At 44.6% G+C, this 71,806-nt stretch overlaps 3 long non-coding RNA genes across 4 annotated transcripts; 1 reads left to right on the top strand and 2 right to left on the bottom strand.

Moving 5' to 3' along the window:
* The first annotated feature begins 34,399 nt into the window (after positions 1-34,399).
* LOC144368264 (uncharacterized) lies at positions 34,400-42,834 on the top strand. 2 transcript variants are annotated; one of them, XR_013428065.1, is made up of 4 exons: positions 34,400-34,562; positions 40,362-40,439; positions 41,917-42,096; positions 42,410-42,834. It is a non-coding gene; the product is annotated as an uncharacterized LOC144368264 (long non-coding RNA). The 2 variants fall into 2 exon arrangements; XR_013428064.1 differs by lacking the exon at positions 34,400-34,562 and adding an exon at positions 35,296-37,866.
* Positions 42,835-47,302: 4,468 nt separating this feature from the next.
* On the bottom strand, positions 47,303-56,238 carry LOC144368263 (uncharacterized). Its single transcript, XR_013428063.1, has 3 exons — positions 55,782-56,238; positions 49,789-49,838; positions 47,303-47,556 (listed from the first exon to the last, which is right to left on the bottom strand). It is a non-coding gene; the product is annotated as an uncharacterized LOC144368263 (long non-coding RNA).
* A 14,369-nt stretch (positions 56,239-70,607) lies between these two features.
* LOC144368262 (uncharacterized) lies at positions 70,608-71,550 on the bottom strand. Its single transcript, XR_013428062.1, has 2 exons — positions 71,467-71,550; positions 70,608-71,053 (listed from the first exon to the last, which is right to left on the bottom strand). It is a non-coding gene; the product is annotated as an uncharacterized LOC144368262 (long non-coding RNA).
* Positions 71,551-71,806: the final 256 nt, after the last annotated feature.

The raw sequence follows: 71,806 nt of genomic DNA, 5'->3' as shown, positions 1-71,806 counted from the left end.
ACCTCGGGGTCAACCCACAGGCTTCATTCAGCTTCCCTCAATCCTTTAAAAAAAAAAAAAAATTCCCTGTTGAGGACTCCTCCTTGAGATGGGAAAAGACTTTGCCTGGGAGAGGAAAATGATGTTTTCAATTTTTAATTAAAATACACAGAACATGGCAAGGCCACGGTTGTTTTCTGGGATTTACTTCTGTGCGTGCAGCGTGGTACCCCAGTTCTCTCAACACAGCCCCAGTGCTTGGAGGGAAACGCTGGCTCCCCTGGGAGGTGCCTGTGACCTAACTAAGCCACCAGCACCTTCTCAGGAGGGTCACGAGAGCCAATGAAATGCACAAGACTTCTGGGCCAGGAGCGGGCACTTACGCCCTTCCGGAAGCCAAGGCGGGCTCTGCCATTCTCCACCATTTGCACTTTGAGTCTAGGAGAGAAGCCAAAAAAAGGGTGGCAGCGAGCCATAGAAGGGGGGACGTTATTTGAACTTTGAATCCAGCCACATCTAAAATGATGCTTCCCCACTGTCTCATGTACACAGGTCAATAAATTCCATTTTTGCCTAAATTCATTTGTATTAGATTTTCCGTCACTTGCTACCAGGAGGATACTGACTATTCAACCCTTATTGGGTTTTTTTAATCTAGAAAAATGGGTAAATTCTGCTAGAAGATAAATCTAGCTGTAGCCTACGACTTTAAGAAAAGAATGGGGGAGGAGAGGCCTTATAATAGGTACCGAAATATATAATACGTCATAAGTACCTGAAAACAGGTACTTCTGGATAAACTACCTCTTAGGCTTGTCATCAATACAATAAAATTTGCCAATCTGCCCACTGTACTTCAAGCACGTGCTATTTCGTTCCTTCCTGCATCATCATGGAAGGTCTATCATGGTGTTGAGTGGCATTTACATCGTGGGTAGAAATGTACCCTTGAACATGACATTGCTATAGTGATGAGCGTCTGGTAACAGTAAAAACAAAGTGAGAAAAATGCGTTTCTCATCTTTTAAATAGCACTTACTGGACCTGTGTAAACATAGTCTATACCTATTCTAAATATTGCCTAATACTGTGTTTTTTAACTGGAGCTATGCAGGCATGAAATATCCTTGGCTTGCAGATTTTCTATTAACTTGAACATCCCGGGAACAGCAATGAAGTGCTAAAAATGCCAAAGAAATTAATGGCTTTGTGCTGTCCCCGTGAAACATGTCCACTAACATTTAGAATTTAGAATTCCACGTCCCGGGACGTCACTCGTGTCTGCTGACTTAAGCTGAAAGGCCTGGAATGTACTGCGTGAACCGGGCCGTTTCTTAAGTCTCTCTGTTGGGCTTTTGTTTTTCTCTTCCACTTCTTCTTTTCTCCCTCGTTCCATCCTCTCCCCGTCCTTCATACCCAATTTCCTGGGATACATTTAGGATGTTATTTATAAGAGACCAGAAAAGGGCTATTTATATACATTTGGAATAAGTTAAGAGGTATCGGGATGAATTTCATATTTCTCAGGTAAAAAAAGAACAAATGTACTAAATATCTATGTCTTGTCTATTTTAACATCAACGTTTATTGGCCCTTAAGACCCATTGTTTTCCGGTGTCTTTGAGAGAAACCTCCCAGGCCACATGCAGGGTCTGTGTGGTCAGACATCAAAGCCAAGCCAGGGATCTGCACTGCGGCTCCCTGGTTCATACTGTCCCTTGAAGGGTGTTGGTCAGAGAAGGCAGAGTGTCTGTGCCAACCAGGCCCGGCCCTGACTGTCCGAGGTCCCTCAGGGCTTGTGCAATCTCACATCACTAGAAGCCCTAGTTCATATTATACCCTTTGTCATGAAAATAAGGGCCTGGTTTTACCTGGGGGTGTAGTCCATCAAGTACTGCGTGTAGGCCTGCCCCGTGCGGTCATTTCATTCCTCCACAAACATTTGCTAAAGTTACCCACCGTGTGCCAAGTTCCGAGATAGGCAGGCACTAGAAATATTTACCTGCCCAGAAACCTCTCCTTATCCATGTTCTCCTGGGGCTTTTAATGGATCCCCATCTGTCTGGTTCCTTACCCCGCCCAAAGGACAGTGACAGCAGCACTTGTCTTTGCCTCTGCACTCTCCACCCTGGTAAGGAGGGTCTCCCTAGTGCTAGACTCTCAGGTAAGTGACGATCCTTTCCCTCACTCATGGCACCCAGTGGTCTACCACGTCCAATATTTGTTCTCCTCTTAACACAGACCTCTCTGTTCCCATTATCCTGGCCTTGGTCCAGAACCCCAGGATCTCTTGCTGTATCTCCCTCCAATCACTATGTACACGCTGCTGCCAAAGTTCATTTTCTTTTCTTTTTTTTTTTGGGGGGGGGACTAGTGATTGAACCCAAGGGACACTTTGCTGCTGAGCCACATCCCCAGCCCTTTTTATTTATTTATTTATTTTTTCTTATTTTGAGACAGGCTCTTGCTACACTAAGTTGCTGAGATGGTCCTTAAACCTATGATTCTCCTGCCTCAGCCTCCCAAGTCACTGGGATTACAAGCAAGTGCCACCGCACCTAGCTCAAGTTAATTTTCTAAAATACGAATCTGGCTGTGTCACCTCCTCGCCTCTCACCTCTCATGGCTTCCTCCTGCCTCACAGGATCAGCACCCAACTCCCCTGCATAACCAGGTCCTTGGGCTCTAGATTCTGTCCATCTTCCTCTCCTGGTTCTTTTCCAAGAGCTTGGCTTCCTTGTCTCATCTGGCCTCACATCAGATGCCTCTGGGCCTTTGAACATGGTTTTCTCTGTTTCTCAAAAGCTTTCCTCCTCCGACTTAAGAGCTGCTATTTTCTAAGCATCCTTGAAGAGTCTGCGGGAGGTACGCTCTGTGAGGCCTTGTCTTTCTCCAGGGAGTTGTTAGTGCGTCTGTCCATGCTCCCAGAAACCTTGAGGCGTGTCTTCACTAGTTGTTGAATATCGGATGGTGATGATCTGTTCGCATATGGAGCTTCTCTATTAGCCTGTGAGCCCCTTACCATGTCTTGTTCAGCCCCACGTCCCCACCGTGCCACACAGTGCTTGGCTGCAATCAAAGGTAGGTCTTTGGTGCTGTGTGTGTAGGAGAGGAAGAAATACAAGGCACATTTTCCATCCATCTCCTTCCAGCACAAAGGTGAGATAACACATTATTTGTGAATGATTAACTAACAATGGTAGTAAACACAGCCCAGAGAGTAATATAAGAGTAATCGGTAAGAACCGATTTGGAAAAATAGATTATTTTGGAATCAGGAAGTCAAGCAAGGTATTGATTTGGCTCTTAGAGAGTTGCCCTTCAGTAAATAGAAAGGGGGGAAAGGCCACAAAGGAAAAGAGAAAGTTTGTGAGCTGAAGTGTGAAGGCAGGAGAGCCCTAGATGTGCTCAGGAGTGGAGGGAGGTGGCGCTGGGTAGTGGGGTGGGACCCGGCCATGGACGGCCTACAGCTTCAGAGTCAGGAACACGGGCCTTCTCCCAAAGGCAGCTGAAACTTTTTGACAAAGCAAGTGACTAAGGAAAGTGATATTTTAGAACCGATTAGCAAGGGGGATGCAGGATGGAGTAAAGCTAGAAAAACAAATCAGGAAAACTACTGCACCATCCATGTTTGAGGGTCTGGGGTTCCATTCATGGCAGAGACAAAGGAGTTAGGAGGAAAGGGTGGAGATCTATTTGGAGGATCAAGTTGGATGGCCAGGGGGGCACTGGAGCCCCAATAGAGCCAGAGATTTCAAGCCAGGGGTGTGGGAGGAACGGCAACTTTGGCAAACAGTAAAGTTAAAGGCAAGACTGTGGTTTAGGAGGAGATAGTGAATTTTATTGGAGGCTGGTTATATTTGATTTGGAATGATAGGATATCTGAAAGGAAATGTCGGAATGACAATATGTGAGCTGGGGTGGTAGGTCGGTAGTAGAACACTTGCCTGGCATGGACCAAGCCCTGAGTTCTCTCTCCAGCACCCCCCCAGCACCCACAAAAATAATCTGTGGAAGATAATATGTGTGAAGTTGCATCCATTATTAAATGGATGATTTTAGACTTCATCTTCCTCAGCTGTAAGAGGGGCCTAATTATCATATTTATCTCATAGGATCACGGGGAGGGTAAATGAGATCATGCACATTACAAAGAATATCTGGCACCTAGTAACAGCTCAATATGAGCCATTATCACTTAAAAACCCAAATTGATACAATTCTCTAAAGTGCAAAGAAATTTTCATTTTATTTTCCCCAACAATTAGGTAAGGCAAGTATTGTTATTACTCTTCTGTTTTAGAGTGAGGAAACCATAGCTTACCAAGGCTAACTGATCATATCACTAGTAGGTAGTAGAACCAAAACTCAACTCCAGGTTTTCTGTGCCAATCTCCTAAGTTATGCGACTGAACTTGTGGAGTCTGATTTGGGTTGGGGTACAGGGAGCATCAAGTCACACAACTTCTGAACACCACCGAATTTCAGGACTGGCTTTTGACATCAGGTCTTTAGCGTCACAATGATAACCCTCCCTGAAATATACCAGGGCCATCAAGTTCAGCAAAGAGTAATGAATGCTTAGGGAGAGAGGCCTTCAGGATGATTTTATTTGTTGAGCTTGTGCCCCACCCCATCTCCACCAACCTTCCACAGCTCCGTGATATCTTCAAAGATAGGTCTTCTCCTTTAATTTAGAGCATAGGATGCTAAGAACAGCCTGAAACCTGTCAGCAAGAATCTCACCCGGCTGCAACAGCTGCCCATAACTCTCACCTTTCAAGTGATTCCTCCAACGTTCAAGCAATTGGGAAATTGTGTTGAAGATGAAATCGACCAAGAGTTTCTGCCTGGTGGCTGTAAAAATGGTTATTGCTGACCCCTTTCTGTCTTTGAATTACTGCTTAGCTTTCTGTCTGGACATATGGAGAGAAGAAATCTTTGGGGATGTTGCCAGATAAACCTGGCTTACCTTGGATTTCTGAACGGAAGGTATGTCTAAGAATAGACTCCAAGGGGAGACGCAAGGGAACTGAGTGGAGCCACAAGAATTGGGCCTTGTGTCCACCTTTCCCAGCGGCTCCTTTGATTTAAGAAGGGAATAGAGTTATGGCAGAACATCATACAGAATGAATAGTAAAGGCCCTGGATAGAAGATAGGCACTTTTGAGGAAGCTCTTTTTTTTTTATAAAAGAATGTAAGAACTGTCTGGGTAGATGGTGTCCTTCCAAGACACCAAGGCAGGAGACTGGTTTGTTGGTTTATGAGGGGTGGAGACAGGAAATTTCAAATCCTCCGCCTACCTTGGAATGCAGATTCCATCACGGCCAAGGGCGTTTCTTATTATTTTCATGCCTCTTTTCCCACATCTATAAAAAGGAGTTCATCAAAGGTGTTGCTGAGGTTTAATTAGTTAATATTGTAAAGTGCTTTGAAGATGCAGAGGAGATTATAAATATCCACAGTTAAGAGTCCTCTTTTAAGAAATACAGGTTGAAGTTAAGACTTAACAAATCATATTGTCCCCAAAATAGCTAAGGGCAAATGAAGGTGGCTGAGCTCTGACAGAGAACTTTCCCTGATATCACGGGATATTGCAGTCGGCAGGGAAACGATGGGACTCTCTGAGTCTTTATAGGTTGTTTTTTGTTTTTTTTAATTGTTGTTGAGAGGAACAAAAAGGAAATATCTTGTCTCTATCAGGATAAGAAAACAGGGAGAGCTAAAGAAAAATCAAAACAGATTCATGTGTTCCTAGCACCCCAGGATGATCTGGCCCGTGAATTTAAAGTGAATATAGAGAGAGCGAGCTCCGGGGCCTTCCCAGACACATGTGCAAAAATAGCTTTTCTCAGCTCGGGTTCTCAGACAGGGGAGCCTTGGAGAGGCCCTGGCATGGCTGAGCCCTGCTGCCAGGCGCACCTTCAAGCTGTGTGATGCTGAGCAAGTCACATTTCTTCTTGGAAACTTGCTTTCTTCCTCTGTGAAATGGGGCTTGCTCCTGCCTCCCAGGGTGGTGAGGAGAATCCGAAATGACTAGTGTTCCATGCCTAGGTTGTGTTCTCCCCTCCCTTTTTGCCATGATTTCCATCCCATTTCTTTCCTTCCCACAGCCTGGGTTTCCTTTCTCCTGAGCTTCTGAAATACAGGCACCCTCGTTTTCTGCTCCGAGCTCTTGGGCTGGTCCTATTTACTTTCCATGCTGCAGAATCGTGAGGGCTGATTCTCACTCCGAAACAGCAATCCAGGGGAGGAGGCCCTGTTTTCTGCCAAGGTTGCCTCAGGGGAAACACCATCTAAAAAAAAAAAAAGAAACACAAAGCAAAGAATTTTGAACTATTTTACAAATCCCAGACTTCAATGTTTCAACGTCTTTCTATTCCACTATCTTGTAACTCACATCCGATTTTAAATTCTTCAGGATAAGGGCTCTTGAAGAACATAGCCCACTCTACAGGGAAAGCCTGGGACTGCCAGGTCTGAGCTTTGCAGGCTCAGAATGGCCAAGGACCTCTCCTGTGACGTGAAGCAGCCCAGGCAGGCTGTCCCAGGCACTGTGATAAGGTAGCACTATGTTCTCCAAAATTTCAACCAAAAGTCCTCACTGGGATTCACGGATTCCTGGCCTGGTTAGAGCTTGGGTAGGGAATTTGGAGCTTACAAAGTTGCTTCATTGATAAAGACACTGAGTTCCAGGCTCCCGAGAGATGTACATAGAAAATAGGTCGGAATCATCCACCAGGCAGGGGAGGGTCACGCAGCTCCTGACTCCCTCCTGGGCCCACCTGTCAACATGGGACATTGCTATAGAAAGAATCACCAGGGTTTAAACCTTCACGACCTGGATGTCTAAAAGACTAAAAAAAAAAAAAAAAAAAAAAAAAGTCACTTTAAAATAATTAAATAAATAAAACTTTGACTTGGGGACAGTGAGGTAGATGAATCCTTGAGGTTTTAAAAAGATGAACAGGACAAGTATGTCGGGGAAGGACTGTGGCTTCCACCACCTGATTTGTGGAGGGTTGCTCATGTGGATCGGCATGGACCGTTGGTCTCCCCTCTCCAACTCCTGGTCATGACCACCATGAATACTGTCAGCATTAGCATCTTTGTCTAAAGAAGACAGGACATGAAATAAGCAGGGATAGGTAAAGAGATGCTGTATGCATTTTGTGCTTTGGATGTACTCTAGGTGTGTGACAAACACCACTTGGGTCAGTTGTTTTGTTTTGTTTTTGGTCTGGTTTAGAATGGTTTTTGTTTGTTTGTTTGCCAAACCTCCTGCTGCTTGAACTATAAAGAATATGAAATCACAAGGAACAGAGAATGCTGACATCTTTGATACCCAGCTAGAGCTACAGGATGTATGGAATGGCATGTGAGAAGAACCCAGCCAGACTCCACCTCACCCCCACTATCCATCTCCCAGTCTGTCCAAATCACTTACAGAAAGACATTGTTCAAATTAGCAATAAAATTATGAACACCCCAGTAGAAAAATAAGCCAAAGGAGAACACTGAAGATTAGTTAAGGAAGAAATACAAATAACTAATAAAACTGATAAACATATTACACTTTCACTTACTATCAAAGAGATACAAATTTAAAACAATGAGATATTTTTCTCTATCAACTTGACAAGGAGAGGAACATAACATTCACTGCTATCGAGGGTTCGGTGAGATAGGCACACTGTGAGCACAAGTGTAATCTTTCTGGAAAATACTTTAGATATGTGGATGTGAGTATCAAAAGTCTTAAAAATCTTTATGTTGTGTTCCTGTAAGCTCAGTTCTATAATAAATTACAAAGAAATAACTAGAAATATCATACAAATCTATACGTGATATTCAAAAAATATTTATGTCAAAAAATTGAAAATAACATAAATGTCCAAAAAACAATAGTTAAAAAGTTAACTCCAAATGATAAAATATTATACAACAACATTAAAAACATGTTTTCAAATAATATTTCATAGGGTATATAAGAACATATTTCTCATGTAACATTTGAGAAACCATGGGATGAAAAATTATATGTCATATGTTTCCAATTTTCTAAATTATAGACAGACAGCTATGCCTGAGGAAAAAAACATTTGAAGGATTTATACCAACATATTAGCTGAGTCTTGTTTTCCATAGTAAGATTTTTTTTCGGGGGGATGCTAGGGATTGAACACAGGGGAACTTGACCACTGAGCCACATCCCCAGACCTATTTTGTATCTCAGAGACTGGGTCTCATTGAATTGCTTAGCGCCTCGCCAAATTGCTGAGGCTGGCTTTGAACTCACGGTTCTCCTGCCTCAGTCTCTTGTGTGTGTGTGTGTGTGTGTGTGTGTGTGTGTGTGTGTGTGTGCGCGTTGCTAGAGATTGAACCCAGGGCCTTGTGCATACAAAGCAAGCACTCTACCAACTGAGCTATATCCCCAACCCCTGCCTCAGCCTCATAATAAGATTTTATACTAGGACAAAAATGAGCTATTATACCAAGATTTAATTTTTTTGAAAGAATTACAATGACATTATTCCATACCTATGGAAATCACCAAAAATAATAATTATTATTAGTAGTAGCAGTAGTAATACTAATTAGTGATACTAATAATTATTATTATTTTATTATTACTACTGCCACTAATTATTATTATTAGACCAAATGCTAGCAGAGATGCAGAGAAAGTAAATCATTCATACCTTATTTGTGGAAATGTGAAATTCAGAAAAGAGTGTGGCAGTTTCTTGCAAAATGTTTTCCAGAATCTTTATTCAAAATAACCCCAAACTGAAAGCAACTCAGGTGTCCTTCACTGAGTGAGTGGTTAAACAAACTGTGATACATTCATTCTATGGAAGACTATGCAACAATGGAAAAGAGCAAACTATTAGTACATATAAAAATTAGACCAACCTCAAGGGAATTATGCTGAATTTTAAAACGTCCAATCTCAAAAGATTAAGTACTGTATGATTCCATTTATATGAAATTCTTGAAATGACAAAATTATAGAGATGGGGTTCTGGGGCTGTAGCTCAGTGGTAGAGTACATGCCTAGATGACCAAAGCCCTAGGTTTGATCCCCAGCATTACAAAAAAAGAAAATTATAGAGATGAGAAATAGAGGAAGAGGGTAAGGGAGGTTGAGAAAGTAGCTGTGCCTATTAGGGTAGCACAAGGAATCTTTGTGGTGGAACTGTTCTGTTTGTTGACTATGGAGGTGGTCGTACAAATCATACGTGATAAAGCTGTGTAAAACTAAACACACTCATATAAATGAAAGTATATAGAACTGTTGAAATCTGAGTTAAGATCAGATAATATCAAACTCAGTTTTCTGGTTGTGATATTATACTGTAGTTTTATAAGAACTAACATTGAGAGAAATTGGATAAAGGGCTTAGAGATCTTTCTGCATTCTTCCCTATTCCATAGGTGAATCTAAAATTATCTAAAAATAAAGAGTTAGAAAATAAAAGAGATGGGCTGGGGATGTGGCTCAAGCGGTAGCACGCTCGCCTGGCATGCGTGCTGCCCGGGTTCGATCCTCAGCACCACATACAAACAAAGATGTTGTGTCCGCCGAGAACTAAAAAATAAATATTAAAATTCTCTCTCTCTCCCTCTCTCTCTTACTCTCTCTTTAAAAAAAAAAAAAAAGAAAAGAGATGGGCTGGGGTTGTGGCTCAGTGATAGAACGCTTGCCTAGCATGTGTGAGGCCCTAGGTTTAATCCTCAGCACCAGATATAAATAAATAAAATAAAGGTCCATTGACAACTAAAAAATATTTTAAAAATAAAAAATAAATAAAAGAGGCAAGAACCTACAAATTCAATGAAATTTAAGAGATACATCAACCAATTCCTATGTGTGCTTCTTATTTGGATCCTGATTCAAACTCTAAAAACATGTGACATTGGTGATACTACAAATTTGAACTGAATAGTTGGTACCATTAAGAAATTTTAATTATTTTTTAGATGCAAAGATGCCATTGTGGTAAATTTAGGGGGGAAATGAATCTTTAGTTTTTAGAGCTTCAAACCCAAATATTTAGAGAGGAATTCATCTGATATCTGTATGGCTTTAGAAAAATATGAGCAAGGAAGAGGGTGGGGTGTGGATTGGTTAGGCTTAGCCATCAATGGATGCATAAACTGGTGTACATTGTGATCTCTATTTTTATGTCTTTTCAAATATTTCCATAATAAAAAAGTTGGATTCTTTTAAATGATGAAAAATTCAAAAGGAGGCAGAATCTCCAAGGAAATTCTGTTATAGTACTTACCTGTTCCTGAATAAAGCATGTGGCTTCTATCTGAGCACATTAGGTACCAGGCACTGTGCTAGACTTTAAAGGTAGCTCAGTGGTCGAGTGCCTACTTAGCATGCACAAGGCCCTGGGTTTGATGCCCAGCACTGCAAAAGAGAGGGGAGAGAGAGAGAGGGAGAGAGGGAGAGACTCAGATGGGGAACAGAGAAATGAGTTAGAGAAGGTCAAAACAGGGGGTGTGGATATTATATGGAGCAGAGATCAAAGGCTAATGGGAACAGAGGAATTGTGAAAATGAGGAAGTTCCACTGGAGACGGGAAGTGCTAATAGGATGGTACAACGGTGGGAGAACTGACTGCTCCCTTCAAGGACATGCTTCGGCCTGAGTCTGGTCAGTAGAGAGGAGAGGTCTATCAACGTGAGCTTGAGTCCTGGGCATCGCCTGTTTTCATACCAATGCTGTTTATCTAGGATCCCCTTCCTGCCCCAACTGCATGCATTCTCATTTTAGGTGACTCGACTGTCATCTTCAGGGAGAAGTCAAAGCAAGGCTAACCACATTTACTGAAGTCTTCAGCTCTCTCACAGGGTGATTCCAGCTCAGAGGCTCTCCTACCACCAGCCACCACCAGCTCCAAGGTCCTGGAATCTTCCAGCTCTGGCGCCATTATTTAGAAACGGAGTCAGATGAAAACTGTTAAATGAGCCTTTTTCAAATCTTGGTTAGGTCTCAGGGGAAAACATAAAGCATGGCGCTGGGATTGTGGCTCAGCGGTAGAGCGCTCGCGTCGCATGTGCGAGGCCCTGGGTTTGATCCTCAGCACCACGTAAAAATAAATAAATAAAATAAAGATACTGTGTCCAACTACAACTAAAAAAAAATAAATATTTAAAAAACACAAATATGGCATAATGGCATTTGATGAAGATAGTGTTCCTTGATAAAATGGAAAGTCAAGTGAGGATAAATCGTTCCATTCATAGGTGAGAGTGTGTGTGTGTGTGTGTGTGTGTGTATGGGTGCACACACATAAACTCTCTATAAAATTACATTATGGCCGCTGCCTAATCAGTTGTAATAACGTAAAAGATGTCACAAGGGTAATAGTGTGAAGGCCATAAATTACATTTCATAGAGTGTGGTTTCTCCACAAAGCTACTCAGCAAGGCACACTGTGACTAATGTCACACTAGGGAGACGTGACGGAGATGAGGTGGGTAAGAAGGGGTGGCAGCAAGTGGGGCACAGGGACAGTGATGACAGCAGCCTCTGTGTCACTGGGCCCCAGAGACCAGGACCCTCAGGACTGGTGGACAACACCCACTTTGCTTATTTCTTAAAAAAAAAAAATGAAAAGCCACCCAACACTTAAGGAAAGCACCAACCTCTGTGCAGGAGATTGCTGTTGACACACATTATTTATCAGTGCCGTGTCCCATTATTACTAAATAGAGAATCGATAGATCAAAACATAAAGACCTGCAGAAACAACAATCGCCCAAATAAAGGTAAATCTTCTACTAGGACTTACCACAACGCCTGGCCACTGGAGCAAAGTGTTCGTTTCCGGCCCTGCCATTTGTCACTATTGATTCTGCCTGGGAGAGAGGAACAGCTCCACTGCTTTGACAGAGAGTGATTTCCCCTCTCTCAAAGGACCGTTTGCAGCTTTCAGCTTCATTGGAATCCTCACCTCTAGGGTCTTTTTTTTTTTTGGTACCAAGGATTGAACCTAAGATCACTCAATCACTGAGCCACATCCCCAGCACCCCCGTTTTTTAACTTGTGTATTTTATTTAGAGATAGGGTCTCACTGAGTTGCTTAAGGCCTCACTAAGTTGCTGAAGCTGGCTTTGAACTCTGGATCCTCCTGCCTCAGCCTCCCAAGCTGCTGGGGTTACAGGCGTGTGCCACCATGCCCAGCCTCTAGAGACTTTATTCTGATAGGAGAAACCAATAGAGCAGTTAGGTTTTTATTTCAAAAGTCCACCTGCAATTACTTTTAGTATCAAATGTCTCCAAAACCTGGAACAATGATTTTAAGGGTTACCAAGTTCGAGCATAGCTTATAGGTTTGAGTACAGCACACCACCAGCTACGCTTGCTAGCAGAGAAAAGAGAGTCCATGGTGATACTTATAAGAGAAGGAAAAGCGTCTTCACCTGTGCAACTCTTGAGCTTTGCATGTTTCCAAGGGGTTGCTCATTTATTACCTCCAGATGGTTTAATAGGCTGGTCTTCCAGTTAGGAAAGACCATTCTTTGGGAAATGGCTTAATTATCCAAGCTGTCTTTTATTTTGATAACAAGGAAAAACAACTCATTCTAAGCAAGTCATAATTGGTGAGATTAAAAAAAAATATTTTCCCAATATAATTCAACAAACGCCTGTCAAGCTTCTGTCGAACACCACGACTAAGCCCTAGGGGATGCACGTTTCTTCATCAGATATTTACTACGCACCTGTCCTTCAGGCAGTGGGCTAAGAGCTCAGGGGGTGACATTCCCTTCCCTCATGGAGCTGATGGCCTGGTAAGGGAGGTAGTCACTAAAAAAAAAAAAAAAAAAAAAAAATCACACAATTAAGAAATTCATTGACATCATGGAAATCTATAGAGGTGGACAGGTGCTGTAAGAACCAACCATGAGGGTCTTGTCTGAGCACTTGAGGAAGACTCCCCTGAAGAGTTAACCCTTTAGGTGAGAAGAAAGGAAAACTCAGTTTGCTGAGAGAGGAAGGGTGCGGCAGGGGTAGGGATAGGTAGCTGCAGTCTGTCTCCAAAAGCCCGCAGCACAGACAAGTCATTCTGATCCAATGTAGGTGCAGTGTGCTGTGGGAGGAAGTGGATCCCAGCAGGGTGAGCCTTCCTGAGCCTGCCCTTGAAGCCCAGGCTGCAGGGTGAAAGCAAAACACGGAACAAGAACAAAGAGAGAACGAGGAGAGAACTTCTTGGCTTGCCACTGACACATGGTCAGTGCTCAACAAGCAGAAGATGGTATGGCTGCCCGTTGTTACGTTGTTATTTCCTCTCTTGGAGGAGCACTTAAATCTCTCGTTCAAAGTGAAAATTGAAGAATGAGGATTTAACGAAGAGGCAACATATTTGAGATCTGAAAATGAAAGGAAAAAAAATATTCTTAGCTCAAGTGCCTTGACAGAGAACGAGTTCTCCTCCCTCAAGTGTACACTCAGCTCAAGTGTAGCAAGATGTGTCTTGATGAACAGCACGGGGAAAGCATTTTGGTTTTCCTGAAGTGGGACTGAACATAGGCCAAATGGGTGAAGGGAATCTATGAACTTTTCATGCACACATTCATTCGACAGCTCTTTACTGAGCTTCTACTACATTACTGTATTTGGCAGCAAGCAAGGCAGACAAGGTCCTGGTCCTCAGGGAGCTTGCATTTCAGTAGGAGAGATGGATACTACACAAACACAGTTTTAGGGGAGTTACAGGTGCTCTAGGAAAATCAAGCACATCCAGGTAGTGGGGAAAGATGGGAATGAGGGTAGAGAGAGTCTATTAGGATCTGGTGGTGGAGAAAGTCCCCTCTGCAGGGCCAGCTTCACCTGGTGTGTGGCCAGTGCATTTGCATATGCCACTGCTCTTGGGAGGTGGCCCTGGGCTCTGCAGTCATCATCTTAAAATGTTTGGGGTGTGTGATTTGTGAGTGAGAGCAAGTGCTGAATCTGCAGCCTCAACTTATGTGTCCTACCTCCTTGGATGCTTGGCTGGTCACTCCCCAACCCCTCAAGCAACTCCTACCACCCTCAGCCCCGGGGGGGTGGGGGGGGTGGGACTGGCACAGGCACTGAGAGAGTCAGGTGGGGAGCACACATCCCAGGGTGGGCCATCTATGAAGGTCTGCCCACAGGAATCCCTTACCCAAAGGGACATGCTGTCAAATGGCGAATTAAACCCACCATTACGAATAGAGAGAGACCACAGGGGGAGAATGCTGGAGAGCTTTTCATCCTGCTTCTTGAACAAGAAGACCTGCCCTACATTTTCCCTGTGCCGCTGGGCCCTGCCAACTATGCAGCTGACCCTGCCCCTCTGAGGAGGGGACAGCAAGCAGAGCCCCTGGTGGAGGCAGAGGTGGGTGGGGCACGCTGGGCCCAGGAGACTGAGGGCTAAGGCCCTCGGGAGGGAATAAGTTGGTGTTGGGGGAAAAGCAGGAAGCCTGGTGCAGCTGGTCTGTCCCCTGTCAGTGGGAGGGGGCAGGAGAGGAGACTGGGGGTACACAGGGCCAGCTCCCTGTGCAGGTCATGAGGAGCTAGCTTCCTGTCAAGACGGAAGCTGTGGGAGAGTTCTAGGCAGGAAAATTATACCATACTTTGAAAGGCTGTTTTTCTGGAGACGGTGGGATGTATTTTTAGTGTATTGATGCATTAACTCATTTCCTAATGCATCTTGTCAGCAAGGGTGGGGTTTCCCTGAAGGAAGGCAGTGACAGGGGTGAAGGCTGGTGGGTTAGTAGAGGAGGGACAGGAGCGAGGTGAGGCCTAGGGGAGCCGAGCAGGAAGGAGCGAGCCTAGTGGGGAGAGGCCACAGCCTGCATTTTCCTCCATGGAGCAAGAAGCAAAGTCACCTGCTAAGAATGAGGAGTGGCTCTCTGAGGAGAGGTGAGAGGGTCTGAAGATGTTTTGAGAGGAACGGGAGAGAGCTGCCTTGGGGCAGGATCCCAGGGGGTCAGACAACATAGATGGACCCACTCTGGTGACAACCTCTCTCCTCTTTTCTGAAATTAACCTCCTCAGATCCCATATCTTGCCCTTTCCTGAATAGCCTCCCACACCGAACCCCCCCACTCTCATTCCTATTCTCCTTTAAAAAAAAAAAAAAAGCATAGAATTCTAATTTTTAAAATTTTTTAAAATTTTTATTTGTTGCAGTGCTGGGCATGAACCCAGGGCCTGGTGCTGTTAGGCAAGCACTCTGCTACCCGGCTTCATTCCCAGCCCAGATCTCCACTCTTAAACCCCTAAATCCCTGCCATGCAGCTGTTCCAGCAATTCTGCAATGTCTCCTCTTCCCCTGTCTCTATCTTTAAATAATCACTTTGTCTTCGTCTGCTAGTCCATCTTCTCATCACTCCCTCCCTCATCTCTTGCCACATGATTTTTTTTATTCCATTATGTTAGCAAAATGTCCCTTAAAGGTCACCCTTGGCTTCTGCCCTATCTTGTCTTAGACGACGTGCGCACGCATTTAATCTGTATGAGTTTCTCCCCTACTTTGTCCTCGCCGCTCATTTGAAACTCTGGTGCTGTATCTGCAGGACACTGGCTCCCCAAGCTTCTCCTCCTCTCTCTGATCTCCAAGCCCTTTTATCTTCTTTGCAGCTCTCTCTCCTCTCAGTCACTTGTCATTTGTAGGACACTTGGCTCCTGCTCACTGCTCGGCCCCGCCCTCAGGGATCTTATCCATTTTTCTTGCCACCGACTATCCCCAGATGAACGTGGCCTCCCGGCTTCACGATCAGCTCTTGGTTTGTGATTCCTCGTTCAAACCCATTATTCCAAACTTCCCCTGATTCTGTTGTCAGGTTCCCTACCGAAAGTCCTTGTGTCCAAAAAGAAGCTCCAAAACTTTCCCTACAAAAATCCCTGTTCAGTTTCAAAGTTTGGCCTACCATCCTTGAGTCTACCATAGGTTCAGTCATGGAGCTAATCTTCACTGCCCTTATCCTCCAAATACTATGTCTTATCACTTTTGTCCTCCAAGTGCATCTCAGATTTCGTCCTCCTTCCTTCCAATTAATTCAGCCACCCAAGACATAAACTTTGAAGTGACCTCAGAGGTCACAGTGACCTCACCTTCCTCCAGAGAGACTGGGACTCTCTCTCCCATGTCCTTGGTCAAAATCAATAATTCATTCATTCAGCAAATGTTGACTGAGTACCTGTCATGCGTATGTGGGATATGGTACTGGACAAAGAATGCCAGTCCTTGCTCTCCTACAGTATGTACTACATTCAGACAGACAATAAGTCCATGAAGCCACTTCTGGTAGGGATAACTGGTTGGCACAACTCACGGTAACGTAGCAGAGGGTGGTGATGGAAGAGGTGGGATGGGATGCTTCACTAAATGAGAGGTTAGGTAAGTCCTTTCAGAGAAGGTTACATTTCAGTTGGAACCCAGATGAACAGGAGGAGACAGTCATGCTAGGCTCCCAGAGTGACCCAAGCAGTGGCATCTGGGGGAAAGGTCCTGACATGGGAATGGACCTGGCTGGCTTCGTTTGGGAAAAGATGGTGTGGTGAGTGCAATGAAGGACTGGCAAAGATGAGTTTGGAGAGGCAGCTGGGGCCAGGCCACGTGGAGGTTTTGTTTTGTTTTAAACTTTATTTATTTTTATGTGATGCTGAGGATCGAACCCAGGACCTTGCACGTGCAAGGCCAGCGCTCTACCACTGAGCCATAACCCTAGCCCCCACATGGAGGTGTTTAGGCTCAGTTGAGTCATTGGAGCTTGATTCTGAGTTCAAGGAGAAGCCATAGTGGGGGGGGGCGGGGAGGGGGTGAGCAAGGCTGTGATATGATTTGTTTTGCATTTTTATAAGGTCACTTGAGCTTATTGTGTAGCTCCCAGGGAGGCAAAGGGAGAGCAATTAGGAGTCTAGCTGAGAGATAGTGGAGGCCTGGGATGGGTGAGGCCAGTGTAGATAGAAATGAGTGGAAATGTATGTTAAGATATTTTGCAGGTAGAAATGATGGGATTTGTTGATGGATTGGATGTGGGGGGAAAGCAAAAGGAGAAATCAAGGATGACTCCCAGGTTTGGGTTCAAACAATGACTCCTGATGTCATTTCCTGAAGTGGGGAGGCCTGGGGTGCGATACGTTGGTGAGTAGAGAGAATTCAATCTCTGCTTGAATACTCCTGGTGACGGGGTGCTCACTACAAGGACAGGCTATAATGCTACCGATATTTGAAAACTCTTGTACTGAATCCAAATCTCTTTCTTTACAAATCTACCCACTTGTTCTAATTCTTTCCTTTACACAGAATGAATTGTATCTCCTCTTCCCTACATGACAGTCCTTTTTCATTTTGTATTATTTTAACCTTTGTTGAAGAGAGTTACTATGCCCTTCTTTGTCTTTTCTGATTAATTTACTCAAATTTTTTTCTTATTTCTGGATCATGGCCGATTCAAACTGGTTTTCCTTCCACCTCATGCCCCCGTCTATCATGACAAACAGCTAGATCCATCTTCCTAATGCCCGAGTCATTAATCACGGAGGGCGAGGCACTTTGCTATGTGTTGGGGAAATGTCTCCAGTAGGAGACTAAAATTAGACTCTTGTATTTCAGTTTTGCTAAGGCAAGGGGACAATAGGGACTACATTTTAAAACACGACCCTGTGAAAAAATTCAAAGTCAGTAGTCAAGAAGAGTCTTGAACTTCCAAGAAAATCCCACCTCTCTATAGCAAGGGAGTTGAGAACAGAGACTTGAGAGTTTTGTGCAAGAACAATGTGTGATTGGCTGTGAATACCATCCCTCCCAAGGGGGGGAGGGGGCTGCTTCCTCTTTCACCTTAAATCACGAGAAGAACTTCAGGGTATCATTTAAAGGACTTGACATGTGGCCAGAAGGTGGGGTGGGGTACTAGGCTTAAGACATGATTTGAGGGGTGGTCCCCAAAGGTTCTTGGCTGGAGATAGATATCACACGATCTCTAGTGTGACAGTGTTAAGTAGTAGAACATTTAATAGGTGTGGCCTAGTAGAAGGTGGATAGGTCCTTGGGGCATGCTGCCCTTCAAAGGATAAAGGTAGTTGGGGCACCCCAGTTAATTCCCATGACAGGCTGGTTTAGAAATAGTGAGGCTGGTCCCTGAATCTTTCAGGCTTCCTGCCTTACCATGGGATCTCCTCTGTACTTGCTTCCACCACGATGTCACCCACCATGAGGCCCTTACAAGAGGCCAACTACATGAGGCCACCAATTTTGGACTTTCAACCTCCAAAACTGTGAGCTACTTTGGTCTTTTTTTCTTTATAAGTTATACAGCCTTGGGTATTTTGCTATAGCAACAGAAAATGGACCAAGATGAGAAGCATCTTTTCTTGGAGGGGGCAGGCCAACAGGATGCCTGAGTGGTGTCTGACCCCTGCTTGGAGAATCTAAAAGGTAATGACGGACGGGCTAGTTGTTCTGATGGCCAAGGTGAAGGAGCAGTGGTTGTACTGAGCAGCCTGCACACGCAGTTTCTGGGAGCAAAAAAAAAAAAAAAACGTGAGAATATTTCTCATGGAACTTAAGTTGGATTGTGTAGGGATAAGGGTGGCCTGGAGCCTTTTCGGGGTCTTCCCAAGAGACCCACCTAGAGGTCTTTGTAGAGAAGGCTGCTGGAAAACTGAGACTTAGGAGGATGTCATTCAGAGAAAACTGCTTCCATGGAAATGTTGTTGAATATTCCGCAAGATCCCACAAAAAAAGTCCAGGAGTGAATCAGTTAAAATAGATCTCCAGATTGTGAAGTCGTATGAGGATAGTACTAGTCACGTAAGCCCTTTCCTGTTTGCTTTAGCTGTCCCCTTGGCCCTCTTTCGCCATAGAGGAGAGACCAGGGGTCACAGCTAGCTGGAAGGACAAGGTGAAAGCAGTAAGTATCAAGAGAGAAATCGCAACCTTCTCCCGGCCACCTGCAAAGGACCTGATGGAAAACGCAATAGAATTTAACCTTCAGTGTTCGATTACATGGGTCCCACACACCGTTACTGATTGAATTAAAACGCTAAACAGGGGGAAGCTTGCCCCATCTTTAAGAGATGGTAGGAGTCCAAAACAAAACCTTCTCTGATTCCATTTCAAGCGTCTTCCTTGCTCAATATTCTTCTTATCCACAGATAAAAAAAAATAAAAAAAAAATCCTTCACTTCACCATTCTCTTGCTTTAAGAGCTTCCTTCCATGACTCTCTTGCCTTTTCGATTGAATCCAAACTCCTAAGCGTGGAATTGGATGTTCTCTTGTTTCTTGAGTTCATCTATATTTTCCATATGGAACCTTCTACATTTGCAAATAGAACATTTGCCTTCCATTAAGTGGTCCTCTGTGCTTTGTAATAACAGCTAATATTCATTGAACATTTATTGTGTTCAGCCTCATACAGTCAGCTCTCTGTATTCATGAGTTCTGCCTCTGTGGATTTAACCAACTGCGCATGGAAATCTTTTTTTTTTTTTTTTAGAAGAGATTGCATCTGCGCTGAACATGTACAGACATTTTTTTCCTTGTCGTTATTCCCTCAACAATATAGTACAATGACTATTTACATAGCATTTACACTGCATTAGGTACCATATGCAATCCAGAGGTTATTTAAAGTCTACAAGAGGATGTGCTCTGTTATATGCAAATACCATATAAGGGACTTGGAGCATCAGCAGATTTTGGCATCCTGGAGTGGTGGGGGTCCTGGCACCAATGCTAAACCACCCCTCAGCCAACACTGAGAGATGAATGTATTACTTAACCCTCACAACAACCTTTTGGGAAAGGTATCATTATTGTTACCCTCATTGTATAAATGAAGAATCTGAAATCAACTAATAAATGAGGCTGTGATTGGAGTCTAAGAAGTCTGACTCCAGGGCCCACAATCCCAACAGCTAGGCATGCTACTTCCCCTTACCTATATTCATATATTCTTTGATCTCAACCTATTTTGAGCTTGTCCCTTGCCCTTCTCGCTTCTGCTTATGCACCCCAAATATTTTTCAAATCCCAGCTCCAACTCCTCCTACACAGAGCTTTCCCTAGTTACTTTACAGTTATCTCTATTCTCTGAACTTCCCAAACATTTAATCCTCGTCGTCAAGGCCTTTAAAACTTGAACTCATGCTGTTTTTCGGTTGTTTTGGGCATGTCATTTGTTAAGCCTCTATAAATTTCTTCCAGGATAAAGGCCTGTGTTCCTTGCTCTCCTTGTATTCACCATGGCAATGGCTCCCAATAATGCAGAAGTTATAAACAGACTGTTCACAAAGAACCAAGTAAATGATGCTTTAAATGTACGAAAAGATGCTGGTCCTCATTATAATAAAATATATGCAAAGTCTGACTGAGTTACTATTTATCACCTGTCAGATAGGCAGGAATCCAAAGGGTGACAGCATATTCTGATGACAAATCTGTAGGGAAAAGGGCCCTCTCATATACTGATGCTGGGAATGCAAAATGATACATCCCTTACGGAAGAAATTTGGCAGCATCTAGCAACACTACACATACATTCTTTTCAACCCAGTAATCTCACTTTTGGGACTCTATCCTGAAGATTCACTGGCCAAAATCCAAAATGCTGTATATTCAAAGCTATTCTGTGCAGCACTATTTATAAAAGCAAAAGTCTAAAGAAACCCAAAGTCAATCAGCAGAGGCCTGCTTAAATAACTACAATACATCCACCTAAAAGAGTCCTGTGCAGGAATGAGGAAGGATCACTACAGAGTGTTCTGGATGATCTCCAGGATCTACTGTTAACTGAACAAAGCGAGGTGAAGAAAAAGGAGTATGGAATGCTACCATTTGTGCAAGAAAGGAAGAAATATAATTCTGTGTGTGTGTGTGTGTGTGTGTGTGTGTGTATAAATTCTTACATTTTCAAAAGAAAACAAAGAAAGAATAAGCCCCAGATAATAATAATTATTGTCTATGGTGGGGAGAAATCAGTGAAGGAATTGGAATGAGAATAACTAGCTGAATGTATCTTGCTTCCTAGTTTTGACTTTGGAATCAAGAATTTTACATAATCCAAAACCAAAATAAAGGATCAAAACCAAACAGAATCAGCTATACATATGTACTGGAATTGAATGATTAAGTAAGTGGAATGGAGCCAGATTTCTCACTGTTGACGTGGGAAGTCACAGAGAAGCAAAGGCAGACAGCAGAAATGATCCGTGGGGTAACTGGAGTCAGAGATGACTAGTATGTATGAACTCACGTTTAGTTTAATATAGATACAGATGGCTACACATGGCAATGTTTATAGATCCGCCTAACGAACCCAAGTTTAGAATCACACGTCCATTTCCTCAACATGACAGCTCTGTGAGGGCCTGGAAGCAATGACACCCCAGTAGCCTCAGCACACCCAGCTCCCAGATCTTGGTTTCTAACACCCTCCTCCAGCTGTAAGAACTGGGGCATCTTAAGAGAAGTGACCGGTTCTATGACTAGGGCGAGAAATATGCAAGATAATCCTGGAGCATCTTGTAGTGCCAGAAATTAAGGAAATACTTAAAAAAAAATTATGGGGACGTGTCAAGAACACACAAAAACAAACTAAAGAGCGTCCAGTGGCCAAAGTTGGACCAATTTGAACAATGACAGAAATAAAACAGAATCGAATTATAACACAAAATGTAACAAAAATATAACTATCTATGAGTCTGTAGTGATATAAATAACAACTTTAATAAATAAATGAGAGGAGACAAATCTCTCAGGTACAGGAATTCCAAATGATTTATGTAGCTATCCACCCTCAAGGAGATAAAGCAAAGTTCTCTCCTCCGTAAGTACAGGCCTATAAAGGGGGTAGGGGGTCGTAGTAGACACAGTTGACCAACACTGCCTCAGGGAGGTGATAACTCACATACCCTCCATGGGAAGTTGTGAAAATGGCACTTCACTTCTCTAGTCTTCCTCTCCTAGACCCATCATGAGAAAAATATTAGCGAGTTCCCAGCTGAGTAACATTCTACCCAAATCTGAGCAGTCCTCGAAACTGTCAAGGCCATCAAAAACAAGGAAGGGCAGAGAAGTTGGCGCAGCCCCGAGTAGCCAAAGGAGACAAAATATCCAAAAATAATGTGGTTTCCTGGATGGGATGATCCTGGGACAAAAAAAACCCAGATATTAGATAAAAACTAAAGAAATCTGAATGAAGCACAAATGTTACTAATGTATCAAAAGTGGTCCTTGAATTACAACAAAAGTATCACATGTATGTAAGATTTGAATGACAAGATAAACTAGGTGTGGGATATGTGGGAACTCTCTGTACTGTCTTCACCATTTTTTTCTGTACATCTAAGACCGCTATAAAAAATTTTAAATTATTTTTTGGGGAGGTGGCCAGTGCCTTGTTAGGGGGTTCTTCTTCCTGCCACGGAGGGTATAAGCCACCTAAGAAATGAAAGTCTAGAATAATTAGTGCAGAACAAAAGACAAAGTCTGAATTAGGTTTAAAGGATTGAAGTGCCTGATAGGACCAGCCTACACAGGAGCTGGAGCTAGACAATTAGAAAATGGTCCCCGGTGGTTTATTTAAAGTGGTACATCAAAGGCAGGGGTAAGTTTTCAAGGGTGGAGTCTTGCTTGCCTCATGGTATCTTACAGTCAGCAGGTTGACTGGCATCTTGGCAGGTCACTCCCATCTCAGAGGGGCGGTGTGGCTGGGTGGTTGTAGCAGGTCACCCCCATCTTCAGTGCTGTGTGGAACATGGCAAAGTGAAATAGGGCTCATAATGTGTCTGGGCAGTCAACCAGAGGAAATGTCCACTGGAAGTTCCCAGACACCAGATTATCCTATTCACTACGCTGTGATGGGCAATACAGTCCACACACAGCCAGCCCATGGACAGCTGTAAACATCAAGCTGATTCTATAAATATAAAAGAATCTTTAAGTGACTTTGAAACACAGCATCCTGAGGACAATCATATTGCACAAATAAATCTTAGATTGTATTTGGTATCATTTGTGATGGTCACAATTAGAATTTTATACCAATTTGGAAAGAAAAAGAGAGAACTAACATGATTATGTTAATATCATTAAGAGCTAAGCTTTTAAAACCAAAGTATATAAAAACTTATAAGCTTTGTTTAAATGAGAGCATAAACTCATAATTTGCTTTTCTTCCCTCTAAATAGTGCATTTCCTAGTTTTACCCACTGAAAATGCCCAGGATCGATGGGCATTTCCTAATGCCCAGGAGCAATTAGCACCCCTAGAGCACAGATTGTAATGCCTAAGTACCATTTCCCACAAAACTGAATGTGAGAAATGGCTAGTTGCAGATCTGAGGAAGATGAGCCTGCAATATCATATCATACCTAAAATCAAGGGATTTATTGAGACTATTAAGTCATATTAAAAAAAAAAAAAACCCACAGGAGCCAACATTAAATGACTCCCATCCACCAAAGACAGGAAAAACTAACATGAAAACAAGTAACCACTGTAAAAGATTAAACCACACTGAGTATGTGAATGTCTGTGAGCCCATAATGTCTCTCTCTGACAAGAAAGAACACCTTCTTGGCCACTTTTGGGAAATTTTAGGGCGTCACTCATTCTGACAAGTATGAAAATGAAAATCAAACGAAAATATTAAAGCTTTTATCTTGCATTCCTGTGCAGACTGTATTTTGTGGGAACCAAAATAGTTTATGAAGGAAATTTCTTCTCCATCAAAGAATCATAGCTAATAAAAAGCAGAAGGAAAGACATAAGTAGAGATCACCAGGAAACAGAACTAGACAGTGATCAAATTGGCTGCTACAACTACTAAATAAAATGTTGATGGGGAACTTTATACTGAATGAACCAAGCTGACAACACTTGAACCTGCTGATGAATTTTAACTAAAAGTGGAACAGCTGGACATCATGTTCCTCCACCTGTGGAGTTTTCTTGCCAAAAAAAATATTGAATCTAATCAAGCTTCTACCCATCAGCTTGCAGAAAGAGAGACAGGGGAACACGCTAAAACAGTACCGTGAGGATACGGAGAGTCAAATGCAGAACGTGGGGAATTCTGCAGGAGGAATGGTACGATTGCCTCAATGAATAAATAGCCCTAAAATAACGGAGGGGACTATTATAAATTAAAAGAGACATAGCAACCAAACACAAGTATGTGTATCTTTCTGGAGATCTGAACAAACCAAACCAAAAAAAAAAAAAAAAAAAAATTTTGAGGTTACTATGGAAAACTGAACATGGAGTGGGAATTTGATAATATTAAGAAAGTATGGGCTGGGGATGTGGCTCAAGCGGTAGCGCGCTTGCCTGCCATGCGTGCGACCCGGGTTCGATCCTCAATACCACATACCAACAAAGATGTTGTGTCCGCCGAGAACTAAAAAATAAAATATTAAAAAAAATTCTCTCTCTCTCTCTCCTCTCCTCTCTCACTCTCTCTTTAAAAAAAAAAAAAAAAAAAAAAAAGAAAGTATAATTAATGTTAGGCATGATGGTGGCAATGTGGATATACTGAAAGACTAAAAAGTTCCTATCTGCTAGAGGAAGACACTGAAGAATTGATGGGGAAAAGGATAAAACATATGAAATTCACTTTAAAATATTATAGTCTGGGGACTGGGGTCGTAGCTCAGTGGTAGATGAGTGCTTGCCTTGTACCTAGGAGGCACTGGGTTCAATTGACAACACTGCACAAAAAATGAATAAAGAAAATAAAGGAATTGTGTCCATCTACAACTAAAAAAAGAATGATATATTTTTAAAAATCCAGTCTCACCCCATTTAAAAAAGTGGCATAGCTGGGTAGAATTGAAACAAGAATAACAGAATATGGATAGTGACCAAGGCTGAATGACGAGGACATGACTGCCACTGTACTATTATCTCCAGTGCTGAGTATTTTCAAAGATGTTCATGATAAATAGTAAAGCATGGGGCTGGGGATGTGGCTCAAGCGGTAGCGTGCTCGCCTGGTATGCGTGCGGCCCGGGTTCGATCCTAAGCACCACATACCAACAAAGAAGTTGTGTCCGCCAAGAACTAAAAAATAAATATTAAAAATTAATAAATAAATAAATAGTTAAGCATGTATTTTTTTTCCAACTCTTGGTATGGATTTATGGGGAGATTTTGATTCTAGATTGGTGTGGGGCTGGGGGTGGGGTGCAGGTCAAGACAAGCAACCCAGGTAATTCTGACCCAGATAGTTCAACACCAGGTGAGAGACTATGCACCACTGTGGGTAGGAAACAAGCCCTTGGTAGGTTATTAACTAGGGGTGGGGCGTGGCTCCATGGTAGAGTGCCTGCCTATTGAGGCCCTGGTTTCAATCCCCAGCAAAAAAAAAAAAAAAAAGAAGACCATGTTTTGATCTGGGATTGAAGTTGAAGTTGCAAAATCCCTTCCATACAGAAGAAATATGTGAAATATCAAATGTGATAGAATAGAGATAGGCAAAGAGAGGGATGGCCATCTCCTAGGGTTGGGTAATATCATCTTTCTGCCCAAGGCTCTTTCATAAAGACGTATTCAGGATTCTCCAAACTCATTAATTGAAGGATCAGCCGGATTCTCAAAGACTTGCTAAGTGGGTGCCAATCCCGTACTTCTCTTTCCTCCAGCTGTCGGGCTGTGCGTGGTTCTTCAGTCTGGTGTATGGCACAATCGAGCGGTTTCCCTCTCCCTTTTACCCACATGCCAAGAAAGCTGTTTTTGAGGCTTGTGACCCTTCCATCCTCTCGGATTTGCTTATGTGCATATTTTAACTCCGTTGCCAGCAGTAATAAAGAAGGAGACCATCAGAGCCCGTGCTTCTGTTCAGCAGTCCCCTAAGATCTCTGAGAAAGCAGATCTGTTTAGGTAAACCAGAAGTGAGAATCCTCCTGAGGTGTCTGAGCTACTGAGTTTAATTGGGCTGCAGCTGCTTTCCCTCCTCCCGTACTCGTTCCTGGTTCAGCTTGCAGACAACAGGGATTTGCCAGTTAATTGGCTGTTTCTATGATTGTCATTCACTTAGGCACTTCGTCTTCCTCTTTGTTACTACAAAATACTTCTCTTAAAATGATTTGCTTTCCTATGGATCCTGAAGACAAATACGCAACTCTGAATCTTTAGGATCTGTCACAGAGAGGCTGCTCCATGGGGAGAGATGGAGTATGTTGTGGGACTCGGGGTGCTGTGGCGAACAGAGTCCGGTGGGGCTGGGACTGGCGTCCTGGGTTATATATTAAATAAAGATGCTGGACTTGTTTCAAGTCTCAGAACCAGTTGGGCAGGTTGAGGGAGTTTCTTTTCATTTCTCACCACCCAACTGAACAGAGGAAACTTTCAACTTCGTTGTCAGGTGAATGGTTTACTTGGAATTGTTGAGAAAGATCAGCAAACTGAGCTTTAGGTTGCATAGTTCTGTCATCTTTTTGGCTATGGGCTAGACCCCCCAGAACAGATGCAAGGCCACAGGATTGAGCAAGAGGCCTACCAGCTCTCAGTTCAACTTCAGACTTAAGCTGCCAATGTTTTTTTTTTTTTTTTTTAAACTTGGCTGGCCTCTGACATAAAAAGCAATGGGATCCACTGCCAAAATCAATACATCGTATGTGTCTGTGTGTCTGCCAGTCTCGGGTTGCCTCATGGTGTTGGGTTTTGGTGGTCACTCTATCTCCTCTCCTCATTGCTCAGTGTCAAACTGCTGCCCAAGTTTCCGCCAAACTGTTTCCAGAGACTCCAGCCCCTGCTGATCCAATGGAAAGTTCCAGAGTCATTCTGAGAGTGTACCTCTTTGGAGCACTTGGTAATTTTTTTTTTTTTTTAATGGGAAGTGTGCCATTCAGGAATCCTAATTGGTTCCTAGGAGATGAGATGATTCTTTTGGCTCCCACAACCTCTGCATTTCTGCAAGGCCATCCTCTGTTTACCAAATGAATTCACTGGTCCAGGAGCCAAGCAGAAATTATCTCCAGGCCCTCTCCACTAAAGAAGCAAAGAGTGCTATATGTTGTAAATCGAAAAGGAAGTCTGGGGGTTGCATTTCAACAAGTCTCTTTTAACTCAGGAATTGGTGCCAATAGTAGGTGAGGTCAAATGGATTAGAGTATCTTGTAAATATACAGTATGTGCCTTGTGGCTCAGTTGCCTCTCCCCTTCCATCTACTACCTAGAGTAGGGAAAAGGAGTGTTTTAAAAGCCCACCACCCAGGCAGCTCCCCAAATCAATTAAATCTCTATGTCTGGGAGAGGTTTTTGGTTTTGTTTGCTTTCACAGCCGAGTTCATTCCAGTGTGCTCCCTGGTCAAGAACCATCACTCTAATGAGAAGTCTAAAGGGCTGGGAATAAAATTATCAGCTTCCCAAATACTGCCTTTGCCATTCATGAGTGTGTTGGCCTGTAAAACCATGGGTGACTCTATTCTAAAATGATTTGAGCTCCAAAACTCTATGCTTCTCTTTCCACCAGTCTCTTTCCTGGAAACAAAGAGCATCCCAGAGCCAGTTGTTTTTCCACAACACCCGGATCTTCTCTAAAGCTGTCTATCATGTAAAGTGACCTGTCTAATCAGGTCAGTGTGTTGGTGAGTCCAGACTGCCTTACTGGGCTTAAGTAAGCAAGGAGTGTTGGTTTACAAAGGAAAAATACAAGGCCCATGGTGTTTCTGATCTGAATGTTACCAACTCGTTTCAAGTGAGTAGTGGAATTTTTCTTAATGCATATTTTAGTCTCTCAGTTGTGCTACTTTCCAATTCGTCTGATGCTCAGTTAATTGGATATACATCCTTCTCAGGAATGCCTTAAAATAAAAATGAATCCCCTCTCTTCCTCCACTGATGGAAATTTAAATACTTACAAAGCTAAGGAGACTGCATTATCCAAAATGTGCAATTTTGGGTCTGGCCTGGACTTTAACTAGTTATTATTGTAGTTGTCTACATGGATAGAGAGAAGCTTTCACTCTTGAACTGAGGCGCAATTAGTCGGGCATACATAAAGGAACTCTAAAGGGGTACTAATTGCTTTTAAAAAAGATAAATTGAATTGAACCAGAGAAGCAGAAAATTACCTTTGTTGAGAATCATCTTGGTTGTTTAAGAAAGGGAAGGCTTGTTGAAATTGGAACAACTGAAGGAGCAAGGCTGAGAGAAGGATCTTAACCATTTTCTTGAACATGAATCCCAAGGCAGACACTTGGAGTATGGATGCTGCCCAGTTAAGGTGAGGCTGGCTCCCCAGGCCCTGGTAAGCTGCCTGCGCTTCTTTAACCTGCTCAGGGGTTGTCTTGACCAGTCTTATAGCAACGACTCCCAATGTCATTTGTAAAGATTATCTCAGAGGGTGTGTAGTGAAACTGTCTAAATGAAGGTCATTTAAATTCAGTTTCATTTTTTAAATGGTCCTCGAGGGCAGGGGTGAGGTAGTGCTCCTCTCTATGCACCCCACGGCCCTTTAGGGTGCATTACATGTAGAGTGAGTCCAATGTGTGTGGAGGCTGTAGTATTTATAGCTCTGTGAGTCAACCTCAGGAGAGAGCAAAATCCAACTCAATGTGATGTGTCACAGCCACAGAAGCGCTGGGACCCAGTGACCAGAGGCAAATCCAGAGATATTCTTTCGAGGAGGAGGCATTTAGAAAAATCACCCTCCCTCCTTAATCTAGGGGGTTGAGGACATATTGGTTTATTAAGTACCATGTGCTAGTGGTCCTTGTTTTTTTTTTTTTAAGTTGTTGATGGACATAATAACTTTATTTATTTATTTATTTATTTAGTGGTGCTGATGATCCAACCAAGTGCCTCACACATGCTACGCAAGTGCCACAACCCCAGCCCACGGGTTCTTGGTTTTTTCCCTCCCATAGCTGAGAACACAAAATACCAAGCTTTGGAAATATTCACTTAGTAAAATCCATTGGTTACCACCAGGCTCGTCTCTGCCCTGTCTCCCTCCACTTGGTCAACCGCATTCATACCACTGGCCATTCCTGCCTTTGCATTCTCCTCTCTGGGCTTCTCTTCCCTTCATTGTGTCCAGTCTCCTTTGTTTGGCCCTTGGCTTGCTGCCTGACCAATGCTGAAAAGCCCTGTGGGTGAGCCCTGGGCCCTGGTCTCTATCTTACTTGTTCCCTTGCTGTTTTGCATGCATGGCCATGTCTTTAAACTCCTTGTTCTAGCTGGGTGAGGTGGCAAACACCTGTCATCCCAGCAGCTCTGGAGGCTGAAGCAGGAGGATCACGAATTCAAAGCCAGCTTCAATAACTTAGCAAGGCCCTGAGCAACTTAGCAAGATCCCGTCTCTAGATAAAATATATATATATATATGGCTGGGGATGTGTCTGAGTGGTCAAGTGCCCCTGGGTTCAATCCCTGGTACCAAACAAACAAAAACTCCCCATATAGATCATCAGCTCAGGTTTGTCCTTTGAGCTATTCACTCAAATTTCCAACTACCTTCTGGGTTTCTGCACATGGGGGCCTAAGGGGCAATCCAAGTCCCAGCATTCTAAAATAGCCTTGGTTCTTGTCCTCCCTAGCTTGATTCTATGTTCTCCATTAAGTAACACAGGGCCACCTAGTCGCCCAAACCGGAACCTAGTAGTCATTCTCCATTCTCCCCCTTTCCTCTAATCCTTCAATGAATTGTCAGGTTTCACCTCCAGAATACCTTCCTACTGCTCCCACTGGTCTCCATTTCTTCCTTTCTGTCCTCTGTCCCTAGGACGACTGTCACGGCCCCTTGGTGATCTCTCTCTTTTCACCCTTTCTCCCTACCACACATTCTCCACACAGCAGCGAGCGTGAACTTTACAGAATGTAAATCAGATCATGTTAATCGCCTGATTAAAACCCTGCAATATTAGCCCCGGAATGCAAGGATATCTATCTCAGTCTGTAAAGCAACACATTAACAGATCAGAGGAGAAAAAAATCCATGAGCATCCAGCTGAGTACAAGACGGTATTCAATAAAACTCAAATCTTATTCACGGCAAAAACTAGAATGAAGAAAACTTCTTTAACCTGATAAAAGTGATTAAAATGCAGCTTTTAAAAAAGAGCCAAAATAAAAAGTACTGGGGACTGGTGTTTGGGATTGCAATGTTAAATTGAGTGGGCATGGTAGGCCACATTAAGAAGGTAAAAGATTATCAGGTGTGGTGGGGCACGACGTAATCCCAGCGACTCCACAAGCTGAGGCAGAAGGATTGCAAGTTCGAGGTCCAGCCTCAGCAATTTAGCAAGGCCCTAAGCGACTTGGAGAGATCCTGTCTCAAAATAAAAAATAAAAAGGACGGTGGTAAAGCAATAAAGTGCCCCTGGGTTCAATCCCCCAGGACCAAAAAGAAGGAAAAATTAAAATGAGATATGGGAAAATGGGAAGAGATTGAAGGATAGGGAATAAGTCAGAGGTACATAGAGAGCTTTTAATTTCACCAGGAAAAGAACGGTTTAAAAAAAAAAAAAAAAGTGGATGAGTAGGATTGGTTGGATGCCCATCAGTTGGATGCAGTGGGGACCGGCTGAGCTAGGACACAAGTGGGGAGGTGGCGGGAGGACATGGGTGCAGCCTCACCAAGGCCAGGGAAACTTCGGAATGCTATGGCTGAGCAGGGGAGAAGGGGAGGGCATTGAGGATGTCTTACTGGTCACTGCCCAGGTGGCTTGGAAAGGGTGGTACATGACCAGGACATGAGAAAAGGAGAGGCGCAGGGGTGAGGGGCTGGAGCTGGGACCCTGAGCTCGGTCTGGGACAAGTTGCTTTTCAGGTACTGGTTGATGTTCAATAGCAAAAAGGAAAGAGATGAAAGTGTGGGTCGCTCCAGTGTCTCTGTAACACTCAGACTGGTTCTTGAAGGTTGCCACCTTTCTGGTCAAACACCAAGGGCAGTAACTCACCATCAAGTTGAAATCATTCCACTGCGCCATCTTGGTGCTAGGGGCTGCCCAGAAGCCTGAATCCATGTTCAGAACCTCCGGAAATCCCTGCTGCTGGCGGAGACCCCCAGCCCAGGCCAACTGCACAGACAACTCTAAGACGGTGAGAGCTAGAAAGGACCTCAGCCATCTGATCCGTTGGTGAGCAACAACCCTTCTTTTTAATAAACTTTACATTTTAAAATGGACTTAGATTTATAGAAAAGTTAGAGTCAGGGCAGAGCTCCCATGTCCCTTATACCCAGCTTCCCCCTATTATTAACATCTTACATTAGTGTATTTGTCACAATTAATGAACCAGTATTGATATATTATTATCAACTCATGTCCATACATTTAGATATCATGTCTCCTTGGGCTCCTCTAGATCATACCAATTTTTCAAACTTCCTTTGTTCTGATCTTGACAGTTTTGAGAAGTGCTGGTCAAGTATTTTGCAGAATATTTCTCAATTGAAGTTTATCTGATGTCCTCCCCCTCTTCCTCCTCCTTTTTTTTTTTTTTTTTTTAAGTAGCTGGCTCCCTTTCCTGCAAACAGAAGATGGAACAGCTTTAGTTAAGCCTTAGGTGAGGCAAGAAATAACCTCCAGGCATCTCTCTGGAACACTACAGGGCCTGAGAAACAAAGTTCAGAACAATCCCTCATTTATAGACCAGGAAGCTGCTCTCCCCGCCCCCACTCGCCTTTTCTGGTCAGGATTTTCCTCCATCGCCCACCCACTTCAGTTGCACTCACCTCCTTCCCACATGAATTCCCTGTCCCACGGGGTCTTCATACTGACAACCTCTCTTATGGTTCTGACCTCCAGCCACCCCCTTCCGTGTACATGCTTGAATTTCTCATGGCCACATAAATGCATTTACATTCAGGTTCTATGGCTCAGCCAGAGGGTCAGTGGGTCAAGGACTACTTTGAGAAGTTAACCAGAAAAATACACAAAGTCTCGTTTCACCATTTCAAGGGCTCATGAACCGCCCCCACCCCACCCCACCCCCGGAATAAAACATGGACCCCAGGAGGAATCCTGAGACAGGACAGTGCATGGAATCCACACATTCTATGTGAAATTAGAGGCAACAAGTGAGCAGGTACACCCGAATACTGAGGTTTGTTGTGGCCCAGGCTCTGGTGTCCACAGACCTAGGCCAATCCTGCCTTGACCTCTTACTAAGACGGTCTTCCTGGTGGGTGCTCTGTGCTTCCCCGTTGCACTTTGTAAAAATGAGGATAATATCACACCTAGAGGTTGTGCTGAACCTGGTCCCTTCAGTGTCTGGCCAAGCTCACTAGCTGTGGGTATTATTGCTGCTATTATTGTTATAACTGTTGTCATTGTGATCATTAATATTATCAGACATGGGCAACCTGCTGTGCTTCCTATTTCCTGTGTCGTTCTGACTCACCAGCAAACCAAGGGTGGGAAGACACTCAGACCTAACATTTTTCTGGGATCCATATTTTATGAGGCGCTGACCAAAGGGGAACATTCCTAAGTCAACTGAGGAAGCAGCTCAAAACTCAAAATGAGGGGCTGGGGATGTGCGGCCCGGGTTCGATCCTCAGCACCACATACCAACAAAGATGTTGTGTCTGCCGAAAACTAAAAAATAAATATTAAAAATTTCTCTCTCTCTCTCTCTCTCATCTCTCTCTCTCTCTTAAAAAAAAAAATCTCTAAAAAAAAAAAAAAAAACTCAAAATGACCTTAAGATGGGGGGGTGCTTGGGCCTCACCTGGGTGGCCTTGGCTGGAGAGAGGTGCTCTGAGGAAAGGTCTCAGCATGTCCTTCCACAGGGCAGTGTTTTTCAAACTGCCCATTAGTGGAAATTGAAATCAATTTAGTGGGTTGTGACTGGAACTTTTAGAAAAAAGGAAAAAAAAAAAAAAGAAATAGACTAGAATAGAAAATATCAGAGGGCATCACTTGTAGAAAGTGTCGTATTGCTTCAGGAAATTTATTTTGCTCCTGTGTGTGTACACGGGTGTGCGCGCTGAATCATGCTGTAAAGAGTCTCCCCGTGGTGGGGAGGACAGGAACGTCTGTGAGCCACACTCTACAGGGTGTGGGAGGGAGGTTTGTTACCAAGCCCACCCCAGGCCTCGACAGAGCGGGGGCGGGGGGCTTCTGACAGGAATCGGGTGAGGACCAGGGTCAGAACTGTGAGTGGAAGGCACTAGAACCTTCCTGACTCCACCCCAGGCCCCCACCTGCACCTCGAGTTCTTTGGGGGTCCTTTTCTGGCTCCTTTTAAGGATTAGCAGTTTACAGAATAAACACCAACTGCTCAAAGGGGGGCAGATGCCTGTCTGGCGGTGGCAGCAGGGATGGGTGGCCCCACCCTATAGTGGGTGCTGTGAGAGCCGGAGAGGGGCCCAGTGGGGGACACTGAGCTCAGAATGAGCAAGTCATTTTTGAGGTTACTGGTGGGTGTTCAGTGACAAAAGGGGGGGAGGGTGAAAATGTGTGTCACATCTAAGGCTCTAAAAAACTTAGACTTTAAAAAGCCCCAAGGGCTAGAGTGGGAGGTGGCAGCAAAAGGGCTGCTTGGGCTTGAGAAGAGGCCATTTAGGTGGTGGGGGGAGAGGGGGTACTGGGGGTAGGACCCAGGTGCACTTTACCACAGAGCCACATCCCCAGCCCTTTTTCGTATTTTTATCTAGAGACAAGGTCTCACTGAGTTGCTTAGTGCCTTGCTAAGTTGCTGAGGCTGGCTTTGAACTTGCAATTCTCCTGCCTCAGCCTCCCAAGAGAAGAGGCCATTTGATCCCCAGCACCTGTCCCCTTACCTTCCACGGCTTCTCCGTCCCTCAAAGCACAGTCCAATCCCCTTGACCTGGCTCTCAGGACCCTTCATCTTCCTGGCCCTGGGCAGCTCTTCAACCTCATCACCTTCCAAGGCAACCCAGAGTCTAGCCACCCTGAAAGCCTGAGTTCCCAGACCACCACCATGCCAGCCTCTCTTCTGGGCTCCAATGGTCTGCACAGACTTCTCTCTCCTTGGAACACTGGCAGCCCTTATCCTCCAGGTCTCATCCCAACCATCACTTCCTACCTGCCAACACCAGGAGCTTGTCTCTCTGGGGCGCCTCAGAAGCACTTGCATGAGTAACTGCCTGCTCCTACTAAGGCTGAGCTCCTGTGGCAGGAGCTGGAGTAGCTGAGGGCTGTGTTCTCACTGCCTACCAAAGGTCTGATTTGATTTTTTTTTTTCCCCAATGCTGTTGATAGAACCAGGTCCTTCCACCCACTAGGCAAGCACCCTACCACTGAGCTACATCCCAAGCCCCCGATTTATTTTTTAGTGAATGCATCAGTACAAAAGGGTGAGCATTCTCCTGAGGTCAAGTCATTCCAGGAGTGTGAAACATGGGGCAGTTGGCGAGGGAGCAGTACCTGGCAGAGACCAGGATTTGTAGGTCCGTAGATGATCTGAGTCAGAATCAACAGCATCAGAAGCCCGTGCTGCCCGGTGGCAGATGGGTGGGTGGGGCCGAGACTGTGCTGCAGAACAGGTTGCAGCTGCTCCCTCAACTTTTACTGCCCTGGCTCTGCGTGGGTTGCGGGGGCCCAGCTCCTGTCCCCAGGGCACCTTAAAGGAACTTCAGGACCTCTGACTCCAAGTTCAAAGATGGGAAAGCACAAGGTGTGTTTGGGGCGTGGGAAAGAGAACAGAGTGACTGGGGCAGTGTCTCCCAGAGCCAGAGAGACAAGAGGCAGAGGGGGTAGGGGACCCAGGCAGCAGTTTATATATATATATTTAGAATTATTGCTTATTTTATGTGGTGCTGGGAATCAAACCCAATGCCTCCCATGCGTGAGGCAAGCGCTCTACCACTGAGCTACAACTCCAGCCCCCCAGGGAACAGTTTTATTCAAGGTAATGGAAGACCACTAGAGGTAAGATGGACTCTAACCACCGTATAATTGTGTGCCAATTTAGGAAGAACACCATCGCTTTCATCGGATTCTCAAAAATGCCGTGACTATAAGCAGACTCGGTGCTAGAGCTTGGGAGCAGGTTTGGAGACGATTGCGCTGGCAACAGGGTGTGTGGTAGAATGGAGTTTCACTGGTGTTCCTGGTGGAAAACATGTTCCATGGCAAGAGAGTGTGTAAATATTTGAAATGTGACATTTGGGTGTTTAATGAGACTGCCTGTCTCTCTGTATACGAGTTAGAAATTTTCACTTTTAATTGAGGTAGACCCCAACTAAACATATGTCTGCAGGTTCCTGGGGAACTGGCTGTTAGCTGCGAGGTCTCCTGACTCCAGCAGGGACTTTATTTATTTATTTATTTATTTTTTGGTTGCTTAGCCCGCTGCTGGCTTTGACTCAGCCTGGGCCTCCCCATCCAAGGTCCTGCTCCTCATCTCATTCCAGGTTTCGAGGGGCTGCTGGGTCATTGATTTATTCATTACACAAATATTTTCTTGAAGGCTGACTGCATGCTAGGCATTGTGGTAGGTGGCTGGGAAAGCCTGCTCTTTGACCTCAAATAAATCACATGCAGCAGGGGACAGGCTTGGGGAGTTAGGCAATGACAGCGTGTGACTGAGGGAGCTAGCCCAGGTCACCTGTGTCAGCACTGGGGTGCAGCGGGGGCAAGGCAAGTCTCATCTTGTTTCTATGCCTCAATGCCTCCCAGCCCTTATGACTTTGACTCTCCCCAGCTATGCAGATGAGTCTCATTTCAGGCCTCTGTTCAGAGTTTAAAAACAACCACTGTTAGCTTTGGGTGTTTTTTCCTTTCCCTTGCAGTTCAAGGAGATGGAGGGGAAAAGGCAGGAGTTGGCCCAAGGAGAAGCTCAAGGACTTCCCCAAGGGCAGTCCAGAGGGTGACATGGGGCCGGGGCCGGCTGTCCTTCCCCTGCCTGTCTCTTCATGCTCTGCCCTAAAACCATGACTGCAGAAAGGATACTTGGTGTGTCAGTACTTGCCTGAACGGTTGGAAGTAAGTAGGGGGAACTGTGACATGGGTGAGAAACCAATAAATTGGAGGTGAAAAAGAGAGGAGAGATTTTAAGGAATCAGCTCATACGATTGTGTAGGCTGACAAATCCCAAATCTGCAGGGTAGGCTGACAAGCCAAGGCCCAGGGAAGTGTTCAATTAGTCTACTGGCAGCCCTTCCCCAAGAGAGAGGGAATTCTGCCAGGAGACTGACTTTGGACCCAGTTGAGTTGATTGGATGAGGCCCACCCACATTATGGAGGGCAAATTGCTTTACTCAAAGTCTACCGATTTACATCTTAATCCTGTCCAAAAAATGCCTTCCCAGATCTATCTAGAATAATATGTAACCAAATATCTACATACTGTGACCCAGCCAAGTGGACACATATAATTAACCATCACAGGCTTAACTCTAGTTCTCTAAGTTCCCCATTATGGGGCAAGGCTGATGTAGGGAGGAGAGACAGAGACAGAGGTATGAAGGTCACACACAGGTACCTTACCCTAAGGACGTTAACCTGCCTCACTTCTTTCCCTGTGCTTCTTGCTGAAATGGATTTAACAAAGCGTGTTATCCAAATGTCTCATTTGATCTGTGAGTCTTTCTCTTCCGTGACCCCTGGAGTGAATTATCTGGCAGTTTACTTGGGGGGTATAACGGCATAAGATGATTTGCTACACTTTAATGCCCAATGACCTGGCATTAGTTTTGCAATGGTGCCTTTCTGCATGCCAGGCCACTTCCTTCTTATCATCCATGGGCAGTGGCAACGAAGATGAAATCCCTCTACCCCTTCACTGAGCCCAGAGGTTTCCGGATTCTACTTAAAACAGCTTTCCATAAATATGTGTGTGGTGTGGGGACAGGAGGCCTGGAAGGAAGGAGGCAGCCAGCTCTGTTCTGCAGTCATTGTTTATTCGGCAGGACAGGAGCTGAAAAGAACAGAAAGCAAGCAGAAGTCTGCAGGTCCATCTCCTGCAGGATCCAGGACCTCAGGCCATCACGCAGGTCACCACCAGGTTGGAAGGGAGTCTTTGTTCTCTTGATTATACAGGATGTGAACAGGAGTGGGCAGTGGCACAGCTGGGCTCCTTACAAACAGGAACCCATTTGTTGTTGAATCCCCAGCACGTGTATCCTGCCTCGCCTGCTCCAGTTCTCTGGGAGTTTGCTGGGCTGCAGAGTAGTTGGAGAGAAAGCCTGCAGACTGGCCAGTGAGAGATTCATTCCTAGCTCCCCATGTTGGAAATGCAAATGCAGCCTTCCCTAGAAGCCCTATGATACAGGATGCCTGTGGCCTTTCGGGTGGCAGTACCTCTCCAAAGGAGTTAAGTAGACTTTTATCAACAGCTCTGGGGACATTACAAGCATATATAACATTATTTTCCTTTGAGAAATGCATTACTAATTTCACATAATCCACTTTCAGAACCCACTTATCTATAAATTGAGATCTGCCTATACACACCCTCCCCATTCCACACAGCGCCTAAATTCAAACAAGTCTACATACTGGTGGGTAGATGGAGACGGGGTCGGATTCCACCTCTGTCCTGTCTCCCGCCCGATATGCCTGCAGTGATTTGGCACTCTGTCCTGCACCTGTAGCTTAGATGCCATAGAGCCTCAGGCAGAAAATGTTCCTGGTTTTTCACACTCCTCCATGTACACTCTCAGCCCCCAGGAAGATGTGAATGCAAGAAATAGAGCAATTGCCTGTCTTAGGAAAGATGCATTTGGCTTGCAACCTTTCCCTGGGATGTGGGAGGGGTCGGTTGCAGAGGGCTGGTAAAGGATGTGTACAGCTGTGACTCTTCACCCTCAGAAGGGGTGGCCAAGACATTTCTATCGTCTTCCTCCCTTCCTCTTTAGCTCTTCTGCCTGACAACCCTCCAGTCTTGCTGGTAGGGGAGGGGCTTCTGAATGAGGTCAACACAGCAGAGACTCAGTTTCCTGGAGACAAAGCATCTGAATGAACGGAACACGCTAAATGTGAGCTGCTGAGATTCCTATAGCACTGGCCTATGTAATCTGTTTTTCTTTTCATCTGTTATGTAAACATTTTTAAGAGTAGCCTGGGAAATGGATTTTGGAGAATATTTTTCAGTCTCACAAATCAGATCAGCAGTTTTCAAGTGGGGTTAGTTTGGGCCCCAAAGGGGACCTTTGGTAATGTTTGGAGACATTTTAGATTTGCATGACTGGGGAAAGAAGAAACCAGAGATGCTGCTAAAAAATTCTTCAGTACAGAGGGTCGCCCCTCCCTAAAAAGAATTATAGGGCCAGGTTGAAGAACCCTAAGTTAAATGGAATTATCTAGTCTGTCACCATTATGGGATTATCTAGGAAAACAAACACCCAGTAACCATTAGCAAACCTCATATTTGCATCATTAAAATGTCGATGAGGGCAAAAACATTTCCTCTGAATCTTATTCTTTACCACAGGTTTACTCTACAGCTTTTAATATTATGATTTAAGAATTGTTAGCTTTTCCTTGAAGTGTGATTTCTAACTGTTATTTTTCACAAATAAGTCAAGATTTATTACTCTAGGTAAGTAATTGTTGAGGGAACTACAAAATGTATTGAGATGAGATGGCTGCCTTGTTTACCAATTAGCTGCAGCAGATTGTACTTTCTGAAAATGACCGCATCCCACACGCTCTTCCTATAATGTGACTTTGGCCTTCATTTCATCCAATTGAATCTGGGAGTGTTTATGGCCACGGTGCAAGTTACACTACGTGACCTCTAAGGCTAGGTCATAAGAGGAGTACAACTTGCTCTCGGTGCTCTTGGAACCTGGTCACCATATTGTGAGGAAGCACAAGCAGCCACATGTGTGGATGTTCTGGCCTACAGGCCCCGTGCAGGTCCCAGTGGACAGCCAATATTAATCAACAGACATGTGAGTGAACAAGTCTTCAGGAAGCTTCTGCCCTCTCCCATTGAGTCACCCATTGTCTTTGAGTCTTTCCAACAATACCTTGTGGAGAAGAGACAAGCTGTCCACACCATGCCTTTCCAAATTCCTGACCTGCAGAATCCACAAGTATAATAAAATTGTTGTTGTAAGTCACAAAGAGTAATTGTCATGTCGTGCAAGATAAACATGGAATAGTAATACTCCCTCAAATATATTTAAAAGAATATATTGTGCAATAAAACTTCTAAAACACATATTGTGGACTCTCAGGAAAGCTAGTAGGTGGTCAAAACTCAAATTCTAAATGTGTCAATGTCAAAGATCTGCCAAAATAGTCAATAAGTGGCAAACATACTATCACTGTCCTATCCTGTACCTAAGGTGGACATCACTAATTAATAGCAGAAGTCTTTCTTCAGGAGGAGGGATCCAACCTTAAAATCCTTCTCAGCAGCTGGGTATGGTGGCACATACCTATGATCCCAGCAACTCAGCAGGATGAGGTAGGAGGATCTTAAGTTCAAGTGCAGCCTGAGCAACTTAGTTTTAGAGCAACAAAGTTTTAGAGTAATTGTCATGTCTGAAAATGAAAAATAAAAAGGGCTAGGGGTGGGCTGGGGTTGTGACTCAGTGGCAGAGCACTTACCTGGCATGTGTGAGGCACTGGGTTCTAGTCACAGCACCACATATAAATAAAGAAAAAAAAGGTCCATCAACAACTAAAAACATTTTTTAAAAGGGGGGGGGCTGGGAATGTGTCTCAGTGATAAAGCACCTGACTCAATCCCTAGTATGCCCCCACAAACACCAAAAAAAAAAAAAAATCTTCTCAGCAAAGAACATCAATAGCCCAGTGACTGGGGCTGGCACGCAATTTGAAACCTCTTTGCCATCCCAGTATCCTCTGTGGGGGTTGTGGCTGGTTTTCACTGGCTTATCCCCAGACCGAAGGATTTGACTATTGTTTAATCAGGTGCACACGACAGATATATGGCTTTGCAGTATGTTGTTTGCGAAAATTCTGTTATATTAGCTTAGTGGATGAATGTGGTGGTGGCATGTTTTTATCATGTTTTTTTTTTTTGAGAATTTGGCCATAAAACAATAGCAATCTGTTGATACTGAGAGCCACTTTTATTAAAAACAAATAAACCCAAATCCCTGGTAAGTCAGAAAAAAATGCTTATACCCTTTAAAAAAAAAAAAAAAGGGGGGGGAAATCTAAAACAAAACAAAAAATGTTAATACGATGAGACGGACCCCGGTGTCTAGCCAGTGGTGGGAGATGGCCAACTGACAGGCTAGTTCCGAAGTGGTTTTAGCCTGATGGGGTGAGCGCGTGGGTAAGGGCCACAGGTACACATTTGATTTTGATGTTTGTTCAATGCACATTATTACAACAGGTCTTGTGAAGAGCACCAAGTGAATATGCCCTCTCTTTTTCAGTTTTCTGTTTGTGAATTTGATGTCTTCACCTACAACTGACAGCTAAATTTCTCTCTCTCTCTCATCTACCAGAGATTCTGGGAAGCCTAAAGTTGTTTATTTTTTTTTTAAAGGAATGTAATAATGGTTATTTGAAGAAAATGACGAAGGTGATTGAATTCCTGGGCAGATAAGCAGACCACATGACTCAGGTACTTTTTAAGCCAAGATTTCAAAGATTCTGGTGATAACACCATTAACTTTACTCTTTCATGGTGGCTTTTTTTAAAAAATATTTTTTATTAGTTATTGATGGACCTTTATTTACTTATTTGCTTATATGTGGTGCTGAGAATCAAACCCAGTGCCTCACACATGCTGGGCGAGCACTCTACCACCAAGCCATAACCCCAGGCTCACGGTGGCTTTTTGAACTTTGAGTCAAGTCACCTGCAGAAGCAGCTGGTGGTCAAAAGTATCTGTCTACATATTAATATACTAATGGAAAAGTTCCAGTGACTGAAATTCCCTAGTTGTCAATTTGAGAACATTTTAAAAATTGTAATTTAAGCCAAGGCAATGACCCTGGGAATGTTTTTGAAGTAAGTAAAAATTCTTCTAGAAAACTATGTGACTCCTTGGGTAATCCGATAAACTGATTCAAAGATGAGTGATTCTTGTAATTTCTTTCCTCCTAAGAGCTAACGTCCCATAGGAGGAAAAATGAGAACCCTATAAATTAAAATGGATTTAAATATTTCGTTTTCCTAGAAGACTACGTAACAACTAAACATGGTAAACAAGGTAAAACGTCTCCAGACGTTACGTTCTCACAGCTCGGTGAGATACATATTTCTTGTGTCCATTTTCCTGATGTGGAAATGGAAACGTGGGCATGTCAAAAGATTGCTCAAGGCCCCAGGATTCAGACCCACATCAACTTGACAGCCTGCTGCGCCTCTCCACTCCTGTTTTCTATCTTGGTTTTGACAGATTTAATAAGATGATCCTTCCTGGGCAGCTCTAAGGAGCAAGGGCATTTTGCCACCCTGGTTCCTTATGGCCAACATTAAAAACAGAACACATGTTGATGACTGTGGCTATTCTGGAACACTTAGCAAATGACTTACTTTGGAAAGCGGAGGGTTTACTCATTTAAACGCTAATTTTTAAACTATGCATGAAAATTTTTCTTAAGTGTATTATGTAATGCCTTGTCTTCTTAAGCTGGATATTCTAAGCATCATTTAGCCCTTAGCCTTTCCTTATATACTCAAGGTTCACCAGTGTGAGCATTAGCTATAGTTAACGAGGCTGTAAGACAGCAATGCCCCGGAGGACGGTTGAAGTACATGGGGCTGTTTTTAACCTACCTTTTAAGTGGTCCCAGACTACCATGCTATTTGAGTTCTTGTGTCTGCTTTTCATAGATTTTCTGCCATGCTGTCAACCTCTTGGTTATTGACTCTCGATGCTATTAGTATCTGTCTCTATTAGTCCTTCTTTGTCCTCTTGATTTTGCTATTTATAAAGCATGGTGGACATGAAACTCAGATATTAGGCATATTTTGACTGAGGAAGGAGTCAATTGAATGGCTGGGGGGATTTTTTTTTTTTTTTTTTGAGTAGAGAACATGAATTTTAGTGAATAGAATTTATAACATCTATTTTAACTTTCCGATTCTCTAGGTCAATGAAGAGAGAGCTAGTGAAGATACTAGACAACACATCCATTGGTGCCCTCCTGCTCATAGCCTCTGCTTCTTGGGTGGCCGTGTTTTACCCTATTTAGCCACCATCCCCTGCATCACACACACCACTTTCCAATGGATGAAGGCAGCACCTGACCCAAGGCCAGACAGGCCACAGGTCGGCCAATGCCCACGGTGCAAAGATGAGCTGTGCTTAGCCAATCCTGACCCTGGGGAATCCTAATTAGAAAACAAGGCAAGGTGGCGGAAGTGGTATTTGAAACAGAATATTTGAAGTAGAATTGTGTCCCTCGAGGCAGGGGGAGGGGGGAGCGTTGAAGCCACAGAATCGGGAAGAAAGCCAATTGGAAGAAAGAGAAGGAAACAAATGCATGGAGAGAGGCAGAGACAGAGAGATGAGAGAATGGTGAGATTCTGGCCATCTGTATCTTTATTCTGAACACTTCTTCTTCTTTTTTTTTTTTTTTTAGGCATCTTGAATGTGTCTCTGTGACTCCCGCACAGAAGAAGCCAACTGTAAAAATTAATTTGAGAACTTGAGCTGTTAGTGTAACTTCCTAAATTATATCTGGACCCTCTGCAAGCAGGAAAAAAAAAAACACACACACACACAAATAATGTAACAAGACCAGAAAAATAACAGAACCGACCATGAAAGACACTTAAAGTCAGAATTAATACAAAAGACAAGTGTTTACGAGGAGAAAAACAATAACTCATGTTATGCCAAAATGTCGGACCAGCATCCTATTATTATATCTGGAATGATAAATCCATCAACACAGAGGCAGAGATTAAGAATCTCCAAGATGAAAATGTAAAAACAATCAGAAGAAAGCCCTCGAGTCCTCCTTAGGTTCTTTTTCAATTAAGCAATTACAACTTGCATACAACACCTGGGTACCTGTGTGTGGGCTTGTGTGGGTGTGTGGATGTGTGTACATGCAAGTGTGTGGCCGCCTACCAGGGGAGCCGAGGTCCTGCTGCAGCCTGCGTAAAGAGGCACAGCCAGACAGGTGCTCCCCTGGGAGCTCTGCTGGGAAGAAAACAGACTAGAGAAAGACAGCTACAGAAACGAGCCCAACAAGAGGCCAAGACTCACTTTCTACTCATGGTTGATGTCCCTGGAGAATGTGGTGCACTCGATGTGGTGCAATGGAGATCCTCGGGACATGGTTCTCACACCATTACCAAGATGTCCTTGGGGCAGAAACTGGTGGACAAACATCTTCCCTCTGCAGCACAAGTTACTAAAACTCTCTTGCCTCCCGGGGTCTCTCAGTGATTGTCCTGACCTCCCTGATGAGGTTGGGGAATGGAAGGAGGGCAATACTTCCAAGGGAGCAGCGTTGCTAGAACAGAGAGGCAGAGGCCAGGCTGAAAGGAAGCCACATTGTCACTGGCAGTGGAAGAGAATGGATCAAGTCAGAAGGGGCCTGCAAGATGATAAACAAACATGAGAAGCAAAGCCGATGCCTAGGAGAGGTGAGAACGACACTCCAGAATGTTAGGCATCCAGGGCTGAATCCATCAGCTGAGTACTTGGAACATAGCTGCGCTCATCTGCAGGCGCTGAGGCCAGGGTGGGCTGAAACCCCGGAAGGCCCAGACACCATCCTCTCTGCTGGGGACAGGTGGTGTTTTAGTCAGCATTTTCATTGCTGTGAGTAAGAGGACCCAATCAGAACAACTGTAAAGGAGGAAAGGTTTATTTAGGGGCTTATGGTTTCAGAGTTCTTAGACCATAGAAAGTCAGCTCCATTCCTCAGGGCTCGAGGTGAGGCAGAACATCATGGCGGAAGAGTGAGGTGGAGGGAAACAGCTCACTTGACCATCAGAAAGCAGAGAGAGATTCTACTTGCCAGGTACAAAATATATACCCCATAGCCGCCACCCCTCAATGAACCACTTCCTCCAGCCACACCCTACCTGCCTCCAGTTACCACTCGGTTAATCTCATCAGGGATCAATTCACTGATTAGGTTAAGGCTATATCCCAATCACTTCTCCTCCAAACCTTCTTGCATTGTCTCACACGTGAGCTTTTGGGAGACACCTCACACCCAAGCCATAACAGGTAGTTAAGGGAAAGAGAAGGGGAAGGAGAGAGAGGGGGGGGGAGATGGGGAGAGGTGGGGGACAAAGATGGGCAGAGACACAGGGGAGAGAGGGAGAGATCATTTAAGAGTACAACTAGACTCGAGAAAATAGGGCCCAAGCAGTTAACATCTTCCCCCGGAAAATTTCCTTCCTTCCTATAACAAAAATCACCACCGAAACCCAAAAGTAATGGAGGTGATTTCCCCCATGAAGCAAATAAGAGGGTTTCCCTGAGATGGTGATTAACAAGCCAGCAACCTTTTATCCAGATTCTGAAGACTAAATTTGCATTGCTCCTAGTGGCTTCACTAATTCCCCCTTGCAGGCTGGGACAGCAGATTGTGTGAAACTGAACCTGGCACAGCGTGAGCTGGAGAAGGCAGTGCCACCTACTACCTGTCTCTGGGGGCCCTGAGAGGCCTGCTTTCTAGAGGACTGCTCAGTGTTTGAGGTAAACAAGGATGAGGCCCAGAAGGGAGGAGACCAAGGGAAACCCTGGCCTGGCCCACCCTGAAGTGCAAGAGGACAGAGGCGTGTAGGGCCTTCCAGAGACACCAAACACTGTACTCAGTGCTGGGCTCTTGGGCAGCAACCCAGCTGGCCACACCCTCCTTCATGAAGCATCTCCTTCTTGGGATCTGGATCCAGGGATGGTACCCTTACCTGGATTGTCTCCTCTGCCTTCCCTCTCGGCTGCTCATTCTTTTTTTTTTTTTTTCTTTATCCAATTTTTTTTTAATTGGTGCATTGTAGTGGTACATCATGATGGGTTCTGTTGTCACCTATTTATACATACACACAATATAAAAATCTAATTTTCCAAGGGAACCCCAGCACTTCACCCCCCACCTCCCCTTCTCTCATCCCTGGTCCCTTTCCTCTACTGGTTTCCTTTGCTCTCATGAGATCTGCGCCCACTTTTCTTTTCCATTTTCCTCTCTAGATTCCACATAGGAGAGAAAACATAGCCCCCCAAAAAACTAAAGGCCGAATGTCTTCTCTCATTAGCGATCTATGATGATCGATGATGCGGGAGGTGGGGGCATGAGAAGAATGGAGGAACTTTGGATTGGGTGAAGGGGAGGGTGGGGAGGGGCTAGGGGAACAAAGGGGTTAGGGGTTAGAGGGGTAGGAAAGATGGTGGAATGAGACGGACATCATTACAAAGAAAAGAAAAGAAAGGAAAACATATGACCCTTGGCCTTCTGGTTTGGCTTATTTCGCTTAACATAATGATCTCTAGTTCCATTCATTTTCCTGCAAATGACATAATTTCATTTTTCTTTATGGCTAAATAAAACTCCATTGTGTATAGACACCACATTTTCTTTATCCATTAATGCATAGATGGACATCTAGGCTGGTTCCATAGTTTGGCTATTGTGAATTGTGCTGCAATAAACGTGGGTGTGCATGTATCACTGTAGTATGACTTTAACTCTTTAGAATAAATACCAAGGAGTGGTATAGCTTGGTCATAGGGTGGTTCCATGTCTAATCTTTTGAGGAATTCCTGAGACCTCTACCTTGTGGGTTTTTTGTTTGTTTGTTTGTTTTTGAGACAGGGTCTCACTATGTTGATCTTTCTGGTCTCAAACTCCTAGGCTCAAGCAATCCTCCTGCCTCAGCCTCCCAAGTAGCTGAGACAACAGGTGCATGCCACCTTGCCCAGCATTTCTTTTTTCCTAAAGGAAAATTTCAAACATTTATAAAAGTCGAGAAAACAGTACACTAAAGCCTTTTGTGTCCATCAAGGTTCAAAAAGGAAGTCAGAGCTCCATCCCCTTTCCTGCTCCCTCAGGCAATTTTTAAGTGAATAGAATGTAGGCCCTTCAGTGTGCATTTCTAAGGACTCCCTCTTCAAAGTAATTGCCTCACTTCCATCAATCACACTCCCCCAAACAAGTCCTCGGTAGCATCAGATACCTCATTTGTGTGCACCATTCACCAAGTATCCAATAATTACCCTTTAAAAAATGTTCTGTCTGACTCAGGATCCAAATGATGTTGATACATAGCTATTGCTTCATATCTCTCTTAATTGTTTTTTCATTTACAATTTGCCCACCACGTCTTTTTCTTGCAATTTTTCTGTTGAAGAGACTAGATAGTTTAGCCTACATAATGTCTCACAATCTGGATTTTGTTCATGACATCTGTGGTTGCTTTAGCATGATCCTCTGTCCCTCCTATTTCCTGTACATGGTAATGAGATCTGGAGGCTCCATCGGGTTCAAGTTCCACTTTTTGGTGACACTTCATGGTGGCACTGGAAGTACCATAGGGTTGAGCCTTTTTATTATGATAGAAACCACTAATGATCATTGCCTGACAGTTACTTCCATTAATTTAGCAGGGAATTGCAAAGTGGTGGTGCCATTCCTCATTGTTTTCCCTAACTGTGATATTTCTGCAAATGGTGACTTTTTTTCATCAGCTATATGGTGACTTAAGTATCCAGTTCATACCGAAAATCAGTCTGCCTGGTTTGCCCCAGCACCACTGCCCGATAGCTGTGTGGCTACGAGCAAGCCATCTAATCTGTCTGAGCTCATTTTCCATTTATACGATGAGAACGGTCCTACCACCTAACACAGACGAGTTGTAACCTGGGGATAATGCATGTCAAGTTTCTGACACGTAAGCATTTCACGGATTAAGCTGCTGTCCTTGTTTTCCCTGCTACGGTGAGGATTTCCCAACCAGCACCTGGCGAACACACCACAAGGATACTGAGCAGGGGCAGAGTTCCACCTCTTGTCATTACTGCAGGAGGTGTCAAGGTCATCAGAGCCTGGGCAGCCTCGGCTCCCCCAGGGAAGAGCACCAGCCGGCAGGAAGGATTCAAGGGCACTCTCCAAACATCTCTCCAGTCCAAAACACCCTCTCTCTGTAAACTCCTGTTAGGAGCCTGTTTACTCTTCTGGTTTGGGCTAGTGAGTAAATTAATTTCACTCTATTGTCAGAACAGTTGGTTGCTCATTTATGACAATAAGAATTTTACAAGGCTTTGTAAAAACCACTCAGGCATATTTAGGGCCTAAAGGCATCAAAATTGGCTCTCGGTTTGATTTCTGGATTTCTGTGCATATTAAATCTTTATATTGTCACTTACATCCTCTTAATGGTCTCCACTCAGTAGAGGATTCTTGAATCTTTGGCAGAAGTTGTAAAAATAAGGAGCCATTTGTAAGTCAGTCTAGATTTGTTGTAAATGTGAATCTTATTTTAGTGGCTTAACACCAGAAGCAGAGTTTCTGAGATTTCAGAAGGAGTCTGTGCTCGCCAGCCTTTATTTAGAAGAGGGAGGGATAGCTAGCATGGGGTGTAGTGAGCCAGCACTCACAAGGAGCTCAGCTTGGAGCTTCTCTCCCCTTGAGGCCTAGGAAGAACAGGCCTGCACTGGCTCCTTAGCTCTGGCTCAGGTCAAAAGCTCAGACTCTGGGTCAGGAGGAACCTTGTGGCTGCTCAGCCCTGAGAAAGCCGCTTCTCCTCTGTGAGCCTCAGTTTTCTTCTCCTGTAAAATGAGATAATAAAAGTTAATGAGGACAAAATGAGATAATGTAGGTAAAGCACCGAGTTACCACGTCTGGCAAATTTTAAGCACTCAATCATCCTTGGCAATTATCCTCATGTCCTTTCAGAATTCTTGTCCTGACTCGCCAGGTGTTATATCTCAATTTTTGTTTGAAACAATATTTACCTGAAATATTACTCAACAATAATAAAAAAAAAAAAAGGAGCAAACTCTCAATATAAGAAACCCCTAGACGGATCTCAAGGGCCTAACGCTTTAGTGAAAAAGTCAAGCTCAAAGGGCCACATCATGTTTGAATTCATTTGGGTAACATTCTTTATAAAAATTATTTATTAGTTCGCGTCAGTTATACGTGACAGGAGAAAGCTCTTCGATTCATCGTACACAAATGGAGCAGAATTTTTCACTTCTCTGGCTGTGCGTGAAGTAGAGTCATACCATTCATGCAATCACACATGTATATATAACATTCTGGAAATGACAAAATTATAGATGGAGAATAGACTAGTTGCCAGGGTAACACTAGGAATGGAGGGGTAGCAGGAGAGAACCTCGTTGTTGATGAAATAACCGCACCTTGATTGCTGTGGTGGTCACATGACTGCACACGATCATATGCACACATTGTACCATCAATTTCCCTGATTGATATTGTATTATCTTTATGTAAGATACAACCACTGGGAAAGGGTACAGGAAGACTCTCTGTGTTCTCTTTGCAACTTCCTGTGAATCAATACTTCAAAATGAACAATGAAAAGATTTAGTGTTTACTTGTGCAATCAAAACACTGCTCACAGCCGAGCCACTTGGTCTACCATGTCAACATTTCCTTTCTTGTATAACATTTTCCCCTCTAGATGTAAAAATCGCTTTGTTTTATCCACTTCGGTCTGCCATTTACCTGGTACTGATTCTTCCCAATGGCAGAGCTGTAAAGTTCCCATCTGGGCATTTAACTCCATTAGGAAATCCACTGGTTTTATTTATTTTTTAAAAAGTATTTATTTATGTATGTATCTTTAGTTTTAGGTGGCCACATTATTTTGTTTTTATGTGGTGCTGAGGATCGAGCCCAGTGCCTGGTGCATGCTAGGAGAGCGCTCTACCACTGAGCCACAACCCCAGCCCCCATTGGTTCCATTTTTTAATAGTGACCTCTCTCCTGGAACTCTACCCTCCAGTTCTAATCTGCTCTCTGGGCTGATTCTCTACCCATTTACATCACAAAGTATCTGGTAGTTTATACGCCAAAGTCTTAAGTTATGTTTCTTGCAGGGTGCTCCCATTTCAGTATATGTCATTTTTCTTTTTTGCATATCTACTCTTCTGATTTTGCTGCAAGTGACTTGTACTGATTGTGTTATAGCCTCATTGTGTCCCTCATCGTGCAAAGAGAGAGGAAGGCAGATCGTCCAGGAAAAACAAAATAAAAGGTCTTTCTGTCAGATGCTTGAACACGCACATGGAATTCTGGAGAATGTTCAGTCAGGCCTGTGTTCTTCTCCGTCTGACAAAGGCTCTGCAGGGTGCTACTTGGAAGCCATTTGCATCTTAATCTGAACTGACTCTCTCTCTCTCTCTCTCTCTCTCTCTCTCTCTCTCTCTCTCCCTCTCTCTCTCTCTCCTGGGGATTGAACTAGTGCACTTGACCCTGAGCCACATCCCCAGCCCTTTTTGTATTTTATTTAGAGACAGGGTCCCACCGAATTGCTTCCAATGAGCTTCTAAGTCTTTGCTAAATTGCTGAGGCTGGTTTTGCACTTGCAATCCTCCTGCCTCAGTCTCCAGAGCCACTGGGATTACAGGTGTGCACCACTGAGCTGGCTCCTGGACCCTCTTGTTGTGCAGGAGGAGGGCAGGGCTCTGGTCTTGGACTCTCTGTGGATACCTCGATGTCCTACTCACCCACGGCAGCACCTTCTCTTGCCACTTCTGCCTCATTTCCCTCCTCTAAACCCCTTAGACAGTTTCCATCCCTGTGTCTCCCACCCGTCTCCAGCCCTGGCCCCAGATATTGATCTATGTCAATATGTGAACCCTGCAGCTGGCTTCAGGGTGGGATTGGCTGGAAGAGGGAGGCACAGAGGCTGACGAAGCAGAGGTCTGGCCCCAGAATGGAGGATTTAAACCATGAACAGACCTATCTCATTATGAGATTTAACCTCATCCTGATTCTCCCTCAGTTCATTAGACCAATGAGTCTCTTACCTCCTTCCCAAACTTGGATTCTTTTACAAAAAGTGACCTTTTCTTAGGTACTAGGGAAAAAAGAGGGAAAAGAAAAATGGTTAAAAGGGAGTAAAGAGGAAATGGAAGGGAGGCGGCCACTCCCGTCCCCAGAAGGGGTGAGCTCCACAGAGCACTGGTTTGTCTCAAAATGAAGTTGGCTGTGTTCCCACTCTGGGACCCGGAGGGAGGTGGCACCCCCTGTCCCCCACAGCTCCACATGCAGATGCCTTTGTGGGTGGATGTGGAATCTCAGAAGCATGTGTCTACACAATAAATCCTGAAGAGAAGAGCTTTAAATTCAGCGTATTAGGTGGAAAATCAGCTTCATTGCCTCAGGAATTCTGAGACGAAACACACCAAATGAACCATAGAGCAACCTCCGTGATCTTTCTGTTGCAGATTTTCTGTGAGCGGATTTGCTGCCTTCCAGCAAAACGAAAACATGTTGAAGAGCCCCCCCATTTCCCCTGGCTGGATTTATGTTCAAGACAAAGCTATTTGCAATATTTCAGGTAAATCATTCTCTATCTAATCTTCCAAGGTTCTTAAGTATATTAAAACACTTTCCCAGAATGTTATAAGAAAAATGAGCTTCTAAAGTACAGCTCACCATATAATGGGATTTTTTTTTTCTTCTATGTCCATCCCATAGTTCCTTTTAACCAAATGTCATGGTTTAAGTGCAGAAGTCTCTGGGAATCCCTTGGCAAATTAAAGTGTTTTGAATTTGCTCATTTGATTTCAGAAATAGTCTGAGCAACCTATGTAGAAGACATAGCGAACCTTCCCTTAATATGTGTTGTATTTCCTTAAGTACATAAAAGGCCTTGGAAAATTCTTAATTTAATCAAGATTATTCACCTTGGCAAGACACCCCATGCAGATTAGCCAGCAGCAAGAGCAGAAAGCAAATCTCTGTGTTTGCCGAAGATGAGAAGAACTGTGATTTTACTGTGGAGGCAGAATGAGGGCTGGGGACAACCCCATGATGTCATTATTAGAAGTAGAAAGAGAAGCCAGGCTTGGTGGTGCATGCCTATAATCCCAGGGGTCCGGAGACTGAGGCAGGAGGATTGTAAATTCAAAGCCAGGCTCAGCAATTTAGCAAAGCCCTAAGCAACTCAGCAAGACCCTGCCTCTGAATGAAATATTAAAAAAAAAAAGGGGGGGTTGAGGATGTGACTCAGTGATTAAGCACCCCTGTTCAAACCTGGGTTCCAAAAAAAAAAAAAGAGAGAGGAAAAAAAAAAAAGTAGAAAGAGAGGGCAAATTTTTTTGACCATAAATTGAAAGTTTGTAAAGAGTCCCTACATTAGGATCTTCTCTCTCTTTTTTCACTTATCCACTTGCAGAGACAAATCGTTAATGAAAATTTGTTCTGCTGAAACATTCAGAGGTTTTATTTAAAAGCCCAGGAAGTCAGAGCCTAATGGACAAATGTATGAATCATCGGGAAAAAAATAAATAAACTATTTATTATTTCTTCAATTTTATTTTTGGGCTAAAAGTTGTTTCTTCAATGATTTAAACAATGTTGCTAAATTTAGAGACATCAGGCCCCCTTACGTTAGCCCTATCTTTAAAAATAATACAAAATTCGTTTCCTCTCTTTTCCTCCTCAGCCTTCTTTCTCTCCCAGGAAAGTGTTAATCTCTGCTCCTTTTTCTGAATTTAACAAAATGGTGATCTCCAGGGTTTTTTTTTTTTGGGGGGGGGGTGTCGGGGGAAGGGGTACCAGGGATTAAACTCGGGGGCACTCAGCCACTGAGCCACATCACCTGCCTATTTTGTATTTTATTTAGAGACACCTGCACTAGTACGGTTTTGCTTTACTGTAAACATACTGCCTTTTGTAATTTTTGAAACATTTTTCTGATTACAAGGAGGATGTGTGTTTTGGATAATTTGTAAACTAGAGAAAAGGAAAAGAGAAAAGTCCAATTTCATTGTTACCCTCCGCTGTGCCCAGTAAAATGGCCTATAGTGTGGGTACCACTTACACTTCCAGAGAGGGGCCCTGCAGGCTCCTGCAGGGTGGGAGAGGGAGAAGGAATGGACCCACAGTTGCAAAAATACTATCTTGGGGTCTAGATGCTTCTTACGGTTTCTCAAGCAATCCACCCTTTTCTAGCCTCGGCCATAGCATCCCACTTTCCTGAGATTTTTCTGGGCTCCTGAGGAGCAAATTATTTTGCCAGTTAATTTCCCATCATTACCTGTCCCCTGAGCAGGTGTGTCAGACCTGTGAATGCTCATCTCTTTGCCTTCAAACCTTCAAAATTTTGTTGACAGCGAACGTGCCGATGTCTCCTCTCGTGTTCTTTAACCCCTATCTCATTTTGCCATTTTGATTCTGTCCATAGAATTTTGTAGGGTTTTTCCAAATGGGTAGAGTTAGGTGCTCTCCACTTGACCTCTCTAGGAGTGCTCATATACTGCCTGAAATATTTAACAGTGTTTTTTAACTACTGCATAATAATTCACATGTAAATGTGCCATGACTCGCTTAACCTCATCTTTTGTATGTTTTTACCTATATTATTTCCTTAAGTTAAAATACTAGATACGGGGATTTTGGACCTAAGCATATGTGCAATCTAAGGACCCGGCAGGTACTTGCACACGTTGGACTGTCCACCTGTGTGCCCGCAGAGGGTGATAAGTGCCCACTTTGCCCTCCTCAGGAGCCCCCACGTCTCTTGTTACACCACTTCCTCTTGGACCGTCTCTCCTTGAACCGTGGACTTGATTCTGTGGGACTTCTCTTTGGCTGTTGTTCCTACACGCAGATCTCCTGGGCCTGGGGGAGTCAGCTGCTTGCTCTGAGCTCACCTAAGTAGGATCAGAATGTACTCCGGGAAACATTATCCAGGGCTCCTTTCCAACAGTGCTTTGCATTTTGCATTTACCCTGAATTTCCTTTTGGCTTTTCCGTGTAGAACCTTCCTTGGGATGCTGGCTCCTTGCTCTTTAGCCCTGTTACCTCTGCAGCTTATACTGTGATATTGTCTGTTTATCCACATGGTGATGGAACGAAGATTGATGCCTGAATCTTTATGATTTGTTTTTTGGTACAGGGGATGAAACCCAGGGGCACTTTACCATTGAGCTACATCCCCAGCTCTTTTTATATTTCATTTTGAGACAGAATTTTGCTAAATTGGTGAGGCTGGCCTCTAACTTCTGATCCTCCTGCCTCAGCCTTCAGATTCACTGGGATTACAGGCATGTGCCACCCTGCCTGATTGATTCTTAATCTTGTTATTCTGTAGACAATGGCATGACTAAGTCGGCCTGTGGAATTTATTGATCTGCTCTCAGAAAGAACAGAGCTTGGGCTGGGGATGTGGCTCAAGCGGTAGCACGCTCGCCTGGCATGCGTGCGGCCCGGGTTCGATCCTCAGCACCACATACCAACGAAGATGTTGTGTCCGCCGAGAACTAAAAAATAAATATTAAAAATTAAAAAAAAAAAAAAAGAAAGAAAGAACAGAGCTTAAGGAGTTCAAAAACTAGACAAGTGCTGTGTGATTTTTTGCAGGGTAAAAATGCTCCTGTTTTCCGAGCTGCTAAATTTTTCACTGTCTTAATTTATTGGCTTGGGTGTATGAGAGGTGAGGGAAGAAGTCCTTGGACAGTGCACAGTGCACTGTCCAGCATGAAGATCCCTGAGCACATTCTTGCACATTCCTGAACGCTGATTCAAAATCCGGGCTGGGGAGTCCTCCACAGAGGCCTGAGCCCCCTTTGTTCCTAATCCCATTTATTCTTTCAGTAAAGAAAGCATCGCTGATACAGTATCCCCTAATGCCGGAAGTCACAAAACACAGCACTAATTTTAGTTTTTAATGATAACATTACAAAAGCCAAAAGATGGGATTGGCAGCCTCCATGAAATCCACTCTGTGCCTGTCTCTCGCTGCATCTTTTCATGTTCCTGTCATTTTATAGATTCTTCCCCTGCCTATTTCTGGATGTGTGTCAGCTCGCCCATTTCTATTGTTCACTGTCTGTATTTCTTTCATTCTCTTTCTCGATTCAGTGTCTCACTACTTTTTCTACCCTCCTTTCCCTCTCCAGTAACAGGACTATAATAGAGTAGAATGCTTCTGTTTACATTTCTGCTTTATATAGTGAATAGTTGTTCATTCCCAGTTCCATGCCTTCAGTAGTTGTCTGTTACCAGTTTTAAAGAGAATTGAAGGTGTTTTTTTTTTTAATTGACTTATTTATCCTTTGATAGTGGGGATTGAACCCAGTACTTTACCACTGGAGCCATGTCCCCGTCTTTTTTTAGACAGGTGCTAGCTCAGTTGTTTAGAGTCTCACTAACTTGCTGAGGCTGGCCTTGAACTTGTGATCCTGCTGCCTCAGCCTCCTGAGTAGCTGTGATTACAGGCATGTGTCACCATGCCTGGCTATCTGAAAATTTTTAACATACCTTTCTCTTTAAAGGATGAATTACTTTGAATTTATTTGTCTCCCGACTGAATTTTTGTCCCCCTGCAGGTCACTATCACCTGGAGGCAAGATTTCTTGATGCAACTAAGTGCTGGAGTCCTGGAAGTCCAAGGACAAAGCCCACATCTGCTGAGGGCCTTCTTGCTGCATCATCCCATGGCAGAAGGAGGAAGGGCAAGAGAGTGCAATCTGAATGTTCTTAGAATATGCACGGATCTGGGTTGGATGGGCTTTCCTGAGTCACCTAGCTTTGCTGTGGTGCCTTGATGAAGGTGGGGGTGGAGCACATTGACGGAGGCCTTGGGCAGAGTTCCTGAGTACTCTGCTCATTTTTCCCACTTATTTCAATATGTCCATATACCCTTCTTCTTGGTCATTTAAAAAGTTCTAATATTAGCATAAAAATAAGGCAGGTTTCAAATATAGATAATAAAAATAACAGCTGACATGTATGAGTACCAGGCGCTCTGCCAGGAACCGGACAGTCATCACCTGCTTTGAGATTTACTCCAATGTCACCTTCTCAAGTAAGCCCTTCCCTGGTCACTCTATCTAAAATGCCAACCTCCTTGCCCCTTCCCATTTCTTTTGCTTTATTTTTTCTCCTTAGTGCACATCCCTCTCTAACACACTCTATTTTTCATGATTTAGCTTCTTGGTTTCTTTCTCTCTAGAACACGTACTCCCTGAGGTCAAAGATTTTCGTGTGTGTTGATCATGGCTGAATCCGTGGCTGCTAGCACAGGGTCTGGCATTCATTCATTGTTGAATGAAGAAGTGAAGTCTTTAATATTCGCCACAGCCCTGCCCGATATGATCTCCATCTTAAAGCTGAGGAAAGTGAGGCACAGAGCAGGTGGGTAATCTGCTAAACTCACCCCGTGTGTAAGTGAAAAAGCTGGTATCTACTTCTCTAGCCCCTGCTCTTAGCAATCAGCAATGCCCAGCTACCCACTACTCATTCTTTCTTTCTTTTTTTTCTATTTTTTTAAAGAACCATGAAATTCAAACCAAACAAAACCAAAATGTTTAAGAAAAAAAAAAAGAGAGAGAGAAATGGTTGAAGCTCCCTTTTGAGCCTTTCTCATTTCTGATCCCTGCCAGCTGTCCTCAGCAATCACCATCCCGAACCTGGTGGTCCCCTCCCCACCTTCCGCTGTCTGTTTTACCGTTTGGAACTGTCTCCTGGCATCTTCTGAGCCTTGGTGAAAAGAGGCCCCGGAGGTAGACAGGAGCTACATAATGAAAACTCCCAAATCCACCTTGCAAGGGGAGTATTGACTGCTTTTGTTCCTTTCACGCTCTTATTTTTTCCCCCCTTTTCTACTTACACTCATTTTTCTAGCTGAAAATAGAAAGCCTTATCAGATTGGAATAACAGTCCTTCTTGCTGTAGGTTTTTTCCCCAAAGACTGGATGCATTTGGGCCTCATCAGAAAGCCATCTGCTCTGTGCGCAGGCCTATTCAGAGCCAGAAAAAGAAAACGAAGGAGGGGGAAGCCCTGGCTTACGCATTTTGAAGAGCTGAGGCTTGCCAACGCCACCACGTCCTCCACAGAAGCTGACCATGGGCAGTGCACTGACTGGGAACGGAAGACGTGAGGACTTCTGCAGAGTGTGCTGTGACCTTGCACAACTCTATTGCCAGGGAAGGAAAGACGCTGACTGAAGAGGAGCGAAAGCTCCGAGTAGGTCCTCCAGGAATAAGGCGAATGGTTCATGGCTCGCTGCCCTTCCATGGAGGCCACCCCTTCACTGTATTTCTTGTTCCTGTGTCACACTCCATCAGTCTTAGTCCAGGTCTCTCATGGAAAGATGCCATAAGGTTCTCAGAGGGCACCTCATTTAATGCCAGGGGTACCTTTGCTGCTGGAGGTACCAGGACCCAGGCTGTGGTGGACTAGCATCCGCCAATGTGCTCCACCCCGACCTTCATCAAGGCACCACAGCAAAGCTAGGTGACTCAGGAAAGCCCATCCAACCCAGATCCGTGCATATTCTAAGAACATTCAGATTGCACTCTCTTGCCCTTCCTCCTTCTGCCATGGGATGATGCAACAAGAAGGCCCCCAGCAGATGTGGGTTTTTTCCTTGGACTTCCCAGCACTAAGGGAAATAAATCTGTTCTTTATAAATTAAAATATATATGTATATAAAATACTTAAAAAATCCATTTAAATTTTAATGCTTGCATTTTTGTAAGTACAAAAGCCATAGAGCCTGGTAATAAAATACATATAATAATACATATATATACCTAAGAAAGTTAAAGGCCTTCTTTTTCCTATCACAGATTATTGTTAAAAGTTTGTTATATATGCTTAAAGAATTTTTCACTATTTGTAAACTTCTGATACCTATAGAACTGTATACCTGATAGCATCTGATAGTTTTCGTATCCCACCTCACCTCTAGTTATTTATTGACCATCTGTCTTTCCTACCAGACTAATGTCCACAGGACCTAGACCTGGATCTGAGCCCAGATGGGGAGCTCTGCCATGGAAGCACATCTCATTCTCCATAATTACCCGAAATCACGTCCATGTCCCCAACCAGAAGCCCAACTTGTACCCTCCCTCCCCCGTGGAGATTTTCCATTCCACAGAGAGGGGAAAATGGAGCACTCAGTTTTGACATTTTTGAGAGGAAAGATTATCATTATTTCCAAAGATAAAACAGCGTTCAGGGCCTGGCTTGTGAGGTTGCTTGCTGAGTAAATTATTCAAACATGGAGGTTGGTTCTGGTCGGCTGCTGTGCTACCAGAACTGTGGGCCTGGCTTAACTCTTGGCTGGCTCTGCACCCCGGTGCTCAGGGCTGCGCACCATTAGGCTCCAGGCGTTTGGCTAGCTCAGGCCTCTGTGGTGTGGCCTGGAGGTGAGGCTCTTGATGCAGGCCCTGCTGGGAGTCTCTCCACGGCCAATTGCTACAGAGTGACATTTCGGTCCACACGCTCAAGGCTGGGCAAGGAGCCGTGGAATTGCCATCAGCTCAGAGATTCTCAGGCATGCAACCACTGGGACAGGACTGACCTCCCACATGACTCCCTTTTATGGTGTAATCCTTTTTTAAAATGTATTTCCACTCTTCCGTAGACTTGGCTCATTCATTTTCAGAGGGCGAAGTTTTCTCCAGGGATGAAGTATGCGGATTCTTCAATGTATTTTAGCTTACAAGACGTTTGTCTTCTCTCCTTCTGTTTTGATTTTGCTTTGAGCCAGTTGCAGATAGTAATTCTGATACAGAATAGCTAAAGGCAGTCCTTTCAACATTCAGTGCTTTAATCATAGAAAAAGAAATATTCTTTCTCTTTTTGTACTCTTTTCCTTCTCTCTTGCTGCCTCCCTCCATCCTTCCTCCCTTCCTAATTTATCTTATTTCTCCTTTCTTTCCCCTCCCCCTCATCCTTCCTATATGCAGTGTTTTATTTTTAAATATGGTTTTGTACTGTGTTCATAAAAGATGTTAATTCTACCCCCCCCCAAAAAAAAATTAGTATACAAAACTGACTTACCAGATATTAAAATATCTGAAGGTCTGGGTCTGTAGCTCAGTGGTAGAGCATGTGCCCAGCATGCACAAGGTCCTGGGTTCAATCCCCAACACCACACAAAAAATAAAAAATAAAAAAATAAAATACATGAAATATCTTTGAAAGTTCCAGGCACCAAAGTCATAAGGTGACTAAATTATGAACGAGACTGTAAAACTCCTACAGAGTTCCAAGAATATATGGGAATAAAATACATTATTAAAGAAACATTTCAAATCAATAGAAGAGAAAAGGGTTCTTCAAGAAATGGTGTTGAAAAATACTGTCTAGTCATTTGGAAAAAGTAAGCCTGAATCTAAACCTCATTTTTTAATATAAAAATAAAATCCAGAAATATGACCAAAAACTTTACATAAAAATGAAACCATAAAGGTGGTAGAAAAATAAGTAAAATTTTTCATAATTTGGGGATGGAAAGACCTTTATAACATAAAGAAATTCAAGTAGAGGGGCTGGGGTGTAGTCTACTGGAGCATGCTTGATCAACATGGCTGAGGCCAAGGGTTCAATACCCAGCACTGGAAAAAAAAAAAAAAATCAAGTAGAAAACAATGATAGATTCCGATATATAAAAATGAGAGTTTCTCTCTCGCCTGAAAGAAATGTACCTTGTAAACTTTTGAATGAGAGCGGATAAGTTACAGATATAGGTATGTGTATCCTATATAAGATGAATAGCCTAAATATTTAAAAAAGTTTTTACAAATTAAAAAACTGTGGTTACCCTTAGAAAATGGGATTTGGCACAATTTTATTTCTACTTTTATATTCTTTCAATTTTTTTTTTACATTAAGTAGTTTTAATATGTTAAATCCATTGTCTATTAAAAATCTTTTTAAATGTAGATGGGCATCTTTTTTTTTAGTACTTAGATAGTAATCATTATACACAGCCTTCAGTAAAATAACACTGAAAAAATAATATGCATGAGAAATAATGGATGAAAAATTAGAAGACAAAGATTTTTAATATAAAGTGGCAGATTCCAAATGGAGTCCATTTGTTCTTTCAAAACCTGAGCTGAATCTAAATCTTCAAATTAAATTTGGCTTTTTTTTTTTTTTTTTTTAAGGATAAGAGTCCATTTAACAAAAGTTCTTTCACCCGTCAAATAATGATTTTTGTGCCAAGGTCTTTTCTTCCTATTACAGGATTTTCTTTCTCTTTTTTTTTTTCTGCCTTCTCTCTCTCCTTTTTTTTTCCCCTGACATCTAAGTTGTACCATTAAATAAAATGTATGATTTAAATTTCAATTTTACTGAAGCTGCAGGTAGAATTAAAGGGATCATACAGATGAGCGATTTTATTGAATGTCACTTCACATAAATTTACATAAAGCTTCAAAAAAAAAAAAAACCTCTACACAGCCTCTAAAAATTCTTCTGAAGGAGAAGGGAGAAAAAAAATGCATACTTATGGAGTATATATGGTTTGTCAAGCACTGAACTGGAGTGCTTTGTTTATAGCATCTCATTTAACCCTTACGGCAAACTTCGGGGAAGTCAGCCTTTTATCTTGCTTGCTTTAAAGGGAAGAGGGCAGACCCTGAAAGAAGAGCTGATCTGCAGGAAATCCCACCCACCCAATTCCAGCACCCAGGCATGAACTTCCTCCACCCCCACAATCTCTCCCACATCCCTACCTTCCACTGTTAGATGAGAACTTACATGGTGAAGATACCCAGTGTGGCCCTGGTAGTCCTTTGGTGGTGTCTCAAATTGCCAGACCACACAGATGCTTCCTCTCAGCTGCTAGGAGATACCTATATTGTCCTGGTCCCTTCTCAGCTGCACTGTTATGGCTATTGAGTCCAGTGTGTCATTTTTGGTCCTGGCCAAGGCAGCTGGAGTCCTGGCTTCCCTCTTGCAAATCCTTAACTTCTAGAAGCTGCTGGCTTTAGTGACCTGGTGTTTCATATTTTGGTTCTTTTCTTTTCCCATGCTCCTAGCTGATGCTTAGAGGGAGAGTCCGGTAGATGGGTTCAAATCCCAATCCCCTCTGCCCAAGTGACTTAACCTTTCTAAGTCCTTCTCCTTATCTGACATTCCTCATCTGCACCTGGCAGTGTTGCAGATTTAATGATCAAAGGTATGGAAGTGCTTAGCGCAGCACCTGGTAACGCCGAATTGCTTCCTAAATGGGCACATGGCTGCTCCCACCTGCTCCTGTGATTACCGCCCCTCAGCCTAGTCTGCCCTAGAACCCAAAATAACACCAGGCTCATGGAATCAATGTCGAATGAAATCTTTCCCTGCTGAAAATTGATCTGGACTACCAAGGGGAAATCAGACGTCTCCTCACACTGGAGATAAGGAAGAGCATGGCTGGAATACAGGAGATCCCTTGGGCTGCCTCTCAGTATTAAATTTTCCCTGCTGACAATTCTGCCATAGACCTGTTCCAACAGGGTAACTGAGGGGCAGGCAGGTGAAGGAGCTTGGTCCTGGGGAGCTGTCAGCTGCTGCTGATAGGCTGCTTTTCCCTTGCACTCCAGACCCCTAGCATGTCTCCTTCCCCCGGCAAAATGGAGCTGAAGGTGCCAGGGCAGGTGACAGTCCTCACAACCCACATGGCAGCGAGTCCCCAAGCAGCACGTGCTGCTCAGGAGGATGGCTTGTCCTGTACCAGGGCCCAGGGTCACTCTAATTCTACACGTGCTGCTCTGCTGGCAAGCCCTGGACTGGCCTTGGGGCTCCCACGCTACTGACCCAGCTGTGAGCACATCGGGCTGGGATCCAGCCGCAGCACGTCCGCCCGTCCGTGGCTTCTCAAGGTCACAAGGAGGACTCCATCTTGGGGCTCAGGATCACAAGAGCTCTATACAGTCTCAGCAGAATTTCCTTCTGGCTAATTTGTCTTTTTTAGTATCTAAAGAGGGAAAGCAGGCTCATTGTTCCACCCTTAATAAAATAAAATGCAATCTGGAGAAACAGAGAAGGCTGGTGATGTCACTTGACTGTACACACCGGCTTTTCCCTAGACTGCTTGATGGTCGCACATGAGCATACAAAAATAATGTGACTTTTATGGCCCTGGAAGTTCCTCATTACAATACTGCACCTCTCCTTGAGGGTTCTCGGTAGTGGATGGTTCAGAGTCAGAATGCTCTAGGAAAACCACAGGGATCAGACTAATGAAATGCAGAAAGACAGCCAAGAGGGAGGGAGGAGGGGGACAACCATCTTTGAGCATCTACCGCGTCCCAGACCCTGCATTAGGCATGTTACAAACTTTTTCTCATTTACTGTCATTACAGCCCTCGGGGTTAGGTATGAATGATGGTCGCTTTACAAATGGGGATTATGGTTCAGCGAAGGTAATAAACTGGTTCAAGTGCACACAGCTCATGAGAAGCAAGGCCAGGCTTGAATTCAGCTGTGTCCAGCTACAAAGTCTTATACTTCCCAAACCGTCAGGTGGCCTAGGTTGATGGCAGCTTGGCACTTGACCTTGGTTTCTAGAGGGACAAATGCTTGGCTCTTTTCACCTGGGTCTGGCCCCTGGTTCTGCCTGGCCTCACCACAATCACTGATATGTTCACTAATAAGTCAGTGAAATGTCTCACTGCTTTGCTGATGGCAAGGGAGCAAACAGCTGAAGGAGATGCCCCAAAGCTCCAGAGCAGACCACAGGGCTCAACAGCTTCTCCCAGACTTGTGAAAGACAAGAAGGATTTAGGGGTTTCTAAAATCCCCAAATCCCTTCTTTACTTTTAATTATTATGATTTTTTTCTTCAATGCAGAGGCTCCAACTCAGGGCCTCTCACATGTTAGGCATGTACTTCTAAGTTACATTATTTAAAAAAAAAAAAAAAAACTATCTCACTAAGTTGCTGAGGCTGGCCTTGAACTTGCAATCCTCCTGCCTCATCCTCCGGAGTCACTGGGATTACAGGTCTGCACCTCCACACTGGGCCCCAAATCCCCAAATTCTTAATTGTCTTTGCTCCTTGATGCGGCTGCTCTGGTCCAGCCACCCTCTCCTCTGAACGGCCTCAATGGTGCCAATAGCTCTTACACCTGAGGAATAAACTTGTGACTAGGGAACTCTCTGGAGGGCTGGGCTAGGCAATCTGAGGGAAGTTAGGGAACAGGAGGGTTGGAACAACTTCCCTGTAAAGCCTCCAGGTTCCATTGGCTGGGGGTGGGGGGACACAGTTGCCAACAGTGAAATTAGTCCTTTAAAAGGCAGCGTCCTGATGCGGATCCTGGACCTGGTTCCCTAACCACCAAGGCGGTCTTCCCTGGAGACTTTCCTGCATCCTTCCAAATTCCCTGCTGGGTCGCAAGGACCACTGCTGCCCCTGCTGTAGTGTAGCTCTAGCTGCACACACATATCTTAATACCAAGGTTCAAGGGGGTGTCTGTGGGCCGGTGCAGGCCTGTGACTTGGTCCCAGGGAGGATCGGCTGAGTCAGGTTGGGAACTCCAGGGTGAGACAGAGGCCAAAACTCTGTGCTGGCCCTCAAGATGCTTATTCCAATAGGGGCATGTGGTGACTTCACCACATGTCCACAAATTTTTGGTACCTATAGGAGAGGAGCTGCAAATAATCAAAGCCCAAAATGTGGGAATGACTTTGGAAATGGGCCTGTTGAGTGACGGGACAAAAACAGATTTAAAAAAAAAAAAAAAAAAAAAAGAAGAAGAAGAATATGGCATGTTCTGAAAACTGAAATTACCCAAGAATCGCTAGAGCAGAAGGTCCATTTTGGTGGAAGTAGCAGAAACTTTCTTCATTCGAACAGGATTTATCGCCAACTTGGTTCCTGATACTATGCTCCTAGCTGAGTCTGCAGCGATGAGCAGACACACAGCCTGGCGAGCTGGAAGGGAGCCCACTGGCAGCTGGGTGCATCAGCTCTCCCGGGCTGCCATCTGCAGTGCTTCACAGGGTCTTCTCCTGCTCTCACTCTGTACCTCCTCCTTCACTCCCGGGGCTCCCGAATCTGTGTTCCCAGAGCCTCAGATCCACTGGTGGCAGGATAAACTGAGTGCCACAAAGAGAAGGCTCAGAGACCACTGCTCGGTGAACTGCCAGGCGCTGGCGATGCTCACGGGGGTAGGCAGGCCAAGCGCCAAAGAGGAGCGGTTTGGTTAATAGGAGTTTAGAAGAGAAAGGGGCAAGCCAAGATGGCTGGCAGGAGAACAGACTCTTAGGTTTCCGCCAGGCTGAGGAGTGCCTGCCCGTAATCTCAGTAACTTGGGAGGTGGAGGCAGGAGGATCACAGGTTCAAGACCGACTTGGGGCAATTTAGCAAGACCCTGCCTCAAAATTAAAAAGAAAAAGGGCTGGGGATACAGTTCAGTGGTAGAGCACCCCTGGGTTCAATCCCCAGTATTTAAAAAAAAAAAAAAAAAAAAGACTTAATACTTAGGTTTCTTCTATCTGGTGGGCAATGTCATTATTCCCTAACTTCCCTTGAAATTTTTGGCATTTTACCTACAATTATCTATCTATCTCTATATATATAATATCTGTTACGTTAGTTGATATGTTATTAATACCATGTTAATATTATTAATAATAATAATTTACTGTCCATCATTTAGTGCATAGCTCCTGTGCAACAGGTACCATTCATTAATGCACTGTGGAGTTGCTCTGTTTGGGAGTTGGGAGAACAGAATGTGCTGCCCCAAGATGCATATGAGAACATGAGTGAGGACGTCCAGATATGAGGTCCCCCCATATCTGAGTGACAGACTCATTCCATAGATATTGACTGAGCACCTCCAGGATGCCCGACGTTCCTGCAGGTCCTGGGAATGCAGAGTTGGGCTGAGCTGGCTACAAGCCCTGTCTTCCTGGAACCTGCCTTTCAGGGACTGTCCAAACCCAGATGCCCAATAGTCTACTCACATTCTTCCATCCATCTTTTTTTGGTGGGGAGGGAGTACTGAGAATTGAACTCAGGGACACTCGACCAATGAGCCACATCCCCAACCCTATTTTGTATTTTATTTAGAGACAGAGTCTTACTGAGTGGCTTGGTGCCTCACTTTTGCTGAGGCTGGCTTTGAATTTGTGATCCTCCCACCTCAGCCTCCCGAGCCACTGGGATTACAGGCGTGCATCACCGTGCCTGGCTCTTCTGTATTACTCATCTCAGTTTGTGACATGTGTGTTCCATGTCTTAGCAAAGGGCACTCTTCCTCACACAGTTGCTTAGGTCAGCTGTCCCCACTTTTCCCCATTACTGACTCCAAAGCCCACCCTGGGCCACCAGAGCATCCTCTATTACAGTGTGCCAAGCAGTGACTGTTGCAATATCTGTTTTTGTTCCCCTGGACTGTGCGCTTATCTCTGTGTCACAGTGCCTGGCGTCCAAGACGATCTCAATACATTCTTACTGAATGGAGGAAGCGATACAGTATAACAAAATGAGCACAGATAAAGTTGAGTCCCCCAGTCCATGGACATGTACCATTATTATCCCCTCCTCTCCCTCTCTCCCCTCTTCTCCCTCTTGCCTTTCCTAAGGCTCTGGCTCAGGTCAGTTACTGACAGCTTTTGCTGTCTTTCTATATCAGCTGTCATCTGACTGCATCAAATCACATCACTGTTCCTGCTCCAAAATCTTCACATCCAGGCCTGTCAAAATCCATGCTGAATTCCTGCCAAGGCCCAGACTCACTGTCTCTCCAGAGGCCTGGCCCGGAGTTTCCATGCAGCCCACCCTGCATATTGCATTTCTAAAGCAGCCTCCCCCGGGGTCTTACCCACTCCCTTACCAGGGGTACAGACCTGCTCCTACCAGGACCACGGGCTCCTCTCCACTGAGCAGAGGAAGAGGAATAGCCTATCCAGATCTATCACAGATATGTCTTATTAACTCCTCACCTTGCTTCTGGAAGGGCTTCTGCAGCTTACCTTTGTAACATAAGGTAGGAAAATGGCAATCACTAGCAAGGCCACTGCATTCAATCTTGCAGGGCATTTGTGGCACAAGATCACTCACTAAGGGGGAAACTGGGGCCAGAAATCCCACCCATCCCTGCTCATCCAGCTCTGCAGCCCAGCGCAGGGCTACTCCTGCCCAAAGAGGCCTTCTTTTTCCAGCTTACCAGGTTCTAAGTGGAGCAGGGTGAGAATGGAAAGTAGAATGAAAGAAGAAACAGAGAAATGAGGCTGAGGACCAAGGGCAACCTGGTCCTCCAGGAGGAAAGACCCAAAGGCAGATCTGTTCAAATCTAGTGTGTCCCCCAGGAACGAGAGAGATTCCCTGAATGACTTCCAAACCAGCCACACCCAGGCACTGAAACAGATAGAAAGGCCAACTGCTGTGGCCCTGTGGGAAAGAGAAGGAGGACTTTCAAGTAGACACAGCGCCGCCCAAGTGAGCAGGTCCCTGTCTTGCACTGAGGCTGCTGTGAGTCTCTTTCCTCACCACGATGCACCTGGAGAGTGTCCTCAGGTAAAGCAAGTGCCTGCAGAGGTCAAGGCCACCCCTTACGTCCCCACCGCCACTAGCTCACTCAGTATATTGATGCTGGCCAATGACCGTGCCTGGACTCACTGAGTGTCCTTGGATCTTTCCTTTCCATATTCCTGTTTCTGATTCTTTCGTGAATTCTGCAGGTGGAAAGAATGGAAAATGGATGCCATGATGCAGACAAAAAAAACAAAAAAACAAAAAAAAACCTGGTGGTGGTCCCTAGCCTTCTTGTGCCTGGTTGCCACATCCTGGCTCCCCTACCTTCTGTCAAAGCAATTAAAAGAGCTTTTGCTATAGAATTTAAGAGTCAATAGTGCACCCTGCATGTCCCCCTGGCCCACTGACATCAATTTCATGGACAATGAAGTTGAGGATTCAGAGCTATTGGAGAATGGAATTCACCATTGGGAGGAGGAAGGGCAGCCCTGCTTACCGGCCCAAAGGGCTCAGATTAAGAAGATTTTTGTTTGTTTAGCATGCGTAGTGCCCGGGAGTGACAATTATAATAAACCAATTGATAGTTTTACCTCAGGCCCCCATCTTGTAAGACTCATGGGCACGAAATTATGTAAACAAATGGAATTAGCCAAATCTCTACAATCTAATATTCAATCAGCAGCTACTTCAGGAGGGCCCTATCCCCTGTCCACTACCCCTAAGGACTGGGTCTGGCTGTGGGTGAGCTGTCTCCCTCTGAGAGCACCAGGAATTTGGGAAGTTCTCACTTGGCCACCTTCTTGGAGCCTGTCCTGGAACCTCTGTTTCCTAACTACCAGGGGCGACAGGCCACCTGTGTGCTGGCCACCTGCCAGCTCTCTAGAGCCCAGGGCCACCTCTGGCTTCATAAAAAGTCTTTTAATGTCTTCAGGTAGTCTCTCCACCTCTCTCCGTTTGTTTATTTATAAAATGGGAATAAGATTCTCCACCCTGTAAAATTCTCCTGAACTCACACGATGACGACGTAACACATCCTGAGCTCTTTAAATATCCGGCACATTAACAGACCCTCAGCAAATTATCCAGCCTCGTTAATCTCAGAAGAAACAAAAGGACAAAACACAAGGGTCACTAGTCCAGGTCTTCTCCCTGGTGTTCCTTCTCCAGGTGAGTCAGAGCGGAAAGGGCACCTCTTCTTCTCCTATGACATCAGCGGCGCTCAGGTTATGGCCCTGGGGGCTCCCCACCTGCGATGAAGACCACTTTGTATTCACATCACTGTGAGGCTGAACAGCGCCAGGAAAGAGGTTCGCAGCTCCTGACCTGGCGAGGCAGGTGACTCGTGTACACTGGAATAGGATATCTTCATCAATAATAAAAGCCATCTCATACGGATAGGACCTAAGGCACATGGCCACTTTAAAAAAAAAAAAAAAGAAAGAAAAAGAAACTGCTCTTAAGAAAGGCCAGGAACCAACCTTTAAGAAGATGATATTTGACAGTAACACAAACAAAAACATTAAGGGAAGGATAATAGGCTCCCGTCCAAGCCCCCATGCTGTGTCACACAGCAGGGAGAGAAGCCCAAGCTGCCAGGCTTCCATAGCACAGAGGAAACAGCGCCAAGTACCTTGTGCAAAAGGAAACCCAGGATACTGCAGATCCGACATTCAGGGGTGATCCTGCTATCACCTCTGAAAATTGAGTTAGAAAAGCTGCATTAAGACCTTGGAGTGGGAACAGGCTCCCACTTTGCAAGCCCCAACAAAAGCGAATACGGGAAGGGAGGCCGTTTCCCTCAGTGGATCAGTGGACAGAGCCCTCGTCCAGGTCTTCTCTGGAATGTAAAGTGTCACCACTGGTGAGGTCATCCTGCAGACTCCCTCGGGTTTAGAGCCATGCAAACAGAAAGACATTGGGTGACAGGAGCTGACATGTTTTCGAGACTGGAATGACATGCATCTGAAACAACGGACAGCAGATAACAACATAATTTGGAGATGGTGCTGGGTAGATAATATGGGTTGAGGCATCCAGACCGAGTTACAAAGACGGGTTTTGTTGCCACGAGGTCAAAGATCCTCATCCCACAGGACCCTGCCATCCATCTCTATGTTATTCGGGTTTTCATTGCTATGGAACAAACACCTGAATTGCCTTTAGCTTCCATCTCTCAGTTGTTTCTCTTTGTACATTTGCTTCATTTTCTCCAGATGATCGCTTCCTCTGTACCCTGGAGATGGCTGCAAACAGCTCCACAATCACCCTTAGAGCTGGTTACCCAGGAGGCAGACAGAGCTACTCTCCTGTGGCAGCCAGGTCGGTGCCTAAAGCGGACTCTGATTGGCTACATTTGAGTCGTGTGCCCAACTCCCTGCCAATCATTGTGATAAAGGCTTGGCAGCCAAAAGCAAGACAGGTACCCTCCCCGAGTGGTAGGAGGTCAGGTCAGCCCCACCTGAATCACACAGAATGGCTTTCCCAAAGAAAATAAAATATCAGAGCAGGCCAAACAGCCCGCCATGCTGAGGCTTGGGGGGGGGGGCGACCCTCTGCTCTACCTCCAAAGCCTGGCACAAGTGCATTCCCAGTCCCTGACCCCTCAGGCTCGCTCCTCCTTGTGGGTTCCTATCTGTGTTTACCAAACAGGCCCAGCTAAGCAGTAAATTCCTCCTGGTCCCCAGCATAGCCCCAGGCACCAAGGAAGCCCTTGAAAAGCCCTTTCCCAGCAAGTAAGAGCAAATACTTGGGGGAAGAAGTCTGAGGAAAAAACCACCAAGCCTCCCTGTCCTTAATTTGTCCTTCAGCTGATGAGAACTCCTTAAAGGACCCGGATGGAATGTTCCAGAAAACACTCACTCATGCAAACAGAGAAAGTGCCCACAGTCCAAACATACCTGTTTCACCCCAGTTAGTAGCTGTGGAGTATTTGACAACTCCACTTCTCTACAAAAAGGCATTCCAAGCCAAAGGGAAGACAGCTCATTTATTTGCTGAACGAGACTGGAAGCCGCACAGCCTTGGAAGATCCCAGCCCCATCGCAGCAGGGATAATCAACTCAGGGTTTTGGCAGGTGTCTCCTCCTGCCTCCCTCCATGATGCCGCTGTGGAAAACGGTCAGCAAGGCTATCTCCCACTGGGTGCTAAATGCCCACGGTAGGCAGTCCTGGGTCAATCCAGAAAAATATCTACATTGTTCCTTGATACACTGAATTGTGGCCCCCCACCAAATTTGTAGGTTGAAGTCCTAAGCCCCAGGACCTAAGTGCATTTGGAGACACGGTCTTTAAAGAGGTAATTAAGTTAAAAGGAGGTCATTAGGGTGGGCCCTCATCCAATATGGCTGGTGTCCTCAAAGATATTAGGAGACAGATGCTCACAGAGAAAGACCATGCACAGACAGAGGGAAGGGGGCCATCTATGAGCCAAGAAGAGAGGCTTTGAAAGAAACCAACCCTGCAGACACCTTCCTCTCAGACATATAGCTTCCAGAATTGTGAAAAAGTAAATGTCTGTTGTGGAAGCCACCCAGATGCGGAATTTTACCAGGGTAGCCCTAGCAACCTGATACGCACGCTTCACGATTTACAAAGCTTTTACTTTTCCCAACAATCGTGATTAGAGTATCATCCCTATTTTATTGATAGGAAACTGAGACTAAAAAGCTAGTAGCAGGAAGTCACGTTATTTTAAGTGACAGAGTCTTGGCTTGAATCCAGACTCTCTGACTTCCGATCTCATGTTCTCACAATGAACTCTGCTTCCTATTTGTCCAGTGCTCGGCACCATTGGTTTTTATAGGTTTCTGCATCAGTCATTTAGAGGTAGGTTCAATTTGGATCCTTTAATTTGGAGAGAGACTGAGTGTTGTGCTCAGGCTTACACAAGGGGGATGGTAGCAAGAATGGCACTTGTGTTAGCCAGCTTTCTGTTGCTGTGACAAAATAACTGAGAAAATCAACTTTAAAAAATGAAGAGTTTGTTTTGGCTCATAGTTTCAGCGGTTTCATCCCATGGTCGATTGGCTCCAGTGTGGTGAGGCATAACGTCATGTGGGATGAATGCAAGAGTGCATGGAAGAGGGTGCAGCTCACCCCATGGCTTCTGGGAAGCAAAAGAGCAAGGGGCCAGGGTCTCCATGTCCCCTTTAAGGGTAGGGGGGCGCTGACTTCCTTCCACTAGGCCCTACCTCCTTAAAGTCCAACCCCCTCCCGCTAGTTCCCCAAGCTGGCAACCCAGCCTTTAGGATGTGAGCTCTTGGACGACATCTGAAATCTAAACCATAATAGTATTCAAATGGCCCTGGAAACTCAGGATCACTGAAGACATCATCATGTCTTATTTCTCCTGTTCATTCTCCCAAATCCAAAGAATCAAGAACCAAGAACCTTCTAGCAGCTTTGCTCTGACCATAGCAGTTACCCCACCTGGAGGGCCTGCGCCAGGTGACCTTGTGGAGCTGATGCAGAGTTATTGACCAGCCTCACTGCAGGGCTGGGACTGGCCAGGGCCCTGACGACCAGCTTGCAGCAGTCGCTATCCACCAGGGACGATTGATTAAAAAGCTGATATCAAATAAAGGAGCCAGATGCAAATCTCAGTGGCTCAGATTCTTTTTTTCCTTATTTGTGGGGGCACCGGGGGTGAAAGGAATACCGCTAGTCCTGCTTCCCCACATGTTGAAGTTTGAACATTCGAGAAGCAGGCGAGGCAAGCCTAGGAAGCAGGGTTTATTTAAAAATGTGCTCGGGAGGGAGGAGGGGACCATGGCTGGTGTCCTGGTATCCCCAGAGGCCAGGTGTTCTGCCCTTTTTATATGTCCCGGGCTTCTTTGGCTCTCCGGCCCTCTTCCCCTTATCTTTCTCCTTCCTGCCTACGTGACTAGGCCCAGGAATGCCCGGTGGGACAGCCCCAAAGTGGGACACAGGTGGGCTGAAGGGGGAAGGGCAGGAAGGAGCAGCCCAGGACACATTAACAAACGTATGGCCCCCCGTAGGGCAGGGCAACTCCTGGGACAGGTTTCCTTGGCAACAGGTTGGAGCAGGGGCAGATTCTCGATAAGGGTGGAGGAAGGGCTCTGAAGGAATTAACATCTCAATGCCTCAGGGGGACAGTCTCCAACTTGCAGGACTCACTCAAAATCGACCTCCCGGATCCTGACTCCATTTCCCTATCTATACTGACTGCCCGTCTAATTCTGGCTTCAGAAGCACACCATAGGGCATTGAACAAGATTTCAAAGTGATTTTTTAAAACTTAGCACATGAACACAGGGAGAGAGAGAGATCAGAATACATCAAAGAAAGAAGGGGATTGTACCCATAATCCTACCATTCCATTTTTTTTTTCCTTTTTTGATGTTCCTTGTCCGGATACACACGTCATTTTTACGCTCATGACAAAGATGAGATTTCATATTTATTTTCATCAAGCGCCATCATAGAAGCAATCTTTCCGAATCATCCATAATCTTCATGATTATATATATATTTTTTTTATTGGTTGCATAATATCACCCAAATCGATGGAATCATCATCTGCCCGACTGAAGTTCTTCTTCCCTTAGTCACTCAGGTTGTTTTCCAATTTTTCGCTTCGAGTGACACATTGCGGACTCCAGGAAAGTGGCAGAGCCTTGGTTTATTAGCTGGGGGCCTTCTGGTATCAAACAGCGGCTCTGTTTACAGGTGGGTCACCCAGGAGTCGCCCAGGGCTGTGAAGATGGATGGAAGCCAGTGTCCTGAAGGCCCAGAGGGAGGACGTCCTGGGAGCCAGTGAGCGGGGTCCAGCCAGTGTCCTTCATTTCCCCACCCAGTCTCTCCTGCTGCTCAGGGAAGAGGTGGGGAGCTGTCTGTAAAGAAGGTAAATAAATGGCAGAGGGTCTCAATTGGGCCCCTGCAAGAAGCAGAAGTGACAGTGAGGATCTGCAGAGGACCTGTGCCTCTAAGTCCTGCCACTCCTCGGAGCTTTGGGCCTCCTAAGAATAAACGCCCCAGGAAACCCTGGGGACCTAACCACTCGTCCCAGGAGCCCGTCCCAGGAGCCCGAGCAGAAGAGCAATGGAGTGTTTTGCTGCTCTCATCCAGCTGCAGTCTGGCTGACCTCCTGCTAGCTCTTTTTTGCTCCCTGGCAACTCCTGCCTGAGGGGACAGGCAGTCCCAGTCCCAACGCAGCCAGGCACCGCCCCCCCCCTCCAAATCCTGCCAGTGCCAATTGGGATTCCTGGCCCTGAACCTTCTAGCCTGGCTCCTTTGGGAAAAATACCCTGGAGATGAGAACTGCTGACAGCTTCGGGAAGTGAAAACAAGCCGGAAGGCGGAGTGTGTTCCCTGGCTTTTTAAGGTCAGCTCTCTCTTTGGAGAGAATTCAAGAGGCAAGCATATCCATGCCGTCACTGGAGGCCAAGTTAATTTATTGCCTCCTGGTTACAGCAAACAGTGCCACCCCTTAGGATGAGTTCGATTTTGGAGTTTGGTGGTGGGGGCAGAAAGAATCCTATGGAAATTCCTCCATCATCTTCTTCACAGATGGTCTCAGGGCCACTCTGGGTTTGTCTCAGTAAGGACAGAAACAGCCTACAAAGTAGTGATTGCTCAGTGGTAAG

The sequence above is a fragment of the Ictidomys tridecemlineatus genome, chromosome 11, assembly GCF_052094955.1.
Source record: "Ictidomys tridecemlineatus isolate mIctTri1 chromosome 11, mIctTri1.hap1, whole genome shotgun sequence".
NCBI lineage: Eukaryota > Metazoa > Chordata > Mammalia > Rodentia > Sciuridae > Ictidomys > Ictidomys tridecemlineatus.
Note: the sequence above shows the minus strand (reverse complement) of the source record. Positions and strands in the feature narration are given on the sequence as shown.